We start from the raw sequence: 72,089 nt of genomic DNA, 5'->3' as shown, positions 1-72,089 counted from the left end.
TTTGATTTTTGGGTGTGGATAGTAGAGAGGTGTGGGTGGTTATGAAATTTGGAGGCAAGAAATCAAGACACCCTGCCGTCGTCGTCTCACAAATCCAACCATTTCCATTCTCTCTTTCTCTCTCTCTTCCAAAGTGAAGTTCAGTCCTCCGCTGGCCAATTGAGTGAACAAATTAGGCAAGAAAACTAGAAGGAGAAGCAGCAGAAGAGAACCAAGTGCTCATCATCTGGGAGAAAACTGAAGCTCGACCACCATTGTTCCAAAGCTTGGATCCGAAAACTAAAAATCTAGGTTTTTCTCTGCAGCGGAAATTACAAAGACCCAAAAAGAAGAAAGGGGGTGAATAACGCAGCTATAAATGCAGTGGCTTACAGAGAGAATCTTAGGATTTTTAGAGAGAAAGTGGTGTTCTTGGTTTTTTTTTTTTTTTTTTTTTTTTTTTTTTTGTAAAAGGATAGCAGGGTGAGAGATTGAGTATTTGGCTTCCTGGGTTTTTGCATATTTTACAGATTTTGCAGATTCACGGTGGAGGTGAAAAAATGAAAAAGAACCGACATAGTTTTTTGTGTCGATTCCCACAGACGGCGCCAAATGTTAATGCACAAAACCGGAGGTCTTGGAACAAAGTAAATCCGACCGTGAATCTGCAGGAAAGTAAACAATACAAGATGTATCGTGGTTCACCCCAATGTTTGGGTTACGTCCACACTGATATTGTATTTCTCTGAGAGGCTTGTGAGGGAGAGAACCTCTGTAATGTGAGATGGGATGTGAGAGGGTGAGGGGGTTTCAGGCCTAAGAGTTGGCCTCCCTTAAGAGCAGTTCCAGCGGAGGGCATTTTGCCCAGCACCCTGTGAAACCCCTCCACCCGACCTAATTGACTGGCACCTAGCTCAAGCCAGTCTCTAGCCCAGTCCAAAATTGACTGAGGTGTTGCCCGGTACATCTGACTCATGCTGACGCCAGCCGGGTCATGCGGAGGAGGAGGAGGTCCATTTTTTTAGGAGCGTTGGTATGGAACACCTCCACGGCGAGATCCGACTCCCTGGGTATAGAGCACATCTATGGCGAGCTCCGGTGAGGAGACGACAACGAGGTGCCTGCGGGCGTTTGTGTGGAGCTCCTTCGAGGTCCCATCCGTTGGTGTGGAGCACCTCCACGGCGAGCTCCCATTTTTGGGGGAAGAGGTCCATTTTAGGTGCGCTAATTCACACCACGAGTGGAAGAAAGAAGACAAATACGTCAAGCTAGCTAGCTTCCTGTTTGATTAGGAGGCAGGTAGAGGTAGGTACGGTTTTGTGGATGTATATAACTATAGATAGAGTTCCATTTACAAATATCTAAATCAGCTCATTTGAAGAAGAAAACATGGAGAAAAAGGGGAAAAAAGAGAGGGTAAAGAGAATGTGCTCTGCCGGAGAAGAAATGGAAGCAGAGAGAAAGAAATTAAATGATAAAATATTAATTGATATGAATAAAATAATATAATATTAGATTGACTAGGTGCCAGCGCATTTTTAGGAGTGGAGATGCTTTGGCCTATTACTGTTCACTGGGGTCTATTACTGTTCACTTGAGTGGATAAATTCGCTGGGTGCTGGCCCAAAGTCTTTAGGGGTGGATTTGCTCTAATGAGGAGACTGAGGGGTCCTTTTATAGAATAAGAGCTCATCACTTATTACATATTTGCCCCTTCCTTTATTGCATAATTACATTTAAGTTCCCCGAGTATTTATACGAGATCTAAATACGGAGGCCCTAAGTATGGTATAAACAAATGATTTTGTAATGGCTGATTGGATTAGGATTTTATGCAATTTGGGCAGTTTGTGAGTGGTTTTATAAAATTGGGCAGTATGTGATTCAATAAGAATTGTGGTTTCAATTTGGAGACTACATGGGCAGTGAGTATTTTCAGTATGCAGATTATTTGCTTGTGTGGCACTGGTTGCCAACTTGCCGTCTACTGTGTGTGGTGGATGAGGTTGCAATCGAAAAAGAACAAAAATTCACGGTTACTTGGCCCTATTTTAATCATTAGCAAAATGGGATTTGGGTTCAATCAAAACCTGTTTAACCCAAAATCGAAAAGGACCTATTTTTATCGCACAAAAAAACATATAAAGGGGGATTATAACTGAAGCCCAAAACTGAAATAGTACCCTTTAATACCGAACAAAACTAACCCATAAGGGTCGTTATAAATTTTGTACACCCCATGATACCGAATTGAACCGTACCGAATTTTGTTTTGATTTTGATTTTGATTCCAGTTTCATAAAGTACCAAACCAAACTGTATCGAAGGCTAGCTAAAAATGGTTCTTATCTCTCAGCCTTCGTTAGCACTAAATCTCGGAAAGCGCTTTCTAGTCGAATTCCATGCTCTCGAGAGCTACGCGAAGTAGCAAATCCAGATCTTCCGCTGGAATAAGCAAAAGGGGGTCCTCCCGCTTGAAAAAAAAGGTTTTGAATAGAGAAATCACCATTTTTCGGGTGGATATGGAGAATTCTAGTCGCATATACGACTGGGAAGTGGAATCCTGCTTAGTATGTGGACTATAGCAGCATGGCATTGATACATTTGGGATCTTGGTACGAAAGATTCAAATAAAAATTACGATGGTACTAGCAGAATAAGGGTGCACTTACTCAAGCTCGTCTATATGTCAAACAAATTGAAGCTTTGGATATTGACATCACAGACCAATTTCTTGTTCCTCTTTATTTCCTCTCTAGTGACTATGAGCATGTGAAAGCCAAATATAATTGTAGACATCGAAATTTCAGAGAAATAAATGTTGACCAATAATTAAAATGTCAACACTCATGTGTCACATAAATTTTACACGTAGCATGTGACTCAACGAAAAATCAAAATAAATCGGAAAAGTCATCAAATATGACACGTGTCAACACCTGGCATAAATGATTTATTTCATCTGATTATTTAAATCCAAAAAATCAAGTTTTGGAATTCTATAAATAGGAAGTCAAGGCATTCATTTTGAGAGGTGACTAATTCACATCACACCAAAACCTTGAAGCTTTGAAACTCTAAAGCTCCCAAGCAAATCCCGAATGATCAAGAAAACTCTCTTCATTCTTCATTAAATCCTCCTTCAAGATCAAGCCCCAACGGCCCTTGAAGAACTTCCACCAAATCCTCCTTCAAGATCAAGCCCCAACGACCCTTGAAAAACTTCCACCAATTCAAGATCAAACCCCGATAACCACTTGAAGAAAGTTTTCATCGTTCATCACTTGTTCATCCTAAGATCAAGCCTCGAAGGCCCTCGGATCAACAACACAATCCACAAATCTACACATTATGAAGATCGAATCATAGGCTAAATTTGTAGAAGAGATTGTAACCCCTAAATTATTAATACAAAATATTATTTTGTACACGTGTTCTTGTTTCATTTGTTTCAAGAATTTTCATGTTTACAATAACACACAAAATGAGACATGAAACGTGTGTGAACTCATTGCCATTTGCTGTCAAAACTCAAAAGGAGGAGAGGATGAAGAAAACCAAAATTGAAACTACAAAAGTTCCAACTACAAGGGCTCTAAGTCTAAAACCCAATAGACAAACAATAGACAAAATTGAAAACGTAGCTATTGTTGGCGTACCAAAATTGAAAACGCATCGCTTTTGTGGGTCAATGGTCAGCCGGCTATGACGTTTGTAAACCAACTAAGTTGTGTTGAAGGAATTCAATCCTCTCCTGAGCAAGAGATCATGATCCTCCTAACTCACTAACACAGGCCGTTGGATTTTGATCAAACGGCTACAATTATTATAAATTTTAGAGGGACCCCCTGTTTGTAACCATTGGATCAAAATCCAACAGCCCGTGTTATTGGGTCAAGAGGATCCTGATCTCTTGTTCAGGAAATGATCCAATTCCTGTGTTGAAACCGTCTGATTAATTAGAGCACAATTTCAGCAAGGGAAAACAAATTTATTTTTTACCAATGGAATGTTGGGGCATTTCAAACTTTGGACTTCTTGTTAACATGGGGAAGAAAAGTATTGCCAATATCTATTTGCTAGTAAGGAAAATTATACGAAATAAATATGACAAGCTTATTAATTTCAGAGTCCTAAAAAACATGAAATTATTTCAAGCGTGTTAAAGGGTTAAAACATAAGCTTGCATATATCTTCCCACAACTCAAAGTATCGCACCTAGCTCGTGCAGTTCAAGCGGTGAGATAATGAATTGAGATTAAGTAGATGTAAGTGTTTGATTTCCTATCAAGGTAGCACAAAAAAAATTAGTTACATGTGATGAGTCCATTTTATATTGTATATTTTACCTTATTTTTAGCATATTTTGGTGAGATTTTGATATTTTGATTTATATTTTCAATGTAGGATTTGTGGCTTCCTCTTGAGCAAAAAGTGATCAAACGGATGAATTTTAGAATGATTCCAATTGAAGGGTGTTTGGGAGTCTTTCAACTTGTTTGTGTCAAAGTTTCAAATTTTTATGACAAACTGTTGATTTATGGAAAATAAATAAGGGACTAGCGTGGTGCTGGTAGATTGAGGCCCTGTGTGGTATTGCTTCACTTTGAGATTAAGTAGATGTAAGTGTTTGATTTCCTATCAAGGTAGCTCAAAAAAAATTAGCTATATGTGATGAGTCCATTTTATATTGTATATTTTACCCTATTTTTAGCATATTTTGGTGAGATTTTGATACTTTGATTTATATTTTCAATGTAGGATTTGTGGCTTCCTCTTGAGCAAAAAGTGATCAAACGGATGAATTTTAGAATGATTCCAATTTGAGGGTGTTTGCAAGTCTTTCAACTTGTGCTGGTAGATTGAGGCCATGTGTGGTATTGCTTCACTTTAAAGTTAAGCAATAAAAAAATGTTTGGTAAAAGTAAAATCTCCTGCTTATTTTAAAGGCAATGGGCTCTAGACAGCAGCTTTTAAAAACAGCTTGTAGGTTGCTTTTAAAAGTTGCTTTAATAGAAAGTAGAGTTGGGTCTTTAATAAATATTTTCAATTATTGTAATACCTTCATTAATTTTTTTAAATGACATTATTTAACCTTCCACATATTTTATCCCCTAGAGAATAAGGTAAACGCTACAACCTATCACTACCAATACTAACCTTACACCATCACCGCCAACACAACCACCATATTTGCTACCACCACCATCGTAACCACAACCTCCACCACTGTCACCACTACCACTTTTGTCACCATCATCATTACTGCCACCACCACCACCACCACTACCACCATTGTTACCTCCATCAATGCCGCCACCACCACCACCATTACCGCAACCACCACCACCACCATCACCACAACCACAACTACCTACCACTGCCACCATCATTGCTGTCACCGCCACCATTGTCATCGCAACCACAACTGCCACTATCGATGCTACCACTCCTCTACCACCATTATTACCTCTCCACCCCAATCAACACATCTCACTATTAGCACCACCACCACACCTCCACCACCATTAGCACCACTAATGTTATCACCCTCACTCCTACTACTATGTCCATTTGTCATTGTAGACAAATATGTCACTTTTATATTAAATTTTACCAAACGCTTCTACGCTGCTTTTCATACTCATAGCACTATTAAATTTCAATTAACCAAATGCTCGCCAGCTTTATATTACAGCTGATTATTCTAAAAGCACAGTCAAAAGCAGTTTTTTTAAAAAAACACATCAATCCCAAACTGGCCCTAAGTTGCATGGCTTAGTTGCAGTTTTTTTGGGCTAGAATATGATGGTTTTGGAGTTGGGATCTTCTACAAACTTGGTGATGACATCTTAAGTTTTAATTCAAGTCATTTTGGGCCTGATTTGGAGGCCTAAAGGTCCAGAAACGTGTTTAATTGTTAGCTGGGCAGATTTCCCAATTAGATTTGGATTGTAATTTTAAATTATCCTTTTGTTATTTTGTTTCCTAGTTTTTATAAGATCTTTTTTTCGGAAGAATTTTATTTATTAGTAGTATAAATAATGTTTTGCCTGCTCATAATATTTTTTTTTCCTAAATGAAACATTAGCCTTCTCTGGCATTAAGTTCCTCTTAATCATCTTTGATATTCCTTTCTGGAATTTAGTTTCAACATACACTATGTTTATACCATATTTAGGGCCTCGTATATTTGGGCCTTGGGCCTTGTATTTGGGCCTCACACTAAAGCCCATACTTTGTAAAGGAGGAGGAGCCCCTTATTCTATAAAAGGGGACTCCTACCCTCATTCTAAAGAGGCCTCACTCTCACTCTCGGAGGCCAATTCCTAGGCCTGAGATCCCCTCTCTCACCCTCAGAAGCTCTCAGAAGCTCTCACCATCTCCCTCTCTATTCCCTCAAATAAATACAGAATCAGTGTGGACGTAGCCCAAACCTTGGGGTGAACCACGATACATCTTGTGTTATTTACATTACTTGCAGATTCACGGTCGGATTTACGTTGTACCAAGACCGATCCGGTTTTGTGCATCAACATTTGGCGCCGTCTGTGGAAATCGACACGAAAAGTTACATCGGTTCTCTTTCAATCTTTCATCACACCACCGTGAAACCTTCACAATCTTCCCCGTGTATCTGCAAAAAGAACCCAGAAAAAACCCATCAAACCATCATCTCATTTTCTTCAGATCTCTGCGTCTCTCCGTGAGTGCACCGACACTCTCCCGTTTTTCCCAACAAAAATCACAACTCTCCATCAGATCATTCTCTCTATCTCTCTGAGATACAAAAAAAAAAGAAAAGCCAATCCCATCTCTTCATCTCTCTGCTGCACGGTCTCAGCTTCTCCCTCCGTCTCTCTTAGACGTTCCCTCCACCTTCGAGCCTGCTGACTCGTTAACCCGGCCCAACTCGCCCGATGATCCGGATCTGACACCTCTCCAGCTTCAACACCCATCACGCCTCAGCAGATCCAAACCAAAAGATTCAGGCTTCAGCAGCTGCGAGCCCAGACATATACCCAGGCCCGCACCCACCTCCCGGAGCCCATTAACAAGGACCATCATCTCCGTCCTCTCTCGGATTCGCCACCACGAACCCCACACATGTGCTCCTCGTCATCTTCTCCACACCATCTCCTCTCCAAGATCTGCGCTTCAGCTCTCCGCCGCAAACACCAGCCGCCATGATGCTCCAGTACCAGCTTTGAGCGCAGAAATTGTAGTAGACGGAGATGATCAGCAAGCACAAGCCAAAATCCCGAAACCAGATTGCAGCAATGACGATCCGTGACACATGCGAGGAATCTTTTGTCCTCGAAAATAACGACGAGGTGGAGGACAAAAGCTTTTGTCGCTCGGCTCTGTTACAGAATCAAAGCTTTCCCAATTCAAGACCCTCTCTTTCTCTCTCCGATGGCTCCGAAGAAACTTGTAGAAAACCTGCCAGCCGCCGTGGTGGAGGACTCCGACAATGAAACCGTAGGTGAAGAGGAAGAAGAAGAGGATGAAGAAAAACCCTTTGCGGCAGTCACGAAGTCAAATCCCCAATTGGGTTCTGCCTCTGAAGACGATTCCAGATACAGGTCAGAGACAGAGTCCAACAACCAGCTCACCTCCAGCTTCAACCTCAACATCATTGCTCGAATCCCTAACTAAAGGTTCAGTCATTTAGCATATAAAAGCGTCACATTCCAAGCCAACTAATACCCAGATTCTCAAATTCTCAAACTTTCAACCTAATGGCAAGACTTGGTCTGATTTCTGTCCTCCTTGCTGGGTTCCTTCTGTTTTCTACAATGGCTGCCAAGAAATCTGATGATTTGGGCAGGGATACAGAACACTTTGCTTCCACTGCGGCAGAGCCGTCGTCGGATAGTGAGAGCATGAAATAAGTCGCAGCGACGGAAGCTCCATCTTTCCGACGTTTGGGACCTGTTGGAAAGGGTGGAAACACTGGAGAAGGTGAAAGGAAAGCTAATAATTCGGTGGCTGGTGGTGGTATTATTATTGCCAGGCTTGTCACTACCATTTCTGCAGCTGTCTTCATCTACATCAGGGTCACCAGAAGAAGGGGTGGAGTTATGCTCACATTCATAAGAGACAGAGACAGAGAGAAAGGCAGTGGGAACATACTAGAAAAAGAAAAAGAAAAAGATCATGATGTTACTAAAGAATAGAAAAAAAGAAAAAGAAAAAGGGAGACTGAAATTGGTATGCTTTTACTTTTGCCCGGCGATGCTTTCCATTAATTCTCTATGATTAAATGGATCAGGTGCATGCAAGCACATATGGGTTGATGACCTCCAAAGAAAGTGGTCGCGGAGCTCATGAGTGATGACCTCCAAAGATGCTTTTTACAAATGGACAGCAGAGACAGAGACAGAGACAGAGAGGAAGGTGCAGTGGAAAGCACAAGCAAAGCAAAGTAAAAGAGCAAAGCAGAAAGCATGGCTACCCTTTCAACATGAGATTTGCGGTGGAAAAGAGCAAAGCAGAAAATATGGCTACCCACTGAGATAATTACAAAAGAAAAGTAGAAAAGAAAGAGAAAAACAAAAGTAAGGAATAAACATTCTACCAGAATGATGTAATTTATTATCTTTCGGAGACATATGTATAAACTCCATCCGAGGGTAATATGTATAAACCCCATCAGAGGGTAAAAAAAAAAAAAAAAAAAAAAAAAAAAAAAAAAAAAAAAAAAAGAAGAACAACGACAAGCCCAAAATAAATGGGTTGGACTGGAATGTTGTGGAGGGCGAAGGCCCATACGCCCAAAATCGCTCCAATCAAGCTATCAAAAGTACGCCCAGTACTTCAAATCATACATGAGCACTACTCATGTCATTCATACATAAACATTCATGAACATCACTCATGACAATCATACATAAACATTCATGACCATCATTCATATCAACATTCATGAGCATCACTCATGCTAACATTCATGAGCATCACTCATGTCAATCAACATAAACATTCATGAGAATCACTCATGTCAATCAGCTTCAAAAGCTTAATTTACAGAGCTCTAGCTTCAAAGACTTCATTTACAAGAGCTATAGCTTCAAAGCTTCACTTGCAAAGCTTCACTTACAAAGCTTCAGTGCATGGTCTACAAAGACCGCCTCCGAACAACCGCCACTTCGGCCCATACATGGATTCAATTTGAAGTCTCCAGCCAACAGACTCTATTGACCGAAGACTTGGGGGACTACATTATGTACCATATATTGGGCCTCAACTGGGCCTCATGAAAAATACTTGGGGGACTCTAGCCCATTATTTATGTATTAAGGAGCGAACCCTTATTCTATAAAAGGGACTCCCTCACTTTCATTGAAAGATCACCCATGATTTATGTATTGAGGAGCGAGCCCTTATTCTATAAAAGGGACTCCCTCACCACCATTAGAGAGCATCGCCGCCTACTGAGCAACTGTCTCACTGCGAGCATCAACTCTAGCCCATCACTTATGTATTGAGGAGAGAGCCCTTATTCTATAAAAGGGACTCCCTCACCTTCAACGCCACAAGCTGAGCCAACCAAGGCAACACAAGCTACAAGCAGAGCGGCCTCGCAACATGTGCTACTTCTAGTTGAGCATCATTTCAGATTGGGCACCGCCTCATATCAAGCATTAGTTCTAGACGACATCTAGTTACTTCGGCCCACACATGGACTGAATTTCAAGTCTCCAGCCAAAAGACTCTCTTGACTGAAGACTTGGGGGACTACTGTTTATACCATATTTAGGGCCTCGTATATTTGGGCCTTGGGCCTTGTATTTGGGCCTCACACTAAAGCCCATACTTTGTAAAGGAGGAGGAGCCCCTTATTCTATAAAAGGGGACTCCTACCCTCATTCTAAAGAGGCCTCACTCTCACTCTCGGAGGCCAATTCCTAGGCCTGAGATCCCCTCTCTCACCCTCAGAAGCTCTCAGAAGCTCTCACCATCTCCCTCTCTATTCCCTCAAATAAATACAGAATCAGTGTGGACGTAGCCCAAACCTTGGGGTGAACCACGATACATCTTGTGTTATTTACATTACTTGCAGATTCACGGTCGGATTTACGTTGTACCAAGACCGATCCGGTCGATCCGGTTTTGTGCATCAACACACTATACATGTAGTGGCGGAACAAGACTTCTATTAACATACTTAATATACATCATGAGTTTAATTTTTTTGTCCCCAAATTTGACATTTTCTTTCCCTTTCAAATGTCTTGGACAGTAGTACTATTATCTCAACCATTCCATTAAGGATTTTTTTTTCAATGCAACAGAAAACATTGGCGAGTTGGAGTTGAAGTTCTCTTTGACCTTTTGGGCGGCCTGCGTATATAGTTCAAAACTGACGCTATGATTCAACTAGGTAATTTAGAAACCAGTCCACATGGCTATTAATTTAAAAGTCTTAATCAAAATTGTTATAAAGTTTAACACGAACACAGTTTATAGGCACAAGATCATATATACCAAAATATACTTCACAAACAACCACACAAATTACGTATAGATCTACAATAATGATTTTACGATCGTTAGACATATTTTTTCGTTGGATAAATCAACAGAAAATGTAGTTTTTTATTAATAGGAGTCGGGGAACAAAAATTCCGACCTCTTTGAGCATTAGAAAGAGAAATATGTGGTTGAGAAGTTCTTTTTTTCTTCTTTGAAGCAACAACGACATTCATTAAAAAAATCAACAATACGAAAAAACGTGTGAAATACACAAATCTTACATAAACAACTCATAAGAACTAAATTTAATGGATGAAATCTGCACAATCAGCTAAAAAAACTCATAACACCAAAATCTAGCATTACCTGTATTTGAGCCCTCATAGGCCAAAATCACCAAAACCCTAAAATGAACCATAACTCTAAATTATAATTAGTACCACAAATTGAAGTTTCGCTGCCATAGAACCGTTCACTTATGGCCAAGAAGAGACTAACAATGGATTTGGAGAAGAATCAGTTTCCATTGATCTATATACGTATAATGACGTATAATAGTCACATATTAGCGATTAAAAGTTGTCATCTGAAAAAGAAGGCTAAAAGAAAATGAGAAAATCACAACAAAATTCTTCAAATCGGGGGTTCAATGAAATTTAGAGAAAGTGTTTGAAGGAAGAATTGGAATGAGGAATGCCAGGCGAAACAAGCGAATGGGTACGAATCCGGATTCTCTTTGTGAGGATCTCAGAGATCCGTGAATCGTATCCATTCATCGTACATTGTACGGTTAGAAATTATTTTAAATATTTTTTATTCAAAATTAAACACAAACAGTACCTGATAAAAATTAACCATACGATATACGATTAACGGACACGATTCACGAATCCTCATAATCCTCACTAAAAGGATCCGGAGAGGATCTTGTTGGATTGGGTACTACCACAAAAGACTTGCAATCAAAAGACTTGTTATTCGCTAATATGAAAATTAAAAATGATGAGAGAGAAAGAAAAATCTTTATGCGGGTTGCGACTATGATTTTTATTTAAATTATCGTTTAATTCTTCTTGATACATATTTTTTTCTCAAGGAAAATGCTAAACACTGACTTTTTTAGTCTCTCCGTGTCTAATCTTGTCCATTGTTTTTGCTTGATTTATTTAATTTAATGACCACAAATAAAAAAAAGAGAAGTGAGAAAGGGTGTGTGAAAATCAACTCATTTTTTTAAAAGAAAGTTATTATTATTATTATTATGAGAAGGGAGAAGAGTTCAAAATTATTACATAATATAAAAGAGAAGTTTCGAACTCAGAACGTATAAACGGAAACTCAAAACTCTACTAAAATATTAGATCACATGTAAAATCAACCTTTCCCCAACCGCAAGTTTTGCAAAAGTGATTTAGGCCCCTTCGGGAGACCCAAAAACAAAAAAAACAAAAAAATTGATAGAACCTCCAAAATAGCCTTTCAAAACCACCAACTACCACACAAATATTAAACGAGCTCATCATTATTAACCCAACATCCAGGAAACGTTAAGTGTTCAACTTCATGAATCGTTACCAACGACTTAAATCAAATAGCCTACTTTGTAGAAAATTTTGGAAATGAAGCATTAAAAACAACACCATTATTTACGGTCTTCTTCTAAATTATATTTTAATGTAGTGAATCAGGGATTCTCTATTGACTGGCAAACCCCATTGCGTTCTGGATGCTTCCTTTCAAACTGCAACATATATAACTACCTGAGAAACTTTTGCCCCAGAAGGAATTTTATTTGAAAATCTTGATAGCGGAAGACTTGTTTTTCTGTATTCATACTACAGGCTGCTGCCTATAAATATGGAAGCAACTGGACCTATTCACCATGCTCCCAGACTCCCAGTGCAGCTCGAAGCTAAAAAATGGAGAAGTTTCCCACCCTAATCTTATTTTGCAGTTTCCTCATTGTCCTGGTATTGCTGAATTCATGCCAAGCATCATCTGATGAAGTTGGTAAAAATTATTTGTAATAACTTTACTATGCTCAATATTTTCACTATTAGAATCAAAATAGAGAATATTGCTCTCATTAGAGTTTCATTAAACTCTCTTTAAATTGGGTGGTTAAAGTAATGCATATTCTAAATCAAAATATTTGCTTTCAGCCATTTTTATAAAGTAGTTTATGTATATCAACATGCATGCTAGGCATGGTTAAGGATGACAATGGTTCCAATTGAATTTTTGGTTTCCTTGTAAATTTGCTGTATATGGTAGTCCATGCTAATCAATGTTATGCACTCTTATTCTTTTTAGATGGGCTTTTTAGTCAAAATAGTTCATGAGATTAACATAACTCCTTATTTTGGTTCTTAAGATTTAAAATTGATAAAAGTAGTCCCTCATATTGTCCACTGTCAATCATTTTGATCATTCCGTGAAAAATCTCCGTTAAATTGAGAATATTTTTAGTCAAATCAACCCCTCCACTTGAACTAGTGGCTTTTTTTTATTTAACGGAATTTTTTACGGAATGATCAAAATGATTGACGATGAACAATCTCAGGACCACTTCTATTGATTTTAAATCTCAGAGATCAAAATAAAGAGTTATGACAATCTCAGATACCATTTTGGTTAAAAGGCCTTTTAGATAATATCATACATCCCTCCCGCAATTTTAGTCTAGTTTCCGGCCATAGGTAGTGCCGTTATGGGATTTTGTTAGTAGTGCTTACTTATCATTTTTGCTAATATTCTTGATGGCGCAGAAGATGAGAGGGAGTTTAATTACAAGGAAGACAGTGAGAAGGGGCCGGCTCGATGGGGTGAGATACGCCAAGAATGGAGCATGTGCAGCAAGGGATCGATGCAGTCACCGATCGATCTGTTAGATGACAGGGTTGAAGTAGTGTCAAATTTTGGGATACTTCAGGGTAGCTACAGGCCTTGCAATGCCACTCTTAAGAATAGGGGCCATGATATGATGGTAAGATAAAGAAGGAAAAAACTAGAGATCAAATTTGAAAAATTCTCCCAACACAATTAGTGTTACTTACACTTTAAAATACCAAGAAGGGTGCATGTAAAGTTGGGGTTGTTGAGGTTTAATTTTCCATTAACCCTAGGGGGAAAAAGCATTTTTACGAAATATTAATAGCTTGTTTGGTTATTTGTCAATGCAGTTGAAGTGGGAAGCTGACGCAGGATTTATACAATTAAACGGAACTTTGTATAAACTGAAACAATGCCACTGGCACTCGTCTTCTGAACACACCATCAATGGCAAGAGGTTTGATTTAGAGGCGCATTTGGTTCATGAGAGCTCAACTGGAAAGATCGCTGTAACGGGAATCCTTTATAAGATTGGAGCTCCTGATCCATTTTTGTCATCAGTAAAATACTTAAAACCGTAACTTGGAGCAACACTACATTTACTGACTACTTTTCCGACCGCATCTCTCACATAAATAAAACTCAGTTGCATATAAGTAAGGTCTCAAGCGGATCCACCTATGTGAGGGATATGGTCGGTAAAAATATAGTCGAAATTATGCTGACTATGTCTTTTGTGCTTAGATGATGGATTCTTTGGCAGAAGTTTCTGGTACCAGTGAAGAGGAAGAGGCGGTTGGTACGGTTGATCCAAAGAAAATAAAAACAAGGAGCACAAAGTATTACAGATATATTGGCTCACTTACAATTCCTCCATGCACACAAAATGTTACCTGGACCATTGTTCAAGAGGTTATTTTTCTCTTATTTCATAAACCCTAAAATTTGATAATATGTTCTGGTGTCTACATAGTTTTCTGTTCTTTTTACAGAAAATTCTATTTTAATCCTTGTCTAAGATTACTTTTTGAATAAAACCCTGTCTAAGATTAAAAACTAATTCTAATCCTTGGCATTTAATTGTAATTTTTAATATTAAATAGGTTGTTATAATTATTGAGTTTTTTTTTTTTGTAGGTTATACATTGATTTCCCATAAATAATAAAAATGTTATTTATCATATATTATCATATATTTTTCATTGTGCTTAAATTTCTCCATATTTATGTATATGCATATTATGTACATATGTATGTTTAGATACTATAGTTACGCATCGATACATTTTCACCGTCACATTCATACCAAAAGTTATGTACTAATACATTTGTACCGAAACTTACATGCCAATATCTGTATACCTATGAGTAAAATAAGGTACCTAAAATAATATACTGATACATTCGTACTGAAACTTATATACTGATACTTCTGTACCTATGAATAAAATAAGGTATCGAAAGTTATGTATAAATTGTTTTTGTTTTGTTGTTGAATTTTTTTAATAATAAGAGTTTGAATTTTTATTAAATTTGTATCTATTAATATGATTGGAGCACAAAAAAATACATTTATTATGGAAGGGTAAAGAATTTCAAATGGTAACATAAATAATAGATGTGCTATAATTACTTATATGGTAAATTTTAAAATAGGGACTTATATTAAATTTTGAAAATCTTTCAAGTTAGAATTTAAAAACAATTTTATTGAAACCCTAAAATCTAAAAGCCCCTTCTGTTTATATCTCACTTAATTTCTAACTCGTCAGGTGAGGACTGTCTCAGAAGAACAAGTGGAATTCCTCCGCGTAGCTGTTCATGATGTAAGTTCAATCACGAAACTATTTCGAAATAAATTATTTCTTGTAAAACATTTATGCATAAACATCGAAAAAATTAATATTGTTTTGATAAGACGACTTGTGTTGAAAATCTTGCAGGACTCAAAAACTAATGCAAGACCAGTACAACCGAGAAACGGGCGGGTAGTGCAAGTTTATAGACCCAAAGAAGAGGAAGAGGACTGAACCTAGCTAGAATATTATGGCTCTAAAGTATCACCATCTATCACTTAGTGCAGGTCTTCAAACCCGGAAAAGGTCCGCAGGGTCTGGTCTAAGTAAAGGAAGGGTACCCATAAAGGAATTGTGATCGCTAGGATTCCTATCTTATTATATGTGTTTATTTTGTACACCATTTTCCCATTGGCTTATTATATTAGCATTCCACAAATTATTGAATAAACCTTACGTATTTAATACATCTCACATTTTCTTTTTCAATTAAAAATTATTTTAATACACTCCACTTCCTTCCTCATAATACCCTCACATCCCACATTCTTAATATACATCTTACACTTTCTTCACACACCCCACATTTTTTATACATCCCACATTTCTCAAATCTTATGACACTCATTTGAACATTTTTCAATAACAATAATAATGATTTCAAAGCTTTCGAAACACCGATTTCGTGTTCCATTTGTCAAAAATAATTTTTCTCAATCAATATGTTTATAATTTCATTGCATAGGGTTTTATTCAACAATGGAGAATGAGAGGGACTTTGATAGTTGAAATAAATAAATAATACGTTAAAAGAGATTTGTAGTGTATTTATAAAATTTTTATTATTTTTTAAACATAATAAGGTCAAAATTGTCATTACATAGTAGAGTAAATAAGTCATTAATATTAAATTTTAATATGGGGTACATTCAACATTTTATGGGGTGCTAATATAAAAAGTCTTTCCCATTTCCTCTCTAAATAAAGGGTTTCCCCCCATTTTTCTAGTTGGGGGCTCGGACCATGTTAGATTAATGTTTTTTACATAAAGATTTCATATTAATTTTAGAGCATAATTACGTAAAGTACTATATTTTATTTCTTTCATGGAACGAAAGAAATTACATATACATACTTAGTATCAACATCTTTAATTTGTAATCAAACCTTACAATAGCCTTCATGAAAACAAATTGAGTAATGTGAAAACAAGTGTCAACTTTAGCTTATTAACACATCCGCAACTGATGTTGAGTAATGTGAAAATAAGTATCAAAATTTTATATAGTCTTACATAAGACTTTAGTTCCTCATTCATATACTGTCTCACATATATATAAACTAATCATTTTTAAAACAATATCCCCTAAACAGAAAGAACATGTGAAGCTGAAAAGCTTCTAGTAGTCCAGTTGGTCCAGGAAACATTTAGAATTAAGTAGAGTATCAAACAAGTGAAAGCAACAAGTTATTGGCGTCACCAGAAACTGATAATGCATCTAAAATATATTAAACAATAAGTTTCTTCAGACAATAAGTAAATATGTGATGTGAGCTGAGACCAAATGGAATCGAACCGGTCATGTCCTCCAATTACATAGCCTTCTATACTTGTTAATTAATTTGTCTCCTTTCTAGAACTGATGGAATAAACTAAAACATGAACAGAAAATGATGCAGAAAATTAACTTCCATAAACTCGATGAAGTTCCAATCATACCGACTTTCATGATGTCATCGATGGATGGCCGATGGAGAGGATCGTGCTCCACGCAAGCTTTCTCTAAAACAGCTAAGCATAAGGCCTCTGCAAGAGGATAATCCTCCAACTGTGGATCTATGAAGCTCCTAAGTTGATCGAGGAAACCACCTTCGCTAGCACCCCCTCCCAAAAACTTGATAGACTCTTTAAACAACTTTCCATCAATGTCCTCTCTTGCCGAGATGAGCTCAAGCAAAACAACTCCAAATGCAAAAATATCCACCTTCTCAGATGCTGATCCGTGCAGAAGGTACTCTGGTGTAACCCATCCTTTGTCATTTCCTTCTGAAGATCCCAAATCAGAGATGCTTCCAATGTTCGAAAGCGTTGCCCTCCAATTTGCTGTCACAAAAATGTTTCTAGTGTTTATGTCTAGGTGAGCACAAGAAGGGAAAGTACAACGGTGTAAGTAGTGAAGTCCTGTTGCAATATCGAAAGTTATTTGCGTTCGTTGATACCACTTGAGAGGACTAGATGGACTAGACAAGCAGCCCCTCAAGCAGCCATTGCTCGGAAATTTGAAAACTAGATAAGACCATGACATGTGATTTTCGCCTTAAGAAACTGCCTCTAAGTTCACGATGTTGATGTGGTTGATCATCGAATGCACGTCGATAACATGGCTCGTGCCATCGAATCTCATCTGCTTGATCATCACTTCAACATTATTTATCATTCCCCTATACACTGGAGAGCCAATCTTGTTTTCTTTATTGAAATCCCTTTTTGCTCTCCGCAGCTCTTCTATGCTATAATTGAACAACGAGTACTTCAATCCTGCAAGAATACCCGGTGATAAACATGATGAAATTGGAGAGCTTCTGCCCGTCTGACCAGATTTATTCGGGCTTCTGACAGTTGAACATGAAATTGGAGACAGTTGAACATGAAATTGGAGAGCTTAAAGCAGTAAAGCCCATGATCTTCTCTCTCTTCCATTTCCTCAAAGCCCTTCTATACAAAATTACAAATGCAGTTAAAGCTGCCAGTAGCAAAGAAAACCCAACGATAGAGCCGGCTATATACAATTTCTTGATCAGTTTCACGTTTCTATTTGTTGCGAGTTATATATTAGTTAAAGTGTAAATAGTAGTTTATTGTCTTACATTGGTGAACTACATATGTAATACCAATTATAACTCCTATATATACTCCATTTTGGAGATTAATGAATATATAAGAAATTCCCAAATATTGTCACATATATTTTTTGTATTTACCATGTTTAGTTTAATATTGGTATTTACCATGTTTAGTTTGATATGGCATCAGAGCAGTTCGTTCTTAGTGACATGTGTGCTTTAATTTTGTACCTGCATTTTTTGTGATTTTCTTTGTGAGGAAAAAAAGAAGAAGTGAATAGTGTCGCGCTACAGTACATCGCTTTGCTACAATGCCGTAAACAGTGATTGCTACAATGTTCTGGTAAATTGTTTTCGTTCCGTTGTGTCTTTTTTATGTCTTTATTGTTCGTGATTTTGTTCAATGGCTCAATATAATCATAGTGTTGTTATGCATCTTAGTGGAACAAATAAATGGATAATTGATACTGAGGCCACTGATCATGTGACTAGTAACCCTAGAGTGTTTGATGAGTTATGTGACTATGTTCGTGATCTGTATATTACTAGTGCAAATGGAACACTTTCCCCTGTGAAGGGTGAAGGCACTATCTCTCTGACTCCAACCTTATCACTGGTCCGTGCTTTACTTGTTCCTGATGTTAAGTGCAATATTTTGTCGGTAGGAAAACTTCTTGATACCTTATATTGTTCTGCTCACTTCTACTCTACGTATTGTTATTTTCAAGACATTCAAACTCAGAAGATAATTGGTCATGGTAAAAGAATAGGGGTTTGTATATCTTGACTATGGAGGATACTGTTGTTTCCGGTTCAAATAATCATTAAGTTTTAAGTGCTAAAATGGATGACAGACATCAAATTTGGTTGTGGCATCGATGATTGGGATATTCATCATTCAGTTATATGAAGCATCTATTTCCTTCTTTGTTTCGCACTTGTAGTGATTGAGAGTTCAAGTGTGAAACATGTGTCATGGCTAAGAGTCATCGTGCTTCCTTTCCCGTAAGTGATACTAAAGCTATTTTGCCATTTGATTTGATGTATGTGCATGTCTACTCTTATCAGCGAAGTAAACTTGATGCATGTGCTCTCCGGTGTGTTTTTATTGGGTATGCTAACAATAAAAAAGTTATAAGTGTTATCATCCTCCGACTCAAAAAACTTATATTACCATGGATGTCACATTCTATGAGGAAGTTTCGTATTTTGTGAACCCCTCTTCCGACTCTCCACTTCAGGGGGGGAGAGGGAGTGAAGTGCAGATTTAAAGAGATGATATGGATGATGTGTTATAAGCAGAATTGGGAATAGAACCTATTATGTTGCGTGATACTAATCAGTCGGCTACAGATAATGATTGGTCACCTGTCATTTCCGAAACTATTTCTACTAACGACAGATCAGATGTGCCCAGCGAATTGTCTGTTAGTATGTCTGACGAATTACCTTCTATTGATCGGTTGCCTGCTGCTGAGTGATGATTCTTCTAACAGTTTGGTACAAGATGGTGGCATACATGAGGTAAATTCTGACGATTCTTCTACTTATCACTTGCCTCCACGAGCTAATCATGGAAAACCTAAAGTACAATATGAGCCTGATATGCATGCCAAAGCCAAATATCCTATCAACAATTATGTGTCTACTTATTGTTTGTCCAAACCATATGCATCTTACATATGTCAGCTATCTAGTGTATCAATTCCAACAAAATTGCAAGATGCTTTGTCTGACCCTAAGTGGGTTAATGCCATGAAAGTTGAGATGGAAGCTTTGGAAAAGAATTCTACTTGGGATTTGGTTCCTTTACCAAACGGGAAGAAAACCGTTGGATGTAGATGGGTATTTACTATTAAGCACAAAGCAGATGGTTCCATTGACCGGTATAAAGCCAGATTAGTTGCTAATGGTTATACTCAAACCTATGGGGTGGACTATCAGGAGACATTTGCTCCTGTTGCCAAACTTAATAATGTGCGTGTTCTTCTGTCCTTAGCAGCAAACCAGGATTGGCCTCTATTGCAGTGTCTATGGATCTCCCACCTGGTATTGGAACACCTCCTGAAAAAGGTGTTGTATGCAGGTTACGAAAGGCCTTGTATGGTTTGAAACAATCTCCTAAAGCGTGGTTTGAGAGGTTTACAAGTTCAATGAAGAAGTTTGGGTATATCCAGAGTCATTCAGATCATACTTTGTTTCTAAAGCGACAAAATGGTAAGCTAACTGCATTGATTATTTATGTTGATGACATGATAGTAACTGGTGATGATTAGAAGGAGATACAACGCCTTCAAAAGTACTTAGCTACTAAGTTTGAGATGAAAGAATTGGGTGAATTGAAGTATTTTCTTAGAATCAGGGTTGTAAGATCCAAGCATGGTATTTTTTCTGTCTTAACGGAAGTATGTTCTTGATTTGTTAGCTGAAACAAGTATGTTAGATTGCAAACCTGTTGATACTCTGATTGAGTAGAATCATCGTCTGGGCTTATTTCCAAATCAAGGTCCTACTCATAAGGAACGGTATCAGAAGCTTGTGGGGAGATTAATTTATTTGTCTCACACTCGCATTGACATTGCTTATGCGGTTAGTGTGGTAAGTCAGTTTATGCACTCACCTAGTGAATCTCATATGGATGCAGTAACCCGTATATTGAGGTACTTGAAAATGGCTCATGGCAGAGGCCTGGTTTTCTCCAAGAATGGTCATTTGAATGTCGAAGGGTATATAAATGCAGATTGGGCACGCTTTATCACTGATCGGCGATCTACATATGGATACTTTACATTTGTGGGTGGTAATTTAGTTACTTGGAGAAGCAAGAAACAAAAAGTGGTGGCTAGGTCAAGTGCAGAAGCTGAGTTTCGTGGTAGGTCTCACGGTGTATGTGAGTTGTTATGGTTGAAAAAATTGTTGAGAGATCTTGGGTTTAAACCCAAAGATACTATGAAACTTCATTGTGATAACAAGGCTGCTATTGAGATTGCTTATAATCCAATGCAACATGATCGAACAAAACATGTGGAGATTGATCGACATTTCATTAAGGAAAAATTAGATGCTGGAATTATTATGTTTTCGTTTGTGGGATCTGAAGATCAACTTGTTAATGCTCTTACTAAAGCTATGTCTAATAGTGTGTTTTCCAACTTGCTTGATAAGTTGGGCATGCGTGACATCTTTACACCAACTTGAGGGGGAGTGTTGCGAGTTATATATTAGTTAAAGTGTAAATAGTAGTTTATTGTCCCACATTGGTGAAGTACATATATAATACCAATTGTAACTCCTATATATACTCCACTTTGGAGATTAATGAATATATAAGAAATTCCCAAATATTGTCATATATATTTTTGGTATTTACCATGTTTAGTTTGATACTATTCGAATTTTCCACAGAAATTGTGGGAAGAAAAGCAGGAGCTAGAGGTGGAGAATATTGGATGTTGAAGTTCAAGTGCGGTTCTGCTCTCAAAGGAACTAAAACAATTGTATTTGGAAACACAGTTTCGCTCGGCGCTAAGTGATTCACTGACAATAAATCTTCAATAGAGATACTAAACTTCTGGCTCAAGGTAACTGGCCCATCGCCTTCTACGAAAGGGTAAGTTACAAGGTACTTCACACCACTAATGTTAGCTAACTTCTCTGGAGAAGCACATCTTAGAGGCAAATGAAGCTCGGTGCCAACCATAAGCTTGTTTTCTTGGGACATATTCTCTTCCTTAAGTGTAAAGGACTTAAGCAAGCCTTCGAAAACCCCACAAGCTACCTCGGAGTATGACGTGTTTTGCAAAACTGTGTAGCTGAAATTTGCCTGAAAATATTGATCTGAGCAAGAACAAGTTATGGGAATAACAACTTCCCTACCTGGTTTGAGTTCCTCATACGTAGATGTTAGTTTGTTGAGTCCAAGCAGTTGATCAGTGTCCATTCGGAACAAGTCTGAGACATTCGAAACAGTTCAAAAATTCAGGTTGGCTCTGTAGACCAAGAATGTTTGGCCAGAATTTTGGAACATATTGCAAGTGTATCTTGAGCCTAAATAGCTAGCATCAGCAGCACATTCAGACTGGTTATAGTACTGTTGACCATAGCTTGAACTTAGGCATAGCAAGATTAGAAGGCAAAGGTAAATCATGGTTTTCTGATATCAGAAATTGTACATTTAATTCTGTTAGGTGGTTTAGGAAAAGGAGAGGAAGAATTGATTTAGTTCAGATGAGATTAGTAAATTAATTAGTTGATTATTACTGATGAGAGAAAGCAGTAATGAAAGATGGGTGTTGCAAAATGCCACAAATGGCATACTATAACAGTAATAGCCAAATGGGAACAGATTATGATATAATATAGTCACACTTTTGACTTGTTTCTATGTGTTTTTGGCAATCAAAGATTCTCTAAAGACTTGTCGTTGCATTTTGCAATTCAGTTTTCTTCATTTTTAATTTAGAAGTAGTGTGTGAGTTTTTATTTATTTTATTTATTTTTATTTTGTTGAATTTGACCAATTTAAGTCAAGATATAGGCAAGGAAAGAAAAGGCATTCTCAGTCGTCATAGGCTCGTAGCTGATAAAACAATCCTAAGGGTGTTGTAGAACAGTGGATGTCCACTCAAAGAATTAAATAATGGATCCTTCCACTGTATGCTGAAGCTTCCTTCATACGACACATATTTTCTATATAAATACAAACCCCACACAAATCCAAAGGAGTGAGAAGTTCACGGAAGAGGAAGAGAGAAAAAAAAGGAAGGCGAGAGGAGATAATAGAGAGAGTTATCTTTGAGGAGATAATAGAGAGAGTTATCTTTGTACTCTTATTATTTCAGATTATAATGAAAGCACCACTGCTGCCCCAAGGACGTACTCCAGTCATACTGACCGTTGAGGAACCTCGTAAATTTTGTGTCTTGTTTCTTTTATTCCACTGCATAAACTGTCGATTTTACAACATGTTATTAGCACGAAAAGCTCTCGTGTCAGTGAAAAACACTTGTTCTTTCAAGTCTCACCCATCTCTCTCTCTCCATGATTTCGGAGTCGAGCTTAGGTGCTTCACGGAACCTACGGTGAAGTCCAGGTGTACAGGCGACAAGGCTATCAAACTGGAGGAGCAGCCAACACAGCCATTGCAAGGAACCTAAGCAGCATCGCTGCTAGTGTCAACAGTCTTGGAAGCCCAAACCACCACAGTTCTGCCACTGCTCACGATGACGTATGCAGTGTCATCATTGACCTGCAATTTGACAGCTGATGGTTCCCACCAACCATGTTAAAGTTGACGACGTGGCTCTCATTGTAAATGATCTCCAACTTCCCATGTTGTTGTTCGTAGCAGTGCAGCAGCCAGCTTTATGGGTGGAAAGCTTTTTCTGCCAAGGGGAAGGGGCATAAAAAGATTCACAGCAAGGAGGATGAAGTTGCAGATGCATGAAGACGATATCATGGAGCTGTTATAGCAGAACGACCAAGTTATGAGGCAGAGCCAAAACCAGAGGTCTTCAATCAATAATAAAATATGGGTGTTTTGAATAAGGTTGAGACAAAAGTATGATGCTGACATGCACTAAAAGTTTATGAAATATGCATGGCACCATAACGACAATAATAATAAAATAAAATAAAGGAGATGGTGCATCTACACCATTCTGAAAAGGAAAACGAAAAAAAAAAAAAAAGGTAAAAAGCAAAGGAATTGTTCAACATGTGAGAAAAGGTTTTGAAGCTTGGTGCCAACAGAAAAAAAATTAATTAACAAATAAAAATGGACAAAAAGGAAGTGGCAAAAAATAAAAAGTTCTAATACTTTTTATGTGAATGGTGTTGGCTTAAAACACTTTCACAAGTTCTATTTACTTTAAAGCAATTTATTTACCATGGACGGCTTTCCCGCCTACTGCTTTAAGTTTTGATTTATGTGAATGGTGTTGGCTTAAAATTATTTCACAAGTTCTATTTATTTAAAGCAATTTATTTACAGTGGGTAGAATTATTACCCTTTACTTTAAAGCTTTGATATTTATGTGAATGGTGTTGAATCAAAGCCCTTGTCACAAGCTTTATTTACTTTAAAGCAATTTATTTACCATTGATGGTTTTACCGCCTATTGCTTTAAGTTTTGATTTATGTGAATGGTGTTGAATTAAAATCCATGTCACAAGCTTTATTTACTTAAATGCAATTTATTCATTATGGCTGGAATTACCGCCTATTGCTTTAATTTATTTATTGTACTTATCTTGTGTTACAATGAGTATATATAGGACCTGAAGTTCATTGATCAGATCAGAACCTGCAGTTTCTTGATCCTTATCATATAAAATGATTGGACCCGAAGTTCCATCACGCAAAAAGATCAAGTATGAAGTCCCTTGATCCTGAAGATTAGGACATGAAATTCCTTGATGAGTATCGTAAGTTTGAAATGCTGCAGTGCCTCAACTTACTTGTAATAAAAGTCATAAGAGTCCCAGTCTACAGACTATTAAATAAAGACCAGAAGTTCCTTATGTCCATACTCAAAATGGTTTAGCAGAAACATTTATTAAGCAGATGAAATTGATTACCCGTGCTCTACTTATGAAAACGAATTTGCAAGTTTTCTACATGTGGACATGTCATTTTACATAATTCATTATTAAGTTTGGTTGAGACCAGTTGCCAACCATCAATATTTCTCAGTACAACTCGTGTTTGGGCACCAGCCAAACATTAACATTTACGAATTTTTGGTTGTGTTATCTATGTGCCTGTAAGACTGCCACAACGTACTAAAATAAGGCATCAATACAAACTGAGAATTTATGTTGAATTTGATCCACCATCTATCATTCAACATTTGGAACCCTTGACTGGGGATATATTTACCGCATGATTTGCGGACTATGATTTTGATAAGACAGTTTTCCTGCCATTAGGGGGAGAAAATAATATTGTTCCAGAAGAACGATAAGAAAATATCATTCCAGAAGAATGATAAGAAAAGACCGTTCCATAAGAACGAAGAGAATTTGTCTTATTTTGATTCACGAAGCAATCAATGAGAAAATGAAATAAGAATAATTTAATGATGCAATGATGCAATGAAAGTGATAAAATCACATATACTTGCTGCAAATGTGCCTACAAGAATTGATGTCCCTGTTGGACAAAATTATGATGTAGTAAATGATTTATCTGTTACACGCCTGAAGCGTGGCAGACCCTTAAACTCAAAAGGTTCATTCACTCGAAAAAAAAGAAGAATATGGCACTACTGAACTATTGCATTCTCAAATCATAACTGTTGCATGCCAGAAGCATGATAGTCGCCGCACGGATATACGTACCAAAAAGGACAATCCGCATAAATGGGCATTTTGATGTCTCATGCATGAAGCATGATAGACGTATAAGTTCCAATGACTCAACTCCCAAAAATGGAGATTAAAATCCAAGCTCTATAACGCTCAAGAGGAGGTTATGATCCACATTCTCTAAATTATGACTATCTTGGAAGAGATAGTGTCATGCCCTTGAAGAGACAATGGATATCCAAAGAAATGAAAAGCTTTTATGCATGCACATGCACATGAGAATATGGGATTTCGGATTGATGATAACCAATGGTAATTTTGGTTTTTACAAGTAGTACTAAATTCATTAATGAGCTGTGTTAATATTGAGTTACGTTCTTTTGTTCGTTGACAAAAGGAAAATTATTGGCCAAAAATGGAGAAAGGCAATTCCATTACAATTTTGTAAGAACGTGGAAAAATAGACCTATATATTTGAATATAATACAAATAGCCAAAGGATGTTGAACCAAGGAGGTTATATTGGGCATTTGTAATACAGTGAAATACACTCACATGATATGACACAAGGTTGTAAACAAGTTAATATGAATGGAGAATTATATAAGAAGGGTTGTGAGTCGCCCACATCATATTTCCACAAGTAAATCCCTCAAGTATACATGGGAGCAAATTGCTTTGTATAAATTCCAAAGGAAAATGTGTCATTAAGTGTAGAAAATCCCTGAAGGATTCAAATTGCTTGAAGTAAACCCGGAAGGGTAAAGCATAAAATATGTGCTCAAGACCAATGGATGGTATAAATTGCCTTAGTGAGTACTATCATTACGATATTGTTGCAACATACTAAAATCTCTTGCAAGAGTCAATGACATTAAATTAGAACTCCTGAAGAGTTGATGATATTAAATTAAGACTCCTGAAGAGTCAAGAAAGATTATAAAGTGTTGAGAGAAATATTATCTCGAGCTGCAGATCGAACAATATGCCAACACGAATCTCATCCATAATGTTTATGATATTAAAGAATCATATGGATTGAAGATTATAAGTTAAATACTCAAATGATGAATGATCATTTATCTTCGTGAGAGTAAAGATAAATTAATATTTGGTCCAGAAGTACCACATCTTAGTGAAGTATATGCTTTATTGTATTTAGCACAATACACTAAATGAAATAAAGCTTATCTATTAACATCTCTGAGAAATTACAGATATGTGCATACACATGAGTTAAAACAAACAAACATGATGGAGCCATCACAAAGGTTGCTCATGTGAAGCCTCAGTACTCGGCAGTACCCCAGAAGGGAGAGGCATTGGAGATTGATCATGTGGCACCCCAGTACTTAGCAAAACACCAGAACGGGAAGGCTTCAGTTGCTTTAGCAACGAACCTTTGGTGATCATTTTAAGTTCGACTTTCGGATTCCTGCAGCTGGTCGAGCTTTCTTTTCATGCTCGTAGAGTAATTATTTGCAAGCACGTGTAACACTCTATTCTCGTGCTTGAGCCATCTGATTTCTTGTTTAAGACTTCCACCTCAGCCATCAATGATTCAACTTAGTGAGTTTGAGCAAGTAGGCGTTGCACCATATTGGAAATAGAGCCAGCACACTGAACACTGAGAGCCAAGGAGTCTTGAACGACCAACTCGTCAGACCGTTTTGAAAGGATTATGTTATCCTTTGGAGTGAAAAGATTCCTAGCTACCACAATAGCGGTTATGTTATTCTTCATCACATAGTCCCCAACTGTAAGAGGACCATTAGAAGATAAGAAGGACGGGCGCCATATATTATCCTAAAGCTGCTCGTCCGTATCATTCATAAGACTCAAATCTAAGCAAATGTTAGATGGGCAAGCTATTCTCATAAATGATGAAGAAAAAATAAGGTCAAATAAAATCTCAGAAGTGCAAGTAGGAGAAAATTTCTACAGGCATCAACTTTTTGAGCATACTCTTGAACATAATTGATGTCTCTATAAAAGAAGAGGCAACATAGCCACTTGCTCAAAGATCGAAGAGGCACCGCTCTCCGAATTTCAAAAGCCAGATTTTCCTAAAGAAAGTTCGTTGGCATTTTTCAGACGCAATCTCAGCTTTTTCGGATATTGCGTGTAACTTTGTCAAAGATCTTTGACAAAGTTGAAAACGCGTAAATCTTATTGTTCTAATTACATCACAATTGCTGACAAGAGTAAAGACACAACACCACCATTTACTATTGGGAAATCTTTATATATGTCGACCTCTGTTTTCCATAACAAGGCAGACCTATAAGAATGCCTAACTCTTCCTTATCTCCGAGAATGCATCTTCAACAAAGCATCTCGAAATACTCAGTTTTCTTCCTCTCCGAGAATACCTCTTCAAAACAAGTCACACCAGAGCAAAAGTATCTCATATCTTCAGGGACCAGAGTAAGAGTATCTCATATCATGCAATCTCCCTGTCATTTCCTTTGTCCTTGTTCTTACCTGCAAAGACAAGGATAAAGAAAGCAATATGTCGAAACCTCCACTCAAACTCTCGGTAAGGAACCGACTACCTGGAACCTTTCCTGATTGCTTACCTAGTATTGTTGTTGAGTAGTCATATTCAACAGTTGTTGGAGCTGGGTCTCCAGTCACCAAGAAATGATGAACCATCCAAATGCAAGGGTTGCATTCCACTCCTGCATCAGATGACAAATACTGCAGGAGAATATGCCACACATATATGAGGGAAAACCAGAGAAAATACTGCTTAAGTAAAAGGAGTAAGTAAGGCAAGTGAAATTGATACATTGAAGCATGTGGAGACCAGCGCAACAAACACGTGTTGATTCATCCCCGACAAAACCAAAGATCACTTGCACGTGAAGCTCCTCATGGTCCAATTTCATTCAAGATCAAGCCTCGAAGGTCCTTGAAGAAATCACAAGTCCGATTCAAGATCAAGTGTCCACCACCCTTGAATCAAATTCCGCTCTAGATAAAAGGAGTAAATCAAACTTTTGATGCAAGTCTAGCAGAAAGCCCCCAGCCCAGTTCAAGAAATAGCCTGTGGAAAGTTAACAACAAGTAAATCACCTCTTTCGGCAACTCTTCTTACTAAGAGACTGAAGCAGAATGATCAACGATCAACCCAAATGATTTGAAATCAGATGAAGATACTCATCAGGGAGAGCATTCAAAATAGATCAAGATTTTAAAGAGTCAATTGAAGACTTGTGATCATCCAAGGGGGAGTGTTGTAGAACAGTGGATGTCCACTCAAAGAATTAAATAATGGATCATTCCACTGTATGCTGAAGCTTCCTTCATACGACACATATTTTCTATATAAATACAAACCCCACACAAATCCAAAGGAATGAGAAGTTCACGGAAGAGGAAGAGAGAAAAGAGAGGAAGGCGATAGGAGATAATAGAGAGAGTTATCTTTGTACTCTTATTATTTCAGATTATAATGAAAGCACCACTGCTGCCCCGAGGACGTACTCTAGTCACACTAACTGTAGAGGAATCTAGTAAATTTTGTGTCTTATTTCTTTTATTACACTGCATAAACTGTCGATTTTACAACAAAGGGGACTATAATTTGAGATGACAAGAGAATAATTTGCAAAAAGGGTAAAGTAATGTTGAAAAATTGGGAACATGAAGATTAACTTTTTAGGCGAAGCATGGTCCACCACCATATCATCAATATTGTTTCAATTTAATCACTTATAGCTAGGTGTGGATTTTATCACAAAAGATTTCGTGATGTAAGGTATGTAATTCCCACTTATAAAATGTATAGTACTTTGTTATATTTTTTATGTGCAACTCTATTCTCCAACATGTCTCTTCATGAGTGGCCCCACACGGGTCACACAAGAAACCAATTCCTACATCAGGAACTGGTCAATTCATTATGTCGAAGCTAACACATCTTTTCGAGAGCCTGATCATCATTCATTCACTAGAGCCAATGCAATTTGTTGAAGACTCAATCATTTATTCAACACCCTTAGTTGGAGTTAGCCCAACTTTTCGAAAGCCAACTTAAGGAAGCAAAGCATCCCACCTCAAATCTCTTTTTATATTATTTTGTTGTATTTATGAAGTGGGACTCTATTCTCCAACTTGTTGTATAATATAAAATTAAACCCTCAATAATCATGTGGTATAATTTGTCCACATGTGTATAAATTGGTGAATGTTTATTGATATTATAACCTAAAATTGGGAAACACAATGATGTTGTTTACGAAAGAACAATTTTATTCAAACCCATGTTTTGTATCTTTGCAATCAATTTGAAATATTAATATGAATTGGTCTATCCTACTATACAATTACCATTGAGTAGACACAATTAAAATTAAAAATTTTTAAATTCAACAAACCCTACTTCAGTAATGCATCTCAAAACGTTCTCAGATCTTCAAAGTCTTAAGCAGCTCCAAAATAACAAATCAGCATTCCAACCCGATATTTCTACCGAGTGACTTCATATTTATACTACTTATTAACAAAATTCTCATTGTCAACCAAAGAGAGTAAAAATACAATTCAGTCCTTTATTTATAATTCAATAAGAGAATCAGAAAATAAAATCGGGGACACTAAAGTAGTTTCGCATATATAAGTTTTTTTTTTCTTCCCTCACTTACATATCAACCAAAGCATCCCACCTCAAATCTCTTTTTAAATCCCACATTTTTTTTTTCTCTCTTCTCTCCCACATTACTCTCCTCATTTGCTCCCATAACTTTCAAAAAATTTCACACAATGTATGTGGGCATTTTCTATATAATTGACGCATGCAATATCGAGTGGACCATAACTTGATCAAATGAGTACAATCGAGAAACACTTGTTAATTTGTGCTCTTACTTTGCAGATTACAAATGGATTATGTTGGCCTTAATGACACGTCCCGACCTAGAATGTTCACTTAGACTCCAAATTGAACTGTGCTGGTCGACACCAGAAAGGTAACGAAGCCATATAATGTAGTGATATGAAAAATATGAATAAATTTAAACTTAAAAGTGCCTAAGTGTAAAAGTACTCATGTTGGCGGGATTGAACCCAATTCACAAGTGATGTCAAAGCATAAGTAAAGTACAGTAAAAGTAGAATAAGAATTATACCATCAAAGGTACTCTCCTATACCAACATTTACCAATAATCCTTGTCGACACAGAAGCTTTGCCACTAAAACTTAGAGGGGTGAAAAACAGGGGTGAGTCGGTTTGAAAATAAAATTTTTTAAAAACCTTTTCGAAAACGTAATAACCCTTCGTTGTAAAACAAGTATAGTTTTCAAACATAATATACTACATATAGTAAGAAAACACTTACCATAAACGGTAATATCTTGAAAATGCAACATTTCCCAACATTTCCACATATATAACATGTAGCATTCGGTAATCACAATATCTCACATAACGAACATATCATATCGAGTGCTCATCGACATATACTGACACATGAGTTCATGTAGAGATATTCTGACATGAACAAGACTGGGTATAATAATGATTTATGCTCTAGTACTACATTCACGTGAAGATTGGTGCTATGTGCATCCCATATGAGTCCTAATTGTCTATAGCAATTTAGGACATGACTGGCACCTATAATGGATCCAAAGTGAGCGTACGGTGCGATGTGAACATACATGTGAAGACTGGCCTTGGCTTGGGCGAGTACAAACACCAGTGTAGCACATGATGAGCAGATAACGTAAATATGGTCATGCCATAGAAATTCAATAATTCTAGTCAACATAATACTATTCATAGTCGTAAGTCTATCCCTTTATAGTATGCTTACCTGTGCATCCCGTAAGATTATTTCATGATTTCCCAACATTACAACATTTCTTATAAACGTTAATTTAATTATGGCATCACATAGAAAATGCATTATTAATATGTATGGAAACTAAATAAATATATATACTATATAAAATAAAAGACTCACTCACATATACTTGCGAAGTCGTAGTCGTTTGAACTAGTAAATACTAATCGCCGATGCTAATCGTACCTAAGCATAATAGAGACCCATTAGTAAAACTCAATTTAAACGTTTCAATTTGGAAAAATGGAAGGCGGATTCGGATTCAGCTCTTCGAAATACCCTAAGAAGGGTCCTAGGCCAATTTCCGTAAAAAGTCAATGGTCAACCAAAAAGTCAACCGAGCCGTCGAGGCAGTCAACTACGTTAAAACATTAAAATTTCACTAAATGGACGCTAAAAATGGCTTGGGGCATCGACATTAGCCTAGGAGGGTTTCTGAGAAAATTTTGAAAAAGTCAACTAACAATCTACAATTAACTTTAACGGAATATTCTATCCTCAAATGAAATATTCTGTTAAAGTTAACTAGAAGTTAACAGAATATTACTGCCAGATTCCTAAATGGGTTTGGGTCGGCCGGTTCAGATCCAGGTTTTTTTTGGGTATTGGGTCGGGTCGACCCATTTGGATTTGTGGGATGCATCGGCTGGGCCAACAAAGAAGAAGGCCAGAAATTCACGGAGAAGACCGGAAAACTTCAAAGGTCTATAACAGGTTCAAAACTCAACAATTTTCATGAAAAAAAAAAGTCAAAATGAAGCTAGAGAGATAGAGATTCAAAATATACTCATTTGGGCTCTAGCTATGGCCGAAGTTAGTTGAAAAAAGCTTGCAAAAATCACGGTTCTCTCCAAAAAACTAGAGAAGTCTCCCCTCGCCCTTTTTGTAATACTCCATCGTCCAAAACACACAAACATACTCATAATGGAATCACGAGGACAAAAGGATAAGGTTTATAGTATTTCCAAGGCTTACCTAGGTCGACATTAGCAAAAGTTCGCTGGAGAAGACAATGAATAGTGGCAATGGCCACTGCGCAGTTTGAATCCATCAACCTAGTGTCCTGAGCATGTTAGGTGAAGTGATGGTGGTGACCAACTTCGAGGCTAGTGGTTGAGACTAGCTGGAGTGGGTGAGGTGATGGTTATTGGGCTTAATCTTGGCATGCATCTGAGATGGAAAAATAGCTAACAGAGGGAGAGAGACGAGAGGGAAAAGAGATGAGGGAGAGTTTGAGAGAGAAGGGATTAAGGTGACGTGGCAGAAAATGAGTGGGAATCCAAAGAAATTGGGACACGGGAGGAATAGGCGTGGGCGCCATTGGCTCACAAAACAACACACAATATCTTTCCAAATGAAATTACCTATTTGCCCTCGATATTCGATGCTTCGTAAAATTTTAACTGTAACTTTGATTTCGCTTTTGCTTGCACCCACGCGTTCGTAGAAACGAGGACTATACAAATATGGTAAAATAGTAGCTCATAAGCGTCATGAAATGACTGTCAACGAAAGTCAACAATCTCACCTCTAGTGGCATTTTCATCAATTCACTCTTTTAAAATTAAGAAAGCCGTAAAATAAGGGATGAGTTTTTACACTTAAGGCTTAAACTGAAATCTTTTGGCAAAAATTGATTAAGTTATATATCGAACTTGCTAAAATACCATCTCAAAAGTTTAAGTTGAGGGTGGAGCTATATACTGTTGGACACACTGACGTAGTTTGTTTATCGGACAATGACTAACCAGTTACAAAATACGAGTTATGGGATCTAACTAATGTAGTTTCACCATGTGTTCTTGTTGCTATGGGTTATGGAGCGAGGGTGTGACATGGTATTAGCATAGGTAGTTCTAATGTTGACGTAGATGCTAGGAGTTTGTATATGCGTATTATTATCAAATGTCTTTCGATCTAATGAATGTAGGGTAAAATATAAATTATGTAATTTGTACTCTTTTATAATTTTACCAAAGCTTCGACGCATTAGAATCTTAAGTGTAAAATGGTGTCGAGGCTAACTTAGTGGTGGCTTTCAATGTTAAAGGGTTCTGGTTGGTTTGTCAAATTTCTATTTGGTGACCAATTGAACATCTTGATAGCTAAAACGTAAAGCTCATACGTGGCACAATCCGAGCCATTAAATTTTTGTCAATGCCTGTAAACAAAGCTCTTTGTATAGTCTTGTACTAGAGAAAACATGTTGAGGATTCTCTTCTCTTATTAGAAAGAGGAGAGGAAAGGGAATCGTATCAACTAGTTGATTTATTTTTTTATCACGTGTTAGTAAATATAGAGAAAGAAAGTTAAGAAGTGAAATGATTCATTTACTCATATTTTAGTAAACATGAGAAAGTTAAGCAATGAAATAATTTTCATACCCATATTTTAAGGAACATTAAAACTGAAGAATCAAAATAATTCTAATTTATATTCCTTGTAACTAAATTTGAAACCTTTCAAATTTCCAAGAAGTTTAATATTCACTTGAAAACTACTGCTCGAACACTACAAAGTTCCAGGAAGCTAAGTTTCATGAAAATTTGAAAATCCTAATTCAAACATAACAATTCATGAAACTTTTTTTTTTCTTTTTCATATCATAAAATTTCAAATTTATTTGTAAGGTCAAATTTTTTTATAAAAACAAATAAAAATTACTTGTACACGAACACTCACAAATGAATTTTAAGATGTGTTTCACACAAAGTTCATACATTGCTTACCATGCATACAAGAATCTTTTCAAACTTCAGCTACTCTAGGAATCAGATAAACTATCAGTTAATCATATGAGTGAGTTAGCTGTTAGATTTGATTTTCACAACCATCTAAATTTTCTTTTATTAATCTCAATTATTCATTTTTTATAAGGAAAACTAAAAAAAAGTTAAATAAAACTTCTCTTTTAACAAAAAGCCCTTTTTAAAGGTATAGTGAATAGTGCCAATTAAAGGTTAAAATGTGATTTTTCGTTAAAAATGAACAGTGCTGTGAGTGTTTTATTAAAACTCCATTTTTATATCATTTAATTATACGTAATATTGAAGAAAAATGTGTATAATAATACCAAACTTTTAATTTGTTTTAATTTTCTTTATTTATTTTAAAAAATTGCAACCTTTGTACTAAAACAAATTGAACCCTTGTAATTAAAAGGCTTTTTAGCCAAAATGGTCTTTAAAGGCATAACTCCTCACTTCGGTCTATGATATTTCAAATTAATAGAAGTGATCCCTGAGATTCTCCACCATCCATCATTTTGGTCATTCCGTTAAAAACTTCGTTAAGTGTCCCGGAACTCTTAGCCGGAAATTTGGGCAATTTTCAAAGCTTCGTAACTCAATCGTTTCTTAACCAAATTCGACCCATAATATATCAAAATGAAGATAGGAAAGTGTAGAATAAGATTATACCTATTTGGAAGCCCAATGATTGTCAGAGATGGTTGGAAAATAGCCTCAAAGTTAACTGGTCCAAGGGAAAACTGGAAACTGGAAAACTGGAAAACTAGCCTGAAACTGGGTAAATTTTAAACATTCATAACTTCTTCAATACTCAACGAAATCAAGTGATTCAAAATCAAAAATCATACTTCTCAATCAGATGAAGATAATTGTACATTTTTTTACTGCTAACGCATCGTGATTTGGCCGAAAACGGCTCGATAGTGGCTAACTCGAGATCAAGACAGCCACTTTCGAGCCATTTTTCGGCCAAACCAAGGCGATTTAGCCGCTAAAAAAGGCACCATTCTCTTCATATTATCGAGAAGTATTATTTTTGTTTTTGAATCACTTGATTTCGTTGAGTGTTGAAGAAGTTATGAATGTTTAAAGTTTACCCAGTTTTCGGCGAGTTTTTTAGTTTTCCTTCGGACCAGTAAACTTTGAGACTATTTTCCAACCATCTCTGGAAACCATTAGGCTTCCAAATAGGTATAATCTTATTCTACACTTTCCTATCTTCATTTTGATATATTATGGGTCGAATTTGATTAGGAAATTATTGAGTTACGAAGTTTTGAAAATTGCTCAAACTTCCGAGCAAGAGTTCCGAGATATTAACGGAGTTTTTAACGGAAGAACCAAAATGATGGATGATGGATAACCTCAGGGACCACTTCTATTGATTTGAAATCTCAAGAACCAAAGTGAAGATTTATGATCTGAGGGATCATTTTAGCTAAAAAGCTTAATTAAAAAAGGGATGGCATTTGCCCGTTTGCATATGGGAAGGGCAAACTTGTCATAAAACGAAAAGAAATCAAAATGACGTTTTCGTCCCCCACAAGGAAGCAGGCACTATCACACTGTAGCAAGAGAATCTCAAAAAACTCAACAAAAATTTCACCGGCTCAGCATTTCTCCTGCCCTTTGCGTCCCTAATTTTCCTCGGAAAATTTCTTGCAGCCCCATGATTTCCGTGCGAGGACCGAAGTAAAAGCCCGAGCATTCTCTAATCATCCTGGTAAAAAATTAAAGGACTAAGACTTGCATGCAGGTTAGTCCAAGTTTCTCGATATTGTTCTAATTTTTGTGGAACTTTTGCTAAATTTATTCATTATTTTTTCAGTGAAATCGGACCTGAAATTGTTATTGTTAGTGTTTGGGGTTTTGGTTTGGATTATATCATTTGGAATGGAAAATCAAGGCGTTAAGGGTGGGGAATTTCTGGGTTGGTGTAATTTTTGGCAGGCGATTAGGGTTTACAGGGTCATGAGCTACGGCATTGTACGATTAGGATCAGAATCAGCTTCTTTTACTTTCTATTATTTATGATTTCAAAAAGCGATAGCAAGTGGAGGATTGATGTGTTTGGTTCACACATAAGATTGGTGTGATTTGGGTGTGAATATAGGTACCGTTTGGTACGCAGATGGGACATAATAGGACGGGACGGAACAGGATGGAAAGGATGATGTAAATATTGAAAAAGATAAGGAAAAATTTTGTCATAAAATGTTATAAATTTGTGTTCTACGGATGTGGAACGGGTCGTTCTAGGGGAAGAGGTGGAACGAAAAATCAATCAAATTTCATCCCATGGGACAACCCGTTCCACAGTTTTTAGGCGCACCAAACGTGGGACGGAACGACTCGTCCCGTTTCGTCCCGTCCCGTGACGAGCCGTTCCGTCCCGTCCTGTCCCACGTTTGGTGCGCCTAAAACAGGTGGAACTCGCTGTTCCATGGGACGAGTTTTGGGTGAATTTTCGTTCCGCCTCACCCCTGGAATGACCCGTTCCACATCCGTGGAACACAAAATTATAACCTCTCAGTCTCCTTCTTCTTCCTCTTGTTTCCATCCGAAGGCATCTTTGCTCTCTTTCCGTTTTGTCCCGTCCCATTCTGTTCTGTCCCGTCCCGTCTGCATACCATACGGTCACATGTCACATGAATGGGTGTTTTTGCGTAAGTAGCTGTGATCAGCCTTTGGAAAGTGCTTTCTATTTCGGTTCAAGGCACATTGTCAGCTTTATGTATTGCCTAGCTTAAGGGACTGCCATAGTGCAGGAGTGCGTGCTTTTGCTTAAGTAGTTGTGATCAGCCTTTCTGAAGTGCTTTCAATTTCAGTTCAAGACGCATTGATAGCTTTATGTATTGTGTAGCTTAAGGGACTGGCAACAAGCTGCTACCTTCTCCTCTGGTGTCTGAACTGATTGAAATTGCAGCAGAGATACCGTCATTGCATGTTAGCCTGTTAGGTAATTGCGATAGTAAAATGAATGGTTCGTATAGAAACTGGTAGGAGGCTGGGTTGATGAAATCACAGGTTAGGTAGGGTTTATGAGAGGAGGAGATGGAAGAAGAGATTAAGTGCTCACAATTTTGCAGTTATGGTACAGATTTTATCAGCATTTTAGAAGTCTCCAACATTCGTGTTTATTCAAGTATTCATGGTTGAAGGAATATTTTGTTGGGACAGGCATCAATTCTAAATTTAAAATTGTAATAAATGTAGACCTTTCGGGTAGTCTAAATTATCCAATGAGGTTCAAAGTATCTATTGTTTTTTTTTTTAATTACTATCTGTCATTAAGAGGTCGCACTTGGTGCGATGGCAAGTGCCTTCACCCATGAGCGGTAGGTCTCGGGTTCGAGACTTGGGAGCAGCCTCTCCATAAATGGGGGTAAGGCTAGCCGACATTCACCTCTCCCAGACCCTGCGTAAAGCGGGAGCCTTGTGCACTGGGTACGACCTTTACTATCTGTTATTAGTCTCTCACATTATTTTTTGTTTTGTTTTGTTTTTTTTTTTTGTTTTTAAATTGTGTTTCTCATACATAAAGATGAATTTTCAGTGGTGTCTTCATGTTCAGTGAGTATTACACTCTAACCTAAATTACTGCTTGATGGTGTAGATGTTAGTTATTCCTGTTTGATGTCAGGTTATTGTGATTTGCAGATGTCCTCACTCTAAAATATCTTGACATTCTTCTATTGATGTACAGTTAAAATTATGGCACATGATACACGATCTAGTCTGAAAATGAAGGATGATGAGGATAGTAATTCAAAAGGGAGGCAAATCAATAGTAAAGGATCAAGCACTTCAGGTTCTGGAGCATTGGATACAACTGGATTAAGGAGGTCTGCTAGAGAAACATTGTTGAAGAAAAACATAACATTGAGCCCTTCTAGTACTAGGAAGTCTGAAAGACTCGAGAAAAAAAGTTCTGAAACTCCTCCATCCAAGAGGAAATCTGAGAGATTTGAGAAGAAGTTGACTCCAAGTCCATTGAGGATTTCTAATAGAGTCAAGAATCACTCATCAGATTCTTCTAGGTCTAAAAAATCTGAGAAAAGCTCAGGTTCATCATTTATGAAACGGAAAGGGGAACAAAAAGAGAAGAGTGTGAAAGAATTGACAGAAGCAACTAGAGAAGTTAGCAAAAGTGTAGGATCTGGCCGTGTGAAAAACAAGATAAGAAATGCTCGAGCTTATAAGGCACTATTCATGAAACAAAGAAAGAAGTTTAAAGCACAAGGTAGTTGTTTTGGCTTTTCTCTCAATAGTCATTAGTTTATTGTTCATGTTTCCTTTTTCGTTCTTGTTTGTGTATTAAACAGTGGTATTGATTATTCAATACGTTTTTGGCTCATTCTTATCTTCTTGAATATTAGGTCACAACGAGGAGCAGAGCAGGCAGAATAAAGTTTCTGAGGGAGGCGGCAACGATTGTGGAGGCACAGTTCATGGGCTCTGTAAAGGCATTGAAGCAGTGGAATCTGATTCCACTGTAAATAAATTTACAAAAGAAACAGTGGAAGATAATCATCAGGGAGGGGACTTGTCCCGCTCAAGCCGAAGGCCTAGCTCCATGAAGGAAGCTTCTGAGTTTGGAAATGGTGATGGCTTAGAAATTTGTGGTCAACAGCCACTGCCATCATCCTATAATGCCATGACGAAAGAGATCAGTGATGCACCTGCAAGGGTACATGTGGATTACCCTGGTGAGGAACAATTGAAGATGCTAGAGTTGACAGGTTCTACAGTCAATGGAAGTGTAGACAATCTCCACATGAGCTTGGAAACTGGTCATTGTGTTACACCTTCAAAGAGAAAAAGGAACATGGAGGATGAGGGTACCTATTCTTCTTCAGTTAATGCAAGTAAAGATGTCTGCACCTTGATTGCTGATGCCATCTCCCCATTGCCATCTGGGTCCACAACGGATGCTTCTGTTGGGACTTGCGGTGTATGTTTGAAACGACGAAGGTATTCCTTTGCACAAAATAATCGTATTGTCTCCTTATCTGTTGGTGGTGGTTCCCAAAAGAAATTATATCTATTGGCCATCAAATTAATTTAGTTTGTGTTAGTCCACTGATTTACTTGGAGGTACTTAGTTTGAATACACCCTTTCATATTTATTATACTTCCCATCATTCCACTTTAGAATCCGTATTGTTGGTGGTGGTTTCCAAAAGAACTTATATTGAATTAATTTAATTTGTGTTAGTCCACTGATTTATTTGGAGGTCCAGAGTTTGAATACACCCTATCACATTTATTATACTTACCATCTTTCCACTTTAGAATCCCTATTGCTGGAATTTACAACCTAGCTGCTTGAAGTTTACATATGGTTGCACATATCCTCCCCTAGAAAGGAGTCAACCAACAGATAAAGTGTAATCATACTACAACAACTTACAGTGTTATAATGTTGTTTGGTTACTGTTGAATTTATAACTTACATAATAAAGTGGAGTTTGAGTAAAACTCCCAATATTTTGACAAAAAGAGCTAACACTTGTGCTCATCAGACTTCACCATTCCTCTCTATCAAAAGGCCTCACATCCTTAATTTCCCACTGTTTGGATTTTGTTCGTCATTTGTTGGAGTCCTTTTTTGTTTAGGATTGTATCAGGAAAGCTAAAAGTGCACAGATTCTTGTCGTACAAGGATTAGGAAAGAATAATTTTCTTGTACAATTAGATTAGGAATCCTAAAAGCAGAAACGGAATAGGAATATGTGTACTTTCCTATCCCAAATAGGTTAGGAGATTTAATCCGAAATAGGAGTGTAAACCGCAGCCTATGCTTATAAATAGGGTGCAGCAAGGAGCAAAGAGCAGAGAGACAGCCGAGAGAAGTTAGAGGGATTAGTTCTAGGGTTTAAAAAAGCACTGTATGCTCTATTATTAATTTAAAGAACCGTGATTTCTCTGGGCAGAGGAATCACAGTTGGATGTAGGCAAAAGTTCAGCCGAACCAATATAAATCTTGTGTGTTTCTAGTTACTCTCTATTTGCTAAGTTTAGTATACTGGGGTAAACATCAAAGAACAAGTTCCATCGGGGAGTCGAAAATCTTATAGACATTGCAGGAATATGTCTATTTTTGGCTACACTGTTTTTTGCTTTCAATATTTGCTACACTGTTTTTTGCTTTCAATATTTGCTACACATTTTATAGAGAGAATTTCTCTTGCTACACTGTTTTTTGCTTTCTATATTTGCTACAAAACTGGTTAAGTTTATGGTTTGTTTCCTCCCTTTGTGAGATTTTGGGTAATCCTGAATCCTCTCGAATTTATTCTATTCATGGTTTGATCAGAGAATCGGGTCTTCTTTTTGCAATCTTTGTTTCTGGGTTTGCTTAATTCATGGATTAGAAGAAAAGGAGACCAAAAGCTCTGACAACCGATGAAAACTGTGTTATTTTGACTTTAGTTTAGTATAGAAGTGGACTCCTTGTCCCCTGTTTGTAAAAAGTTTCTCTTTTTTTCAAAATATAAAAGCATGGAAAGCGAGCTCCTCCTATAATCCTATTATTTGTATGTCTCTACATACCTTCCTATAGTTTGTGTGCTTCTGAAATTGGATGGAAGATAAGTTGGATATCAATAATTGGTAAAGAGGAGTAAACCCACAAATGTGGCAATACTAATAGTTGCCGTGATGATAATAATGGCTTTATGGAATTAGTTGATCCTCTTCTGAGAAAGCTAAGAAAAAAGGTACCCAGGAAGAGACTCGGTGAGAGTCAGGACAAGAATATAGGCAGAGATCTAGAGTATATTGGACACTAGTGTGTATGTCAGCATAAGTGTTGCTTGTAAACCTTTGTCCAAAATCTTTAAAGGAACTAAAGTCCTTTTCAATCCAAAACTCAGACTTACACTATAGACTCTTAAGTATTATCATGTTAGACTCGCCAAATTACAGATGGAAACCAACCACAAACAAATTCAGTTTTCTATATAAATTAATTGCAGAAAAGAATTGGCCTGTGAGTACATATCAACTATAAAGCTAATGCAAGGAGTGACAAATCACATTCCCCTTTTGGAATTTCTTTGAACCATTGGTTAAACTTCAGTTGAATGTGACTTCCATTTGAACCATTGGTTATACTTGAGTTGAATGCGACTTCCTTTGGAATGTCTTTTACCTGGTGATACATTTGTTGCGGGCTAGGTGATTCTTGTACTATATGCAGGAGCTGTGCAGACATGAAAGAAATTCTTCCACTTATTTTTCCCCCCTTCTTTGTGCCTGAAAGGGGAAGTGAGGTGTTTGGACGTTAGAATGAGTGCAATTTCTTAGTTTTATTTGGGTTTATTCTCAGATCAATTATGTAATCAGTATCTTTCTGATGGTCAGCTTACAAAAAGCTTGTGTCCTTTGATTTATTGCTGTCCCCTATATTACTGCTGATTGAAGTTTCGAGGTTATACTTTTCTGCTAAATGTAACTTCATTTTCCTTTATCCCCACTTGATGGTGCTTCGCAAAGTATTGCTGTTGGCAACTAGTATAAGGGGCTACTGAAATGGAATCCCAACTTTTAAACATGGGCTGATCACAAAATCATTTTTACTTGGTGTGTCATATTTTTATTGTTAGGAATTGGCTCGTCAATGTTAGCGTCCAATTTTGTTTTAGATTGTATTAGGAAAACTAAAGGTGCACATATTCTTGTCCTACTAGGATTAGGAAAGCATTAAGTTTTCTGGTACAATTAGATTAGGTGGGTGACTGCCCGGGTTCGGTTGGCATCCATATCACAGAACCTTTCTTCTAGCCAAGAATCCCATTATTCGAATCCGGTCAATTCATTGGCAAATGATAAATCTATCGGTTAACACTCAGAACCTGAAAAGAGGAAGAGTCAGTAAGACAAGAGCTAAGCAAGCAAGAAGGAGAGGCTAGAAAATTAGGAATTCTAAAAGCAGAAACGGAACAGGAATGTAATTGTACCCTTTACTTATAAATAGAATAGGAAACTTAATCCCAAAGCAGGCATGTAAACTGCACCCTATACTTATAAATAGGGTGTGGCAAGGGCAGAAAAAAAGAGAAAAAACAGAGAGCCAAGAGAAGTGAGAGGGATTAGTTCTAGGGTTTACAAAAGCACTATACGCTCTATTTTTAATTCAAAGAAGCCGTGATTTCTCTACCCAAAAAAATCACAACGGGATATATCTTTTGTGTTTTTAGTTATTCTCTATTTGCTAAGTTTAGTCCATTGGCAGAAACATCAAAGAACAAGTTCCATAGGGGAGTCGAAAATCTTACAATAGGTATCAAGAGCTTGGTTCAAGGTCTTATGCGATGTCAAAAGGAAAGGAGTTCGTGAACCTAGGAAGCTAAGGCCTGCGTTAAAACCTTTTAATGGCAAGGATGACTTCACGGACTAGCAAAGGATGATGAACAACGTATTGATACAACATGAGTTGGAGGATGCACTCCTTGGTGAGAAGCCTACAACCATGATAGAAGTGACATGGACCAAGACTCTCAAGAAGGCCAAGAGTTCCATTGAGATTAGTGTCTTAAAAAACTTGCCTCGGGGAGCGCCTAGCGGCCTTGGAGGCTGGGTTTCTCCTTTGGCTTGTGGGGGTCGGTGTCAGGGCGCGCCAGGCGGTCGAGGTGCGCCCAGGCATTCAACTTGGGCCTTGTTTCCCTTTAAAATCCATGTTTGTTTCTAAAATGCAGGGGACTGTTCTAGTTTCAACGAAGAAGAAAGAGAGAGTTTATCTCTTCAGATCCTATGTGACAAAGTCTTAACTCTTTTCTATTTTCTTTTTTTTGTTTTTTAATGGTTGCCCATTCAGATTTCGCCACCTAGCATTTTGATTAGCAAAGTTTTATTTCTCTTCAAATTCCCTATAACTGCTCCACTTAGCCTTTATTTTCCTTTAAATTGCCTTTAATAATTGGTCCACTGAGCCTTTATTTCAGTTTAGATTCCCTATAATTGCTCCACTCATCCTTCATTTCATTTTAAATTCCCTATAATTGCGCCACTCAACCTTTATTTCTTTTTGAATTGCCTATAATTGCGACATTCAACCTTTATTTTCCTTGAAAATTCCCTATAATTGTGGCCACCTAGCCTTATTTCTCTTGAAGTTCTCTATAATTGCTTACAATAAAATAAATAATTACAACATTTTAAGACTATATGACATAGTTTCCAAGTACAACTAGACTTAGTAATGAAGAAGATGATATTATCTTTGATTTAGTTATAATTATATTTGTTTTCCCAAGTTATAGATTAAAATTTTAGGCACCGTGAGGCTTCGCCTCACGCCTAGGCTGGGCTATCCATGATCTCACAAAATCAGTCAGGTCCCACATCACAGAAATGATGACTGTTAAGCAAGCATGGGACAAATTGGAGAAGGTTTATATGGTCAAAACCATTTCCAATAAATTGTTTCTCAAGGATGAACTATATGGGCTTCAACTGAAAGAAGGATGATATTGAATTGAAGCAACAAGAATTCCATTCATCAGATCAGAGGAAGATGAAGCTTTGGTGGAGCCAATTGAGCAAGGATTCGAATCTGATGATTATGGGAAGAAGAGCATCAACATCATTCACCAGGTAGGAATCAGGCACTCCAAGCACTCCAATCCGCCAGACATCCCAATGGGTTCAAACTCCAACCCACAAATCACCTGTATTCCAGAGATGCATAGCACTGGACAAACCCATTCGAAACAAGAAGAAACCTGACAAGTTTGGGTTTGACCAAGGCGAAGTTAATTATTCTCTTCACATCAGCCAACGAGATCCAATTACTTATCAAGAACTATAGTAAGTGATAAGCGAGATAGTTGGATAAGTGCTATGACAGAAGAAATGTAGTCGCTTTACAAAAGCTCTGTTTGGGAGTTGGTTCCTGATCCCAAGACAGAAAGCTAGTTGGATGCAAGTACATGAACAAGATGCCGTAAGATTCAAAGCAAGGCTTGTGGCAAAGGGGTACTCATTGAAGTAAGGTATCATAAAATTCGGGTTTGAGTGGAGTCCAAGGAGATTTGGGTTGAAAAGTTTCACACGGATGAAAATGCCGAATATTTCCTTACCAAGATAGTGCTGGCCAAGGAATTCAAGCATTGCTTGAACTCAATCAATCTAGTTGATTGAGTAAGGCGTAGCACCTCCGCACTTGAGGTAGGCAGAAGTTCAAAGTGCCGGCCAAGAAATTCAAAGAAGCCGTGATTTCTCTACCCAGAGAAATCACAATTGGACGTAGGCAAAAGTTCTGCCAAACCAATGTATATCTTGTGTGTTTTTAGTTATTCTCCATTTGCTAAGTTGAGTTTATTGTCAAATACATCAAACAAGAAGTTCCATAAGGGAGTCGAAAATCTTACATCTATGAGGATATATACTTGGCTATTGTATTAGATTTTGTAAATTTTGGGCAGTCGTGATACTCTTATAACATTCCGATTTTAGAAGTGTTGACTGTATCTCATGTGATATTTTCAGGGTGGAAAATGATCCAACGAAGCTGGAGTGTTGCTCTTGCAGCACAAAATTAAAGCAGGAGTTATGTAGTACATATGGAACTGAGGTTGGCTCAACCTTCTCGCTCTTTACTGCTTTCAAAATCCATTGTTTCAGTTCCATTTTATTTGAGTTTGTTTCTCTCAGATGGAATATATTGCTCTAAATGGCCTGCCATATTTTTTGTTGCTTTGTGGTGCTTATATTATGGTGCTGTGGCTCACTTTAATTTCTCTCTCTTGTTTCTGGTGTTGTGTCTCATTTCATTTCATGGGGAGGTGTTTCCATGATTGGTGTCATTTTGTGGATACGGTTTGTAGAGGATCTCTAATCTCTAGCTGCATACAGAGCTGATGTGATTATAATAGTTAATTAAATGTGGCTACCATGTCAAAAGGAACATCAGATATTAGATATAGCAAATAAGTTTTTTTGTTATATGAACATTGTAATTTAGTAGAGGACAATAATTTATGAAGCCTGTTGGGTTTTTCCAACCCATGATAAGTTGTCCTAAGTCTATAAGGAATTATAGTCTTAGAGGATAAATTGTTTTCCCGTTTGGAGTTGTTTCCCCAATTGGAGAAGGATTCATAACTAGATTCCAATTAGGATTAGTAATCCTTATTGAAGAAGACCTTTATCATGACTATATAATGGGTCGTTGTACTAGTTTTGAATTGGAGCAAAATAATATTTTGTATACCACTCAGGGGATTAGAGTGAGAGAATATTGTAAGGGCAAAGTGTGCGAGAGAAAAGTAAATATATAACATAGTGTATTTCTTGTTCTTGTTCTTTCAGGTTTATCGTCAAGTTCTTAATTCTAGAGACTTGGCAAGATTATTGGTTGTACTCATTATTGATATAGTGAAAGATTGTTGTTGTTGTCCCGTGGACGTAGGCACATATAGCCAAACCATGTTAATTCTTGGTGTTATTTGTCTTGGTTACTTTGTTTTTTTATTTCTCGAGTTTGTTCTGTTTTTCCCATTCTTAAACGCGATATTCACAACAAAGCCGCCTTGGAATTTGTTTTTCAGTGTTACAGAAATTAGTAATCGAGTTAATGAAGGTTTTGACCTGTTGTGATTTGGCTCGTGAAAATACCAAGGCCAAACAGGTGTAGGTTTCCAATTGGGGTTGGGAAAGAAGAAAAGGAATGTCCACAAGTTATTTCCCATAAAAATTGGGAAAGAGGTTTTTCTTTGTACTCCCTTAGGATTAGGAAATAAGTTAGTTATCCCTATTCTAAAAGGATTTAGGAATCCTATACTTGTAAGGAATGTAACCATTGGTTCTATGTACTATAAATAGGCTAGTTGGGGGCTGTTCTAAAGCGATGTTGTGAAGTTTAGCAATTAGCATAAGGGTTTTTATTAAGTTCTTGAAACTGAGTTGTTATTCTCCATAGTGCAGGTGATTTCTCAAGAGAGATCACACAAGGAGTAGGCATAAGTTTGCTGAACCACGCTGAATTCTGTGTTTGTGTGTGGCGTGTTTACTTTATTGTTCATATATTTGCATAGCATCATCTTATAAGTTTGCATAACACTGGAGATTATTGATAAACAAGATAAAAAAAGCAATTTTCGACGTTCCTATTCATTACTTGTTTGTATGTCATTATTTTTATTTTTCCCACAGATATTTTCATATGGTTGAAATGGAACATTTTATGGGATCATGTCCATTATTTTGTGGAGATTGTACTTATAAATTTTTGTTCACTGTTACTATTTATGTTATTTTGCTTGGATCATTAGTAATCTTTCGAGGAAGCAAATAATAGTGTCTTTTAGTAGGTTACTTGATTTTGATACCCTACAATACTTTTGCTTGTCAAATTTCTAGGTAGTGCACATTACCTAGCTTAAAACCTTATGGTTTTAGGTTTATTATATGTTTGTTATATCAGTTTGTTGATCTTGATGTGTTTTTTTCTTTTCATTTTTCTGAAAGGTGCATCCTGATAGAGGAGAACTCACAGCTGATAGTACCACAGAAATTCCTGAAAAGCTTAATGGTATGCAGCAAAAGGAGTTTTCTGTAGATCTTCAAACAAATGGCGACCAAAATACATGCCTCATCTGTTCTCTTGGTGGGAAGCTCTTGTGGGTAACCCTTTCTTGTGACATTTGATAGTTGCAAGTGTTTTTATTATTAAATGATATGGAAAATTTATTTTTTGCTTTCATTCAGGAGAAACAAAATTTATTAAATCTGAAAACAGATTACAAAGTATTGAATCTGGGAAGAAGGCATCCACCTTCATCCAGATACAAATAGAGCTAAGAAGGTAGCAACCACAGAATATACACATAAACGGCGCGTTTATTGAAGTTAGTAAGCCAAATAACCCCACGAAAGTTACTGTGCCAATTGGTCTATGACTCTATAACATGCAGCAGAAGGCCTTTCTGTTGGAGCTTTTCGACACACCTTACCTTCGTTTTTCCCACTTCTTCCACCATTTTACTAGTACAACATAAAAAATCTGCCTCTCCTTCACTGAAGCCCGCCTTAAGCACATGAGATTGTATCAGTCAGCACCCTTTATAATCCTGAGGCCAACATTTTTACAATAATTTTTTATTAAGCTGGAAACTGGACTAACCGGCCTAAAGTCTTTTATGTTTGCTGGACACCGGACTTTCTGGCATAAAGTCCCTCACGTTTGCTGAAGCTGCGCTTTTTAGAAGTAATTTCGCATGAGTGGTTGTACTTGCACATGAATGAACATTTTCACAATATGGAACTTTTTTCTATAAACTTCAATGTTATTTGCTTCTATGATGTGTTTTGGTTCTTAGAATTTGTTTTCAATTTCAGGTGCTGTAATGGAAAAGGATGCTGGACAAGCTTACATCTTTCTTGTCTAGATCCTCCTATGGATGATGTTCCTCTTGGACTTTGGTACTGTCCCATGTGTGTTAGAAAAAAGTTGGAATCTGGTATATATTCGGTGTCAGAGGGAATAGAGTCAATCTGGGATGCTAGAGAAGTAGAGGTATCGAATGTTGATGGTATGCAGAAATTATGAGACTTCAGCTTCATCTTTGTTTTGGATTATTTTCTTATTTTCTGTTGTGATCATTTTATGTATGATGACTTCTTAATAACAAATATCTGGTCCTTTTTTTTTTTCCTGGTTGACCTGTAGGATTGCAAAAGAGGAAGGAATTTTTTCTTAAATACAAGGGTCTTGCTCATATTCACAACCAATGGGTACCAGAAAGTAGAGTTCTTCTTGAAGCTCCTACTCTTGTGGCAATATTCAACCGAAATAACCAGGTCTGTTTTTTCAACTCTTGTTTTGGTAGACATGTTCTGTTATACTTGTTATGTCTATCAATGGAAAATTTGAAACACCCTAAAAAGGGAATCTGACATTCATTCATGGGATTGAGATGCCTTTGCATGGGTTCAAATTTCTTTCTCTTCACTCTTTAGCTTTGTTCTATCATTTTTTTATACCCTTAAGTCAAAATCTACCTTTGCACACCAGCTGTAGTTGGGGAGTTGTAAGATAAATAATTCTTTCAATATTAAGCAGTTGTTAATAAATGTTCTTCAGGTCACAAGGTGGAGAAAAGAGTGGACAGTTCCACATCGGTTGCTACAAAGGAGATTGTTAATGTCTTCCAAGCAGCGTGAAAACTATCTTGGGGAACATATTGGTGATAACTTATTTTGTCAGTATGAATGGCTTGTGAAGTGGCGCGGTCTTCATTATGACGATGCTACTTGGGAGTTAGAGAATGCTGCATTCTTTGATTCACCTGAGGGTCAGGGCCTTATAAGAGATTATGAAAGCCGCCGGCAGACGGTCAAGAAGTCCTCTAAAATGGATAAGGTGCCAAAGGCATGAATTATATGATGAAATATATGAAACATCTAGTTCTAGATTTAAATGCATATCTGTTTGGATTAATATGTTGAAGATGTCAGTTTCCTCCACGTTTTACTTGTTGACCAAAGAGATCTAAACCGATCTTATTTGTTTTGAATTAATTTTTAAGTGGAAAGTGACAAGGAACATACTGGTTGTCTAGTCTTAAGCACAGTTGAAACCTATACTGGAATCTCCAAAATTTGACGTGTAAGATATTTCGTTTCCTTCTATGATTGGTGGAGGGCTTCTATATCATTTTTCTACGAGTACAAAGGCTTCTCTGTCATTGATCATAATGGATAACAATCTGTCCTCTCTGTGTGCTCTTTAAGGGATACTATATTTTTTTAATGTTCTAGGGGTGGGCTGTCTGGATATCGTGTGTTTTCTGCTTGTTCACTGTCATTTAAGATTTTGAGTATATATAGATTATTTGTCTTTTATAAAATTGATTAATCCCTGAAGGGAACTTTTTGAGTCTACGGTTTATTCGTATGAGTATGCTTATGACTATACGATTCTTCTGTTGCTAATGCTAACATTACCTGCAGATACTTGAGAGAAAAAAGTGTTCAACTGTTAATTTATCAGAACTGCTAGCTGGAGATTCATCCAGACTTGATAATACATGTCTAGAGAACATTAACAAGCTACGCGAGCTCTGGCACAAGGGTGAGAATGCTATTGTTGTTGATGATAAGGTGAGCTTGGTTTACTTTTCATCTGTTAGACAGCTTGTCAGATAACATTCTGGTTAACTCATTAACATTGTCTTGTTGTGGGGTTTATGATTCGATGTTCAGATATATATTCACATACAGTTGATTGGTTCTACTTGTTTGTGTTCTTGAGAAACAAATTTTATTATTAAGCAAAATAGAGTGCCACAGTGGTGAAAAGATGTACGCTTCATCAATTCGCACATTCACTCTCTCCTTTACACACTTGTATCAGCTACTGTGAACAATTGTTCAAGTAATTACATTAGGAGGTACTCTAACCTTCCAAATTATAGGAAAGGGTTGGGTAAAGAAAGAGGAGGATTTTCACACAATTTTCTGAAATACGATTATGGTAAACAGGTTTACATTTTAATTTTTCTCCCCTGAAATATGTTATTGTATTTTTGACTGAAAAGCGTTTTATTAGGGACTTTAGAACGATTTACTATCTTCTTTATGATCTTATATTAGCAACAAGCTGGTGCTTAATGGGGAACTAAAAAGAAAAAATTCAAGTTTTTAGACTAAATCTAGTAATGTTTCATGTGAAGTTGTGCTTGTGAACTGGTTGTAAAAAAATTCTGTTTTTGCAGGAACGAATTGTGAAGGTGATTGCATGTATTAAATCTTTGCAGTCTGATGCCTATCAACCTTTTCTGATCATCTCAACTCCTTCTACACTTCGTTATTGGGATGATGAGTTCTCCCGTTTGGCACCATCTATGAATGTTGTGGTTTACAGTGGAAATAAAGATTTACGGAGAAGTATTAGGTCAATAGAGTTTGATGAGGCTGGTGCCATTTTTCAAGTACTTGTTACCTCACCAGATGCTATTATTGAGGTATCTTTTTCCCTGATTGTAGGATCCATTAGCATTAGAAATGTAGTTGAATGTAAAAGTGCTTACTTCTCTTTGAAATGAATAGTCGCTTAGACAATAGTGACTTGGTTGTTAAACCGTCTTCTTATTCTGCAGGATAAAAATGTATTCGAACACATAGGATGGGAAACTATCATAATTGATGCGTGCCAGCACCCTACAATCTCTACACAGTTGGTGCAGATTAAGATGCTACGTACCCGTAAGTGGCTTCTCCTGGTCAGTGGAGTACTTAAGGTTTGTATTTTATTGTGCTTTATGTTAGTATTTTTCTTTTTATATTTTGAGTGGTGGTGGAGATTGCTTTCTACTTGGCTGGCTTATGAAAGGCTAAATATTGCAGGAGAGCAGTCCTGAGTACCTCTGTTTGTTGTGTCTCCTTGATTCTGACAGCAATTCACAAACTGGTGATCACTTCCTAAGCAGTTGCACTGACATTATTGTTAAATTAAAGGACAGGCTTTCAAGGTATATTTCTCATGGATGCAAACATGACTCTCCCAGGTTTAGAGAGTATTGGGTTCCTGTACAGATATCAACCGTCCAGCTAGAGCAGTACTGTGAAAATTTACTGTCAAACTCCACATTAATTCTCTCATTGGCAAAGAAAGATCGTGTTGGAGCAGATATAACTTTAGCGGACAAAAATTTATCAAAAAAAGCACTCCATGATGTAACTCTAGCTGCTCGGAAGGTTGGCTGGTTTCGCTTTTCTCTAGTATGGTGGTTAATGATTGCATGACATCTATGTGTCTTTTCGTCATCTACTGTAACTTTTGACTTCCATGGTGTCATAGGTTGTCATACTTTTTATTTGGTTTGATAACACCATTCTGTCATCTCATTTTGATTTTTCTCTCTTTAGTATGTTGGTGTGGATGTTGTGTATATATACATACATACATATATAGTTGATTCTGTTTGGGTAATTTAAAAGATGTAGTTTTTGCACCTTTAAAAAGTTACTACTAGTAATATAGTTATCTCGTGGAAATTTAGTAATTTTAGTTTCATTTAATTTAGTGATTTATAATTCAAGTTGTTTGTATATCACATACACGTATTGGAATTAGAAGAGATCTGTAATGACTTGTTTTCATTTATTAGTTTCAACTTTCTCTTCTATTAATTTAATTGGATTTTGTTTTCTCATTTTATTATGTTGTTTTCTATTTTAATTTATGCTTGGCTTAAAACAAAGGAAGATATTATTTGCATATTTGTTTTAAGTTTGAGTTTCCTTGTGTTTTGTGCAATGGGTATTGAAAACAAGTGACATTCCTATGGTTTGCATATTTTATTCTCCCTCCTCCACCACCGTACTTGTTTCTAATTATGTCACTTGTATGGCATTTGTTGACAGTGCTGTGATCACCCCTACATTGTGCATCCACCATTACAAGCCTTGCTTACTAAAGACCTCCAAGCAGCTGAGTATTTGGATGTAGGAATCAAAGCAAGTGGCAAGCTTCAGCTTCTTGACATGATGCTTAAGGAGATAAAGAATCGAAGTTTAAGAGTACTTATCCTGTTCCAGGTACACGATTAGTGGTAGTATAATTCTTATTAGAACTGCTGTTCTCAGTATTATTTGTTATAACTTATATTTAATATAGAAGTTTTGATCTTGACTTCTTTGGGAGGCTGTTCCCATCCTTTTAAACATGTGGATTTGGATAATTTGTTGATTGAGGATTAGCTTCCTATTTTTTAGTTTTTGAGTATATGATGCATTTTGGTTGGATCATTTGTTGTTGCACTTTCCAGTGGCTTTTTCTTTGTTGGCTCTGTTAATTGAGGAGGCAGGTTTATGTTGATCCATTTCGATGTCATGTAATGCATTATTATGTGAAAAGCATAAGTTTGTTGGTCGAAAAGAGAGGGGTAGTGCTTGGGGGGTGTGCGTTATGATGGCAATTTTTTTGGGTGGTATGGGGAGAACGGAATAAGAAGACTTTTGAGAATATTGTGGGTGTGGAGGTGGAATTCTTATGGCAAAGGGTGCGCTTTTGGGATTCTTTGTGGGCATCTGTAGCTTTGGAAGTTTGAGAGATCTCTTTTTCTGTTATTTGTTCAAGTTGGAAAGCCTCTGTTTTGTAATTGTGTTTTATGCTTTCTCAAAAAACAAAAAAATAGTGTGTTTTATTGCTTTTTCTTATAAAAATCAGATGATATATATAAACAGACAGACTATCACACTAAATTATATATATATGTATATATATACACATACATACATACGTATACAAATAAGAAACAATATTTTTTCCCTTGAAACCACTGCAGCCTGCAGCACTCCAATCAGAAAAGATCGCCCAAAACAAAGCATCCTGAATGTTGACTTACTTATGCCCAAACAGAGGCTCATCGCTAACCCTCCTCTACAGTTCTTACTTCACTGTGATATTCAATAATTATTTTTACTTCTCTTACCAAACGACCCAAAAAAAAAAACAGCTAACAAGCAACATTTCCCTCCCCACAGAGCTTGAGTTACAAGCCCAAAGCCACCATACGAAGGTAAGTAGTTGATCTCTAGTAGCAACTGGCTTCACGCCATTTTAGGTGTAATCACATATGTGGCTTCCGCCTTTGGATTTGATCACTTGTGTTCTCTCTGCCATGTGCCATAAGATGCAATTTTTCCTTCCAAATAAAGTACTAAAGATGAATGAGGATGTGAACCTGACCAGCTCTATAGTATTCAGGCAGTTCATAAAGTATGAATTTACTGAGCTTCTCTGATTTATCCAAGGCCATAAAAAATCAATGATAGACAACAGATATATGGACAAGAAATCATTCTATTGTTCTCATCTTCCTTTTTGTTTTTGTCTTTACCAGTCAATTGGTGGTTCAGGAAAAGCGTTTTCTCTTGGAGATGTTTTGGATGATTTCCTGCGCCTAAGATATGGTGAAAATTCCTATGAACGCGTCGAATGCGGTGTCCTTCGGTCTAAGAAAGATGCTGCTATGAACATTTTCAACAATAAGGAGTCTGGTAGATTTGTGTTCTTACTGGAGGCTCGTGCTTGTCTCCCCAACATCAAACTGTCATCAGTTGATACTGTGATCATATTTGGTAGTGACTGGATTCCACATAATGATATAAAAGCCCTGCAAAAGATATCACTTGATTCCCGGTTTGAACACATAAAAGTATTTCGCTTATATTCAACTTGTACGGTGGAGGAGAAAGTTCTAGTGTGTGCAAAACAGGGGAAGATTCTTGATAACAACATACAGAATATGAGCAGTAGTATGCTTCTGTGGGGGGCACCTTATCAACTAGATAAACTAGACGAGTTCCATGGCTGCAACAGCCCAGCCTCTACTAGAAATATCTTGTCTGAAGAATCACTTCTGAAGGATGTCATCCAGGAGCTCTTCTCCATACTTCCTCAGGATGGCGAGAACAGTGGCTCATGTAATTATTCTACGATTTTAAGAGTTCAACAAACTGGAGGAGCTTACAGTACGGAGGTTCCGTTGCTAAGCGAGATGAAAAATGAATATACTGGTGAAGGGCAGTCTCTTAGTTTTTGGACAAAACTGTTGGAAGGAAAGCATCCTCAGTGGAAATATTGTTCTGGTTTGTCTCAGAGGAATCGGAAACGGGTACAACCTTTTGATGAGTTACCGAAGAAACAAGAAATTGTAAAAAAACGCGGGAAGGTTGTAAATGGTAATGATAATGCACCCCATCTGAAGCCTGGATCAGAGGTGAAATCAGTTCCTGGATCCAAGGAAGGTAAATGACTGATACTGTGAATTGTTTCATTTTTTTCATGGCATTTCTCCGAGAATTGTGTCTTGATGCAATGTCATGGTCCTGTAGATCTGTTGGATTCCCATTTCTAGTTTCTTAAAATATCTCTACTTTTGCAGGAACTTCTGTGGCTGCAGCAGATAATTTGCCTCATTCTTCTCACCAGTCAACTGCTTGTGCAAATAAAGTAACTGATGAAATTCGTGATTCCACTTCAGATAATGTGAATACTCCGGAAATTAACACGCTTGAGTCTGAAGAGAGAAGAAAATTGTGTGATGCCCAGAAGAGTCTCCATCAACTTCTGAAGCCAGATATATTAAAACTATGTGGAATCTTACAAGTCTCTGTATGGATTTGATTTTTATGTGAACAACCTTTTGCTTTCAGTTTTAGTTCATATGTGCTGCTGTTATTAACTGGTATTTCCATTATTATACCTCAGTAAAACATGGTTCTCTCGTTTAATGATATCTTGGTTACTCACTGTAATGCAGGATGCTGTCAAGGTTATGGTCGAACTTTTTCTCGAATATGTAATGGGTAATCACCGTGTTAATAGGGAACCAGCGACAATATTGCAGGCATTTCAGATATCTCTGGTTAGAATTGTCTTGCTCTTTCATGCACTTATATAGCCTAACCTTTTTATTATTTTTTGTTGGCATGTTGAATTGCAAAGTTCTTTAATATTACTTTCCTTCAACAATCATTTATCTTCCTGGTCGGGAAATGATTTTAAAGTATAGACTTGGTATTCATGCTTTTCCTTTTACCCTGATATGTTCATATTGTTGTCACTGAATATGTTATAGCGACTCATTGATTTAGGTTTACAACACCTCTTACAAATGATAGCAAGAAGGTACCTCATGTCTTGCATGTTGAAAGAATCAATTTTGTTTTCATTTGCCTAGGCATATGACAACTTGTATAAATTCTCGGTTCAGTTTTACAAATGAATGGTACATTGTATAACGATGATGCACTTTACCTAGCTTGACCTGATCAAGTTGTACCCTAAACATATTTGAGTGATGGTGATTCTTCTGCCTCTGCACTTGATTTGCTTACTTCCATGAAATGTCACTTTTATTATGGGTTGAAAAGTTATATTTCTTGTAAAAAGTAAAATAACCAAGGATGGATAAACTTCTATGAAGATAATGCAGTTTGAATAGCACTAAATTGTCAAAACTGATTCATGTTTTCGTCTGACTAGGTGATATTCAGAATTTTTTGAGTCAAGAAAAATGCTTTCATTACTAACAGCTTAATTTTTAAAAGAAATAATTGTATTTAAAATCCATATATGTGGTGCAAGTGGTCCTTTACCACAGTGGTGGAAAGGAGTTGAGCCCTTGCATGACGGCGTGGGTTCTAACCCTGTTGGTGGCTAATCTAACATCTAATCTAACAAAATCTATCGTTTGACAAAAAAAAAAATCCGTATATGTGGTAATTCTTTTTTTTTTTTTTTTTTTCAACTAAGTTTAATACTCCACAACAATTCTTAAGCTATTTTGGGGAAGTTTGGATATATCAAAAGAGAATGGGGTGGTTGGAGAATAGTGAAGTGTTGAGTTTAGTTACAACTAAACAAATCCACATGGTATTATCTTGTGATTTTCCAATTAAATTCCATACTCCACAATTCTTAAGCATTTCCTTCACTATGTCCATAGCTGTAACTATGACTAAAATTTAAACAGACCACATATTAAGTACTACCTCTGTCTATTTCTCTGTGTGAGGTTGGGGGACATCCTTAGTATTATGTGTGCATATATACATCAGTGCTTAATTGCATGCGCATGTTCCTTAGTGTTACTTTTAACATTTTTTAACCGACTTTCTGATATCTATATTCCAGTGTTGGATTGCAGCTTCATTTCTGAAGCAAAAAGTTGACCACAAAGAATCTCTTTCACTTGCAAAGCAGCATCTTAACTTCAATTGCAAAAAGGAGGAGGCAGAGTATGTTTATTCGATGTTGCGGTGTCTGAAAAGAACATTTTTGCACAGTATAGGCGCTTTTAAGGCTGCAGAATCTCCAAAGCTTTCTAATTTATCAAGTAAAGATGTTTTGAAGAATTCGGATGCGAAGGCTTCACAGTCATTAACTTCTAACTTGCAGCACATCAAATCAGACGTTAAAGACTCGCCACCGAGTCAAGAATATTTTGCACAAGAAGATGTCTCAAAAAGTATTAAAGAAATTCAGAAAAAGCTCCAGAAGAAGATGAAAAAACTTATTGAGAAGCAAAGCAAAGACAAAAATGAAGTTTTGCAAACTTATGAGGAAGAAAAGGGGCGTCTAGAAAGAGAGCTTAAAGCAGAGACAATTGTTATTCGATCTTGCTTTCAGAATAATACATCAATGAGAACGGATAAGCTTAAGATGTTGGAAAAGAAAATAGAAGAAAATGACAACCAGATGGACCTACGTCTTGAGCATCTTGAGGTATCACAGCTGGAAGCAAGGAGTAAACTGAGGGAGATGGGGAAACGATGGGTAGAGGAAGTGCAATCCTGGGCTCGTGCTGAATTGTTAGATAGATCACCCTCAGGTACACTTGACCCTTGGTTGGAATGCTCAAGAACTAGTGAATGTCAAAGTAGTGAAGATCACGAAGATCTTGCCACTTTAAGAGTCCATGACTTTGATAGTATTGTGCATAGCGTGGCGGGGGGAGTTAAAGCACCATCTCCTACTGCAGAAAGTGTTCCTGCTGAAGCTGTAGCACATAATGTCCCCATTCGAACTGAGGAGACCCCAGCTAGGCCACGTGGTGCATTAGATATTACTTCTGAGGCGGCTTCATGTACTGGTTTCATGGGTAAAAACAAAGCTGAAAGTTCTAGTGATGTTCAAGAGAGTTTTGTATCTTTGAATCCTTGTGCCAAAACGCAAATTACTGATGGAGGTACTGCATGTAGTGGGGTGCTGGATGTATCTGTGAATCCTTGTTCAAGTCATAGCTCACAAAACGTCGTTTCTGTGAGGGCACCTTCACCAGAAGAACAAAACCATGTAGCGAAGCGAACCATGCCAGATAAAGAGATCGAATCAGGAGTGCTTGAGACTGTCAGTTCGAATTATGGACAAGGGAATCTTGTCTCGGTGGATCCACTTGCTGAAGGACAGATGCTTGGAAAAGTGACAGAACATGAGACTGTCAATTCCAGTCATGATTTGCATGACGTTTCGGTGAGCCCACCTTCATCTGAAGGACAAATCCATGAATTGACAGTAACAGTACCAGATAAAGAGGTTCATTTGGGCGTGCTTGAGAATGTCAGTTCCAAACATAGCTTGGAAAGTCGTGTCTCTTTGAATGCACCTTCATCTGAAGAAGAAATCCCTGAAAAATCAACAGAACATGAGCCTGTCATTTCAAGTCATGGTCTCCACCATGTTCCGCCTATGTCGCCTGCCTCTGAAGAACAAATCCATGAAGTGACAGTAGCCATGCCAGATAAAGAGGTTGATTTGTCAGTGCTGCAGACTGTCAGTTTAGATGATGAGCAAGGGAATCTTGTATCTGTGGATCCACCACCACCTGATGAACAAATCTGTGAAAAAGCTACTGAAAAAGAATCCTGTGAGGTGGATCTTATGGTATCTGATAGTGCACCAGGGGCTTACCAGCAGAATGGAGTTGATATTGTGACCGATGTAAACTCTGATCAGGAAATGCCCCTGGTAAGTTCACCTAGAGTGCAGCCTGTGGCCTTGGTTACTGGTTGTTCAGCGACACTAGATCAGGTATTTGCTTGTTGGAATTTGTCAATCTATATGGTAGTCACCTTGTTTTTATCTTTGTTTATGTTCCATGAAAATGACTTTGTGCTTTGTCTGATGAGCAGGCTGCACTACTTTGTTTTACACTATCTTGAGAATTATGACAAGCTTAGATTTGTAATTTTCTGATGAAGTTTTTATGTTCACATTTCACAACATCTTATAAGTGGTCCACTATTATATGATTTTGTTTTGACTTGGTTCTTTCATGTGAGGAGGTGGTATTCATTTTCCATAGTAAATTTTGTTCTACAATAAAATCAGAAAGAGAAAGTGATTTAGCCGTTCACCTACTGACAAATGCTTACCTGGCCAGGCATATCAAAACATAGGTACTCGGATAGAAACATCTGATGCAGGGCAAGAAGATGCAGTATCCAGTGAACAGCAGAATACTTCCCAAACGGTTGAAAATACCACACCCAAATCTGCTCCAACCGTAGCATCCAATCTGCCGCCTAATCATGAATTGCCAGACATTGAACCTGTAGTTCAACAGCCATCCTTTTATGCACCTGATAATAGTGCTCCTGAGTTATCTTCAGCTGGTGGAGTCGAAATTCGGCCTAGTGAAGACCGTACCTCTAACCAAATTTCCCATGCTCCGGTAGATCTTGTTGAGAATATTTCCGATCTTTCAAATCAAACTGTTTTGCGGCCTGTCACATCCTCTACTAGTGAATTTGGACTGCCATTTTCAGACACTAGGGCTGCACCTGTTACTTCTGCATTTAATAGTCGTCCTATAAATGCTGCACCCCAAGGGGGATCTCGAGCGCCTCTGCCTTCGTACACTGACCCGCTTCAATATGAATTGGAAAGATTGAATAAACAGACAGATCATATTCTTAAGTCTCATGAAGATGCGGTGAGTTTTGAAGTTAATATATTGTTGTTTATTTATTTTTCAAAGCAAAAATTTCTGCTGAGGTCATTTTTGTCTTGAACAGAAGCTACGACTGAAGGGTGATTGTGACAAGGAAATAGAGGAGGCTGTAGCTGAAATTCGACGAAAATATGAAGTTAAATCTCAGGAGATTGAGGCTGAATTTCTCCTTAAAAAGGAGGAGTTGGATTCAATACACCACAAAGTTTTGATGAACAAGATTTTGGCTGAGGCTTTCCGGTCAAAATGCATGGATCTTCGGGCATCAGGTGCATCTGGACTGCAGCAAGGTATGAAAACTTCTGAATTACAACTTTTGAGATATCAGTTTTATTATTCATATGCCAATTATGTAGTTTGGATGGTATTTTCATTTTCTGTGGAAGGTCATGGATCTTCATTGGGCTTTATTTTTTTGCAATTTTCAATTACATAATATATCAGTTTCATCTAACTACAACGGCTACAAGTGAACCTAATGGAAAGTTAGCCACCCCCTTTAGACTTTTAGAGATTGTGAAATTTATTCTTTGAGAAGTAACCTTGAGGTTTGGACCTTCCGAGATTAACGAGGATAGTAAGATTTTTAGATTTTAACCTTAAAGCTTCAGATTCCATAGGTTGTTTGGTGGGAGTGCAAAACTGTAGTAGATGAGGATTTTTGACCCAGGGATAGCTTGGTTCTGAACGTAAGCTAGGTCCATCATTAATACTTAGACCAGGGGAGGGTACAAAAAGAAGAAAAATGGCATGTTAAATGAACAATCGATGAGGAGTAAGGTTAAAGGATTTATAAAAAAGGATCCACTCAGATGAGAGAACAGAGAGTTTCAATATTTGATTGATTGACTGTCAAAGTGTACGTGATGGGTTTCAAAACCTTCTTTAGCATTAACTGTGCCTACTATGACAAACTGAATCTGCCTATTTGGTCTAAATGTACTCTAAATATAATATTTTTGGCGGAAGGGGCTGAGTCCCCGTATTCTTGCAGATTATGTGCTTTTTTGTCATTGCTCTTATGCTCCTTGTTCCAATTTATCTGCCAGATGGGAATTCCAGTTTCACGAATTCCAGTTTCGTTCAGCAGCTGGTTCAGCTATCTGTACATGATACACAAAGAAATTCTCCAGCTGCTAGTTCATCTTTGGCCAGCACTCCTGCAGCTAACCTGCACACTTCAACTGCCCCCCTACCCATCCCACCTCCACCTGCACCTGCAACAATTCCTCTTTCGACTTCTCCTATTCCAAGTATCCCAGCAAGACCACCGCATATCAGTTCCATCTCCTCCACAAGAACCGCCCAAGGTGGAGGTGAGATTCGTGCCCCGGCCCCTCATCTTCAACCGTTTAGACCTTCAACTTCCATGTCTAATCAGCAGTCACATAGCAACTCCCCCGCAACGCCTCCCTCACTTCCTCATATTCCACGTCCTCCAGCTCCAGCAGTGCAATCTGTTCCTAATACTAGTGCCCGTCAGCCTGAAAGTCCAGGGGATCTGTCAGCTCTTCGTAGATTATCTGCTTTGGGGTTGCTTATGAATATGAACTCTCGGTCTGGTGCAAGTCCACCAGGTTGTTCGCCCTCACGCCCAAATTTGGTCTCAAACCGTCCCACATCGAACCTTCCCACTCCTCCCATTACAGGAAGTGCTCGTACGAACCCAGTAAATACAGGTGGAACCGCTGACATAGTTTGTTTATCAGACGATGACTAACCGGTTATAAGATACCAGTTCCTAATTTCTCAGAAAATCATTTTACCACGTCTCTTTCTTCTCTGGGTAATGCGCCGGGGTTGTGACTTTTGACATGCCCTAGGGAGAGGCAGGTGTGTTGTAAAGCTGGCCTTGCTGCTGGGAGGTCGTAGCTGTACATTTTGAGATGCCTTGTGTTCAAATGATGGTAATGTAAATTCAAATTATGTAGTTAGTTCGTACTCTTATGCTTCAGCCGAGCGTAAATCGGTGTCAAGGGCCAGATTAGTTTGTACAACGCTGTCGACGGAAGTAGAACATTTTCTATATCTCACCTCAACTTCATTAGCATGCCTTATTTCATAAATCCCTTCTAACTTGCTTTCACTTTTTGGGAATATATCAATAATAGCAAAAATTTCACTCTTAATTTCAAAAATGTCATTTTTTATAAAAACTTTCGATTATATTAAAAAATTTCACTTAAACAAACACAAATCCTTTTATAAGCAAAACAATAAGAAAAAAAAAGTGATATACATATTGAAAATAATTCCAGACTATTAATACAATTAATTGACAATTCCCAAACCAAGATAAGAAGAATAAAAATACAAAGAGAAAACTTAGCATTTCAAACAGTAGCAATCACTGATGTTCCAATTGCACCAGGGACCATGCATAATATTGCCCAGATAATAGATAAGTCAAAAAGTGATTATGTTGGAACTTTGAATGAATAAGAAATTACAGAGATAGCAAAGAACCACAAATCACAAAATCACATTTAAATGTTTTCTATTTCTCTCCCAAAATTTAGCGAAACTAAAGAACTAGAAAAAGACACTGACTGAAACATGGAAGAAATTAAAACAAGAAAAAGAAAATGTGGACGAGGAAAAATGCAAAAAATAATCATCTTAACTCATTGTTGTTTAGGGCTACACAAGTCTGCACCTGCAGCCGATGCCTTCACTATGTCTCCACTATGAATCCGGACTGATTGCTTTCGATAATATTTTTCTTACGACTTAATATGTTGCAATGAAAAAATGTCATCTATGCGGTTCTATAGTTGTTGGATTGGGTACATATGTACCATATATTTCAACATTATTGTTTTTGGACAGGGGACTGCCATCCCATTCATTGAGGCAGTGCAGGAGCAGATCGATTAACGTTCCGCTGCAAATTGCCGAAAACACTTTGTCGCAATCCTCCCGGCGACCTGATCTTCTCTGCAGTAAAAAATTCAATTCCTAGCTCTTCCCTCACAAACTTATACAAAGGATAGGACCTGTAGTTCTCGATCCGGTTTCAAGAGCTGGATAGCCAGTCTCAAAAGCAAATCTAGTCTCCTCAACTTCTTTGGGCAAAACTGCCTTCAATTATCGCTCAAATGCACCAATCTTCAGAAAGATTGAAGCACTTGGGTTCGTCATGTCATTGTTGTTTGCCAGTGCATGATTGACCAAGACTAGCTTCAGTTTCTGTACAATGACAGAATGTTCACTGCACGGATCGTCGATGTAAGCAAAAACAGGTTCATCATTGATTACTTTGAGCAAATCTTTCTCACAAAACCTTGACGGATGGAGATCCCCAACGCCTCCGACCATTAGAACCCTTTTCGCAACGTTGCTAACTACAAGCTTGACGCTGTTCCTCATATTCTCCTCCAAATGCCTCAAGTCTATAGCCTGGCAAAGTGCAACCAAATAGTTTGAGGCCATCAGCTTCAAGACTTCAACTGTTTCAGCTGTTTTCCTTGCCGAAATCAAACCCAACGAGTTCACGTCTTAATTGTGCTGCTCAGCACTTTGGACGTGAGTGGTCTCAGGGTTCGCAAGATACTGAAGCTCCGAGCAGTACGCTGCCATGGCTATCTCCACACCCTTGAGCCCGTAGTCCAAGCTTGGGTCCTGTCCGCCAGAGAGATTCGAAGGCAACCCGTTGTTGCAGAAGTTGTTAACCAGCTCAGAAAGTTATGCAAACATGAGTTTTCCAATGGCCGCCAAAGATATTCTTGTGTTGTCCATTGAGACACCAACTGGGGTACCTTGGAAATTGCCACCATGCAAGGCCTTGTTCCTTGAAACATCGATCAAGGGGTTATCGTTCATCGAGTTAATCTCCCGCTCGATGGATTTGGTGGACAGTCGAATAACTTCAATCTGAGGGCCCAACCACTGTGGCGAGGTACGAAAAGCGTAACGATCTTGTTTTGGCTTTTGAATGAGATAAGTTTCATGCAGCTGCTGTGCTTCCTTGACATAAGAACTCCCATCCAAAATGTGTTCTATTATAGCAGCAACTTCAATCTGTCCGGGATGTCCTTTCAGTTTATGCATCAAATGATCTGCAAACTCTGGCTTCCCTTGCATAACTTCGGCAAAAATTGCTGTTAAAACTTCAGCCAAAACAACCAAGATGTGCTCAAAGAGCACTATGGAAGCCAAGCCAGAACCAACTCCTGTGCCATTAACCAATGTAAGTCCTTCATTCGGCTGCAATTCAAAGAAGCCATCGTTTAGTCCAATAAGCTGGAATGCCTGTTCGGCATCAAGGTGCTCGCATGATGGTCCCATGGCCTTTGAATTAGGGCAGCCAATTAAGAGGCCGGCAATGTATGCGAAAGGGACCAAATCGCCAGACGCAGAGATGGAGCCACGGAGAGGTAGACAGGGAATAATGTTGCGGTTAAGAAGCGTTGCGAGGGTTTCCAAAATCTCATATCTGATGTCAGAGTAGCCTTGGAAGAGGGTGTTGATCCTTACCAGCATTGTAGCTCTTGTTGCTGAGTGTGGCACTGTCAGTGTGTGACACTGACAAGCTTCTGTCCCATTGCCAAATATTCCAGCATTCAAGAATCTGTCAAACATATAATCAAACGGATCAAAGCCAGAGGAAGAATAAAACATTTAAATTTTCATCAGTTATCAAACAATAATAAAAGTGAATTAATGTAAGAAAAATATGCGAGGACATGAAATTATCCAAAAGAACAAGAGTAAAGTGGACATTCCGGCCCTCGTTTTAACTGTTTGTCGACTGCAGTTCCAAACGAGACCATTGTCAGTGTCTCTTATTCGACCAAACATCTCTCCATGAACAACATGTATATCTAACATGTATATATATGCATGGGTTAATAAACGTGAAACACTACTGGAAGCAACTTTGTGTCAATCAACCTTGTGTCAACTTTGTGTCAATCAACCTTGTGTCAATCAACTTTGTGTCAATCAACCTTGTGTCAACTTTGTGTCAATCACAACTTTGTGTCAATCAACTTTGTGTCAACTCCTTAATTCAAGGAGCTTGTCTTCCCTAAACCATTTGGTCGGTTGTCTTCCCTAAGCCACCTTTGTGGTGTAAATCAAGGAGTCAATCTCCTTATATATTGTTGTACAATTGTAATGATATTATGATGAAAATACAAAACATATTATGATGAAAATACAAAACATACTTTGAAAATCAACATGGTATCAGAGCAGGAAATCTAACATGCCTATGTTGTACTACTATCCAAGCGTATTCAATCTTCAAAATGACTGAAGACAATTCGTTAGGATCAAAAGCTGAAAGTTCACATGTGATTTCCTCCATGAATGTGCATGAGGTAGATGTCAACCCAAATCAAAGATTAAGCTCAGTCGTGTTGAATGAGTTTAGTTACTTGCCTTGGTCGAGAGCAGTGTCCTTGGCTCTAGGTGGAAGGTCCAAGTTAGGGTTCATAAATGGAAGCATCAAAGTGCCTGATGCTTTCTCACCAACCTATGAATCCTGGCTTAGCAAGGATTAGCTAGTTATGTCATGGCTCCTGAATTCCATGGAACGGAAATTAGCTGAAATATTCAATTACTCTGAATCTTCATACCAGCTATGGGAGGTGGTCAAGGAAATGTATGGCAGCCAGAACAATGCTGCAAGGGTTTTCCAATTAAAGAATGACATCTCCGATTTGCAACAAGACGGCAAGCCGTTTGTGCAACTCCTAGGAAGCATGAAAAACATGTGGAATGAGTTGGAAATTTATCGCCCTCATACAACTGACGCAGCACTGCTACGAAAGAGAGCAGAAGAAGACAAGATATTTCAACTCTTGTCCAGTCTCGATTCAACGTATGAAGATCTACGATGTCACATACTCATGAACAATGAACTTCCTTCCTTCACCAGTGTATGTGCAACAATCCAACGTGAAGAAGTAAGGAGGAAAGTCATGAACATGGGTATAATGGCCAATGTACCTGAGGCTAGGGCCTATCTAACCAACGAGAGAATGTACAAAGGAAAGCATCCGAACTTGAAGTGTCAACACTGCAACAATATAGGTCATGTTAAAGACACATGCTGGATTTTACACCCAGAATTAAAGCCTGACTTCATGAAGGACAACAAGGGTTTACAAAGGGTGAATCGTACTACACACCGAGCAAATCATGCGTCTGCCTCCAACTCTAATGGGTCTGATCAATTCAAGAACTTCACAGCAAATCCAGCTGAACTCATGAATGAGTTTGTGTCTTACCTTCAAGGCAAGAAAGGAAGGGCTGGAATTGACCGTGCAGACAACACATGAGAAGGGAACACGACGGTATTGCTTGGCAAGTTTGCGGGTTTCTTGGCAGACACGAAACTCGTACCCCAAGAGAACATGCAAGGTATCATGAAAGCCTTTAAAACTGCTCTTAAAATAAATATGTTGCATGATTTTTGAGTTGTAGATTCGGGTGCCACAGATCATATGACTAACCATGTGTCTAAGTCTCAAAAGTTTGAAAAATTCACTAATCCTTTCCAAGTTTCAATTGCAAATGGTGATAGTGTAAAGGTTTTAGGAAAGGAAAAAATAAAAATAATGTCAGATGAAATTGAATCAATGGCTTTGTATGTACCTTCCTTCCCATTTCAACTTCTATATGTGGGAAAGATCACAAATACCTTGAATTGCTTAGCTATATTTTCTCCTCACAATGTCATCTTTCAGGATTGTGCCACCAAGAAGACGATTGGTGAAGGGTTTTATTTAGAAGGTCTCTATTACATATCAAAAAGCAATCCCAAAGGGTTCCAAGCCAAGTTCAATCCCATTCAAGATAATCAATTGTGGCATCAACATTTAGCTCACCCTTCTCCACCCATTTTGTCAACTTTATTTCCAAACTTAGGGAAGGATGCTATTTCATGTGAAACATGCCACTTGTCTAAGGCCACTAGATTATCTTTTAACTCTTCTTTGTCCAGGGCTAGTAAGTGTTTTGAACTAGTTCATTCAGATGTATGGGGACCAACTAGTGAATCTTTTGATGGTTATAAGTATTTTGTGATCTTTGTTGATGATTTCTCTCAAGTCACATGGTTGTATCTTCTAAAGTCTAAGAATGAAGTTATGGAAGTATTTAAGGACTTTCATAACCTTGTTAAAAACCATTTCTCCTCTCAAATTCAAACCTTAAGGTCTGACAATGGCACCGAATATATGTCCCATATCATGAAACAATATTTAAGCACTCATAGCATCATGCATCAAACAAGTTGTGTTGGCACACCTCAACAAAATGGTGTAGCCGAACGCAAAAACTGTGACTTACTTGAAAAAACAAGAGCATTAATGCTACAAATGAATGTACCAAAGAAATTTTGGTCCCAAGGGGTTACGGCAACTGCTTATATCATCAATAGATTACCCAGCCGAGTCTTGGATTTCAAGTCTCCCCTAGAGGTCATGAAAGGAAGTAAAATTGATCTCACATCTTCGAGTTTTTGGCTGCATCTGTTTTGTGCATATTCAATCTCATCACTGAGATAAATTAGATCCTAGAGCTGTTAAATGTATTTTTCTTGGTTATTCATCTACACAAAAGGGATATAAGTGTTATAATCCTTAACTAAGAAGATTGATTGTGTCCAAAGATGTTCGATTCCTTGAAACTAATCCTTTTTCAGCAAGTCACATGAAATCACAAGTCAAGATGATGACATCTTGGATGGGTTCCCACTACCAAGAATCGAACTTGAGGCTCCTTAACAACAAGATCCCAGTCATGTCAACATTGATGCATCTCTCAATGAAAGTAGCAATGAAGGGTCTCACTCTGATGGTACACGGTATGAAGATGGTGATAATCAAGATGACCCTCACAATACGGTCCAAAATATGAACGAGTGTGAGACAACTCTTCCTGCTCCTCGACGCAATCCAATGCGTGTTAGGAAAACTCCCACAAGACTTCAAGACTTTGTCATCTACAAACCCACATATCCCATCTCCCAATATGTGTCGTACAAGAGAGTGACACCAGCCCATGCTGCATTCATAAGCACCATATCAAGTTACAAGGAGCCTCAGAATTTCCATGAGGCCAACAACCAAGAAGTTTGGAAGGAAGCAATGCAAGAAGAACTTAAAGCTCTAGATCAACACAACACCTGGAGTATCACCAAACTTCCCATATGCAAGAAAGCTGTGGGTTGCAAATGGATTTATAAACTCAAATTCAAGTCTGATGGATCAATTGAGAGGCATAAAGCAAGATTGGTAGCTCAGGGATTCACTCAAACATACGAGGTGGATTACAAAGAAACGTTGGCACCTGTTGCCAAAATGAACATCGTGAGAGTGCTATTGTCCGTGGCAGTAAACAAGAGGTGGTCCATGTACCAAATGGATGTGAAGAATGCATTCTTGCACGGAGATCTCAAAGAAGAGGTCTATATGAAATTGCCACCGGGGCATCCTCAAAGCAATGGACCGAATTTGGTGTGCAAATTGCACAAATCCATTTATGGCCTGAAACAGTCTCCACGAGCTTGGTATGCCAAACTAAGCTCAGTTCTCACTAGTGTTGGTTTCATAAGCAGCAATGCCGATTCATCACTATTTGTTCGCACATGAGCTGTGGGCAAATTGGTTGTGCTGATCTATGTTGATGATCTGATAATTACGGGTGATAATGTTGACGAGATCCTCAACGTCAAACAGTCCCTTAGACAAAGGTTTGCAATTAAAGACCTTGGGATATTGAAATACTTCCTTGGTATAGAAGTGGCAACCTCGCACAAGAGGCTGTTTCTTAACCAAAGAAAGTATGTCTTGGATTTGCTCAAGGAAGCCAACATGAGCGATGCTAAACCGGCCATTACTCCTCTCGACAGCAAGCATAAACCTAGCTTGAAGGGCACGCCACTCACGGATATCAGCCATTATCAGCGATTGGTGGGTAAGTTAATCTACCTAACAATCACTAGACCCGACATCACATATTCTGTAAGTCTTGTGAGCCAATTCATGCACTCCCCGACTCTTGAGCATTTAACCCTTGTTAAAAGGATCTTACGCTACTTAAAAGGATCTGTGGGTCGTGGAATCCTCATGCAGAAGAATGACAACACACAAATCATGGGATATTGCGATGCTGATTGGGCGGGGAATGCCATCGATCGCAAGTCCACAACTAGCTACTGTACCTTTATCGATGGAAACTTGGTCACATGGAAAAGTAAAAAGCAAATTGTTATAGCCAGGTCAAGTACCGAAGCTGAGTATCGTACCATGGCTTCAACTGCGTGTAAGTTGATCTGGCTCAAGGGGCTTCTATGCGATTTAGGTGTTCTTACAACTCTTCATATGTCCTTATTTTGTGACAATTAGGCAGCCATGCATATAGCATCAAACCCAGTGTTTCACGAGCGGATGAAACACATTGAAGTTGACTGCCATTACGTTCGGGAACAGGTGCAGTCGCAGGTGATTCAAACACACTATACAAGAAGCTTCGATCAACTGGCCGACATCTTCACAAAGCCTTTGGCTTCTCATCAGTTTCAGCGACTTCTGTCCAAGCTTGGATCCATAAACCTCCTGGATCCAGCCTGAGGGGGCATATTGGAAGCAACTTTGTGTCAATCAACCTTGTGTCAACTTTGTGTCAATCAACTTTGTGTCAACTCCTTTATTCAAGGAGCTTGTCTTTCCTAAACCATTTGGTCGGTTGTCTTCCGTAAGCCACCTTTGTGGTGTAAATCAAAGAGTCAATCTCCTTATATATTGTTGTACAATTGTAATGATATTATGATGAAAATACAAAACATACTTTGAAAATCAACAAACACAATCAGTGAAGGTTAGACGCATCGTCCCTTCTCCTTATCTTCTCCTACTTTAACTAATTTTCACTCCCTTTCAGAGAATCCAATCCCGACGAATCAAATAAACATCATCGTCGTCGTGTTTTTTGTGACGGTCTTTGATCTGCGATTAAATGTCTTAACACACATCCCTAGCTAAAAGCCGCTTTCTTTCTTCTTTTTATTTATGACCCAGATTCTGTATTAAATTCTCACGAGCTATAAAAACCCAATAAGGTTTTATGAAGCTCATCAATTAGTTCTGATAATTTCTTCTGTCAGATATTGTAATCATCCTATATCGCAGAAGAAATGGCTTTTGAACTAGGTTCAATTGAGATGAGTTTCATGAAAAACATGAAAGAGTACGATATTTTTTGGGATTTAAGCTTAATTACAAACCAAAGTAAATTACATGGATATGATTTGCATGATGTGCATGTTTTAAAAGTAGAGAGTTGTTATCTTCACCCATCTTATTTTTCTACTCACCTAAGTAAAATATAATTAACAAACCAACTCAAGGTCGATGAGAAAATAAGAAAAGTAAATGACCATAGGAACAAGATTGAAAAGTGCCGGATCGGAAAGAAAAACAAAATTCACTTTATCAAAAAGTAACTCAATAAGCCTAATTAATATTGTTTAAGCGAAACTTCATTAATTAAGATTAACTGTTTAAGACAAATTATAGGACTTTTCATATAATTTTATTCCTAATAGTTAAACCATGCATGCAAAAGGAGTTCTTTAAAACACAGAATTAGTCACCTAATGAGCTCCTTCGGCAGATTCGCTCCTTGATTCGTCCGCCTGTCCGAGTTCGCACCGAACCCGGTCGTAATCCCATATAAATCCTTGCCGCTGTTCACACCATCCACAACCCAAACGCTGCTTGCCTCCACCGCGGCCCTTGCCGACTCACACAACTCAACAACCACATGACGTACCGAAACCGACGCCACCTGACCAACGGTCAGGCCACGCCCTCCGACCTTAACCGTAGGGTTCCGATACTCATCCACCATACGCTTCACCTCGTCTAAATGGCTTCCCTGAACGGCCTCACCGATTGAGAACCAGTTCAACGGATCTTTTCTAAGAGTCATGCAACTCATTTCAGCTGAAGCTAGTTCAGAAGCCATTTCATCTGCGATATAGGATGATTACAATATCTGACAGAAGAAATGATCAGAACTAATTAATGAACTTCAGAAAAGGAGAATTTAATATAGAATCTGGGTCGTAAATAAAAAGAAGAAAGAAAGCTGCTTTTAGCCCGGGAAAAGTGTGAAGACATTTAATTTCAAATTAGAGACCCACAATAAGTAGGACTAGGATTTTGTTTGAGTGTTGGGGTTGGATCAATTCTCGAGAGTAAAAATTAACTAAAGCAGAAAAGAGAAAAGGAAAAGGAAGAATGCTTCTGCCATGCACTGACCGCGTTTGACATTTGTTAAAACCCTATTTGATCATTAAGTTGACGTAGAGAGAATGGCAACACCTGGACACAACAATGGAGATGATCAGATCGATCTGGGGGAGGTGTTGATGCCCATGGAGATGATAAGATCGATGTGGAGGAGGTGTTGATCCAAGGCATGCATCTCTCGTGCTCGTCTTATCATCTGCATGTAAGGTAAAAAGTGATCAGAGAAATTCGACAGATGGAGGCGACATACAGTAAAGGGGTGTTTGCATGGAGAGATTTTTCAGTGTGACCATCACACGAGATGGTACATCATGTGTTTTCATATAAATTGTGGGATATGTGTGTTAAAGGTTAATAACTTAAAGATTAAAATTTTCCACCATTTACATAGAAACATGTGGTGTACTATCCATGTTCCGTCGTAACTAAAAAATTTTCGTTTGCATGGGCTTTTACTCGTCAGAAGGGCTTTGTTGGTATCTACAAGGCTCGCCCTTTACACTCTGTCCATCTAATGGAGCACATCATTTATGCCATTTTTGTCATATATTTGTGCCGTTTTATCACTTTATTTGTAATAAATGGCCACCCGTAATAAATTGTCATTTATTCAGGGACAAGAGAATAGGTTAGATCTCACCCTAATTACAGTGTAATTGGTGTGCGTTATAGGACAATTTCTCTTATTGTATACTACCCATAAAAGCTAAAAAATTTATCAGTTGATAAATATCAGCAACTCTTATCTAAACTACATCTCAGAATCTTAATTGTATGTTGCCACCGCGTGTAAAAATTTGTAATAAAAGTTCATTTATTTAAGGATAAGAACACTAAATTTGGGCTAATTTTCTCTTTTTCAAACTATAGGATCATAAAACTAAGGGTCCAGGCGGTTCGATGTGGTCTGCTTTCTCGACGATTGTGTGTGTTTGTGTGGGTCCATGCGTGTGCATGTGTAAGCGTGCGAGCGTGTGTGTGAGTAAGTGTGGGCACACAGAAAAACCTAAACACCCTAAACAGAGCTTCACCGGCCACCTCCACGCATAATTGGTAGAGATGACCAGCGGATAGAAAATCCTAGAAAAACCTCCGCATGAAGCAAAATTCAAACCCATCATAGTCACGCCGGTGAAAAAGTGTCAAATTTGCATATCCAATTAAACCATACCCATACGGATTGCCATAAATTTGGTCCTCAACCGATAGCAAGCACACAATAGGCATCTAAATGCCCAAACCAAGTAGTAACAGAAAAGATCAGGTGGTGTAAACACCATTCTAAAGAGATACCAGACCTTTCTAGGGATGACAACAAATAGTTGTCTTTGATCGAAGAGAAGCACGGAATCAACTGCGAACAAGTGTTGAGATGAGATCTTTCAAATCTGGAGGGGATGGCTATAACTGGTATTGAGGGGTTGGAGGGTTGATTCGAATTTTTGAAAGATCTTGAGCGCAGAGCCCCCAAATCATAGCCTAAAAGCCGTAAATCAAAATACCTTGAAACATGGGCAAACAGCCCGGAGATAGTGCTCCATCCACACCACCCATAGATGGTGGGTTGCTCTACTGTTCCTTGACGGAAAATGGGGCCACCGCAGGTGCGGGGTGTTAGTTGATTAAGGTCTAAACTGTATTTTCCTTACTTTAGCATGTGTAAATAAATCAGTTTGTGATCAAGGGCTGAGATTAGATAATATTGTGCTAGGCTCAGATGTAAGCATGTGTCAAGATCTCATAGGGTCTTGTAATGGATGGTATGATGAGCTCATAGGCTCACGTAGCTTCTCTCTCCCTAGTGTCATGTAAATGTTGAGGTTCTGAAGGAATATATGCAGAGAGCATTTTTTTGGCTCTCACAGAGATATTTTGAGAACTCTCTCTGCCTCTTCACTTTCTCTCAAAACTTCTTCTTCCTACACATTCTTCTAAAATACATCACTGCATAACAGGAAATTCCAACATGGTATCCAGAGCCTAGGTTCGATTTCGGACTGGGCGTTGAATTCTGTGAAATTGTGTGAGAGCATCCAACGTGAAATCTCTCAATTTCATTCTGAATCAAGCTAAATGGCTGGATCTGGAAGCGGTGATTTACGAGCTCCTGTTTTTTATGGAACGGAGTTTGAGTTCTGGAAAGTAAGAATGGTCACCATTTTCAAATCGTATGGGATATGGAAATTGGTTGACAAAGGGATTGTTATTCCAGAATCGAAGAAGAAAGGAGAAAAGAAGAAAACAAAGAAGGAGAAAGACGAGGAAGATACATCCTCATCGGATGATGATGAAGGAGATGATGACGAGTTGGACGCACACATGGAAGATCAGCTCATGAAAGATGCTAAGGCACTGGGCATTATTCAGAGTGCTGTCTCGAAGGAGATCTTCCCTCGGATTGTGAATTAAGAGACCTCAAAGGGTGCCTGGGATCTACTCCAGGAGGAGTTTCGCGGCGATGAACAGGCAAGATCTGTTAAACTTCAAAGTTTACGTCGTGAATTTGAGTATATG

At 37.9% G+C, this 72,089-nt stretch overlaps 2 protein-coding genes and 2 pseudogenes across 2 annotated transcripts; 2 read left to right on the top strand and 2 right to left on the bottom strand.

Moving 5' to 3' along the window:
- Positions 1-12,345: 12,345 nt before the first annotated feature.
- LOC126616523 (alpha carbonic anhydrase 7-like) lies at positions 12,346-15,582 on the top strand. Its single transcript, XM_050284598.1, has 6 exons — positions 12,346-12,468; positions 13,227-13,444; positions 13,641-13,850; positions 14,035-14,202; positions 15,063-15,116; positions 15,234-15,582. Exons 1-6 carry the CDS (start codon positions 12,378-12,380, stop codon positions 15,318-15,320), a joined length of 828 nt encoding a protein of 275 aa, XP_050140555.1. The 5' UTR covers positions 12,346-12,377; the 3' UTR covers positions 15,321-15,582.
- An 884-nt stretch (positions 15,583-16,466) lies between these two features.
- LOC126616711 (lysM domain receptor-like kinase 4) lies at positions 16,467-22,077 on the bottom strand (annotated as a pseudogene).
- Positions 22,078-35,410: 13,333 nt separating this feature from the next.
- Positions 35,411-60,374, top strand: LOC126614718 (helicase protein MOM1-like). The gene is made up of 20 exons (XM_050282364.1): positions 35,411-35,594; positions 37,545-38,081; positions 38,218-38,812; positions 44,333-44,417; positions 46,313-46,464; positions 47,183-47,376; positions 47,514-47,644; positions 47,928-48,206; positions 48,797-48,946; positions 49,561-49,809; positions 49,945-50,085; positions 50,192-50,542; positions 51,212-51,385; positions 52,693-53,599; positions 53,737-53,966; positions 54,115-54,219; positions 55,491-57,386; positions 57,739-58,290; positions 58,373-58,598; positions 59,358-60,374. Exons 2-20 carry the CDS (start codon positions 37,553-37,555, stop codon positions 60,026-60,028), a joined length of 7,617 nt encoding a protein of 2,538 aa, XP_050138321.1. The 5' UTR covers positions 35,411-35,594; positions 37,545-37,552; the 3' UTR covers positions 60,029-60,374.
- Positions 60,375-60,910: 536 nt separating this feature from the next.
- On the bottom strand, positions 60,911-71,182 carry LOC126614719 (phenylalanine ammonia-lyase-like; annotated as a pseudogene).
- Positions 71,183-72,089: the final 907 nt, after the last annotated feature.

Source organism: Malus sylvestris, chromosome 3 (genome assembly GCF_916048215.2).
Source record: "Malus sylvestris chromosome 3, drMalSylv7.2, whole genome shotgun sequence".
Classification (NCBI taxonomy): domain Eukaryota; kingdom Viridiplantae; phylum Streptophyta; class Magnoliopsida; order Rosales; family Rosaceae; genus Malus; species Malus sylvestris.
Note: the sequence above shows the minus strand (reverse complement) of the source record. Positions and strands in the feature narration are given on the sequence as shown.

Coding starts and splice junctions, on each gene's coding strand:
- LOC126616523 (XM_050284598.1), top strand. CDS start 12,378: ATGGAGAAGTTTCCCACCCTAATCTTATTTTGCAGTTTCCTCATTGTC. Junction 13,445..13,640: donor ATAGGGGCCATGATATGATG/GTAAGATAAAGA, acceptor TTGTCAATGCAG/TTGAAGTGGGAAGCTGACGC. Junction 14,203..15,062: donor CCTGGACCATTGTTCAAGAG/GTTATTTTTCTC, acceptor CTAACTCGTCAG/GTGAGGACTGTCTCAGAAGA.
- LOC126614718 (XM_050282364.1), top strand. CDS start 37,553: ATGGCACATGATACACGATCTAGTCTGAAAATGAAGGATGATGAGGAT. Junction 38,082..38,217: donor AAAGAAGTTTAAAGCACAAG/GTAGTTGTTTTG, acceptor CTTGAATATTAG/GTCACAACGAGGAGCAGAGC. Junction 50,086..50,191: donor TGGTCAGTGGAGTACTTAAG/GTTTGTATTTTA, acceptor TAAATATTGCAG/GAGAGCAGTCCTGAGTACCT.